This window comes from Lissotriton helveticus, chromosome 7 (assembly GCF_964261635.1).
Source record: "Lissotriton helveticus chromosome 7, aLisHel1.1, whole genome shotgun sequence".
NCBI lineage: Eukaryota > Metazoa > Chordata > Amphibia > Caudata > Salamandridae > Lissotriton > Lissotriton helveticus.
Genome location: NC_136068.1, coordinates 1,137,787,373 through 1,137,859,461, shown reverse-complemented (window position 1 = coordinate 1,137,859,461; position 72,089 = coordinate 1,137,787,373).

Below are 72,089 nucleotides of genomic sequence, written 5' to 3'. Positions count from 1 at the left end.
AGGCTAATGGGGCGCCCCACGCCGAGTTTCAGCATTGTAGAATAACCACACCAGTACAGCAACTTGCTAGACATCACCTCGGTGCCATCCGGATCTCGGCGCCCCACTGCAGATGAAGTGCCTCTCAACTATGAAACCACCACGGTGACATCCGGATCTTGGCGCGTTGTGCTGCCTTCGGCCTATTCGCACATCGGTCCGCTACTGACGCCATCTCACAGGCTAATGGGGCGACCCACGCCGAGTTTCAGCATTGTAGGATGACCACACCAGTACAGCAACTTGCTAGACATCACCTCGGTGCCATCCGGATCTCGGCGCCCCACTGCAGATGAAGTGCCTCTCAACTATGAAACCACCACGGTGACATCCGGATCTTGGCGCGTTGTGCTGCCTTCGGCCTATTCGCACATCGGTCCGCTACTGACGCCATCTCACAGGCTAATGGGGCGACCCACGCCGAGTTTCAGCATTGTAGGATGACCACACCAGTACAGCAACTTGCTAGACATCACCTCAGTGCCATCCGAATCTTGGCATCTCAACGCCTAGTGGTATCTTCCATACAAAAAATATTGTTACGCTGCCTTTGGCCCCATTCGCACATCAGTCCGCAACTTAGACATCACCTCGGTGCCATCCGGATCTTGGCATCTCAGCGCCTTGTGGTGTCAGTCAGAAAATATTGTTGCGCTGCCTTTGGCCCCATTCGCACATCGGTCCGCTACTGACGCCATCTCACAGGCCAACGGGGCGCCCCACGCCGACTTTCAACATTGTAGGATGGCCACAGAAGTGCGACAACTTACTAGACACCACCTCGGTGCCATCCGGATCTTGGCGCGTTGTGCTGCCTTCGGCCTATTCGCACATCGGTCCGCTACTGACGCAAACTCACAGGCCAACGGGGCGCCCCACGCCGACTTTCAGCATTGTAGGATGGCCACACCAGTGCTGCAACTTGCTGGACACCACCTCGGTGCCATCCGGATCTTGGCGCGTTGTATTGCCTTCGGCCTATTCGCACATCGGTCCGCTACTGACGCCGCCTCACGTGCCAACGTATTTTCTCCGCATTTTATACCCTATGCCGCATAACAGGTCATGTGACTTGTTTATAAAACTTTTCATTGGTTCATTTTACTTTTGGTTTCCTAATGATGGAAGGCTTGATCATATGACCTAAAAACAACACTTTTCATTGGATGAAAACTTTTTTTTTCCCCCAAACGATGAAAGCCCCACCTTGTTTCTGGATGTTTCAGACTAAACTGGCGTCAGCATGAGAGCACCACCATCTCGTAGCTCCGTCGTGGTCATTCCGCGAGCAATCATGGCAGCCGCTCCCCACCAGAAGCCTGCAGGAGTCGGGGCCCCCAAAACTTTTGATGAATTCTCAAGGCGGAGGGGACGCTTTCGAGAATGGGGTCCAAGACCTAGCAGACAAGCGTCCGATTTCCAAGGTGTCCCAGGGCCATTTCAGTGGACCACGCCCAAAAAGGAAAGAGCCTGCCGCCATTTTGAGAGTCCTGTGGCAGCCGCCTATCGCTGCACCGCAAGAGTGGGCGCAACTCAGCTGAATGGCGGATTTTGACACAGTGGACCAAAAGCGGACGGAATGGCAACTGAAACGGTAAAGGGGCGCCCCACTAAAACAGATGAGACTCCACCTGGAGAGGCCCGTTCACGCCGCCTCCCCCGGGGCGCCCCACGCCGTTATTCGGAGCAGCATTGTAGGATACCAAAACCAGTGCGGCAACTTACTGGACATCACCTTGGTGCCATCGTTCTGCTGCCTTGGAACTATTCGCACAACAGTTTGCTACTGATGACCCACCCCCCGCGACGCCCCACGCCGTTATTTGCTGGGTGGCAACTTACTAGACATCACTTTCGTGTCATCTAGATTTCGGCGCGTTCTGCTGCCTTGGAACTATTCGCACAACAGTTTGCTACTGATGACCCACCCCCCGCGACGCCCCACGCCGGAAATCTGGACGTTGTGCTGCGTTGGGACTATTCGCACAGCCGACCGCTACTTCGTTGTTTTTCCCTAAAAATGTTTATATGTTATTACTATTTTTGTTTTCTTGTATATATTTATAAATTATTAAAGTTTTATAATCTTACTACTTTGTCGGAGTGCTATATATTTTTAATGTGACACATAATTGTAAAAACTTTGATGTACAAAGAGTCATCCCTGGAATCTTCCGCTTCACGCTCGGTCCCCTCCCCAATCACAATACAGGATGGTTTTCAGATAATAGCAACGCTTCTGCTGTGACGGATCTCATCGAGTGTGGGCCTTGATCTACTATAACTCCTTTGAAGAGGGGTGATTCTTTACAGCTGTGGCCATAAACTACATCTGCAGGGCTAGCTGATAGCCTAGGACCGGCCTGGACAATCGGACACAGAGGAAAAGGAGTGTCAGAGGGTGCGGTAGTGAATAGGGCGAAAGGGAGGTGTCGGGCGGGCACAGGGTGTGATTCTCAGGGAAGAGCAGCGCAGATGGGGGAGGTTTATTACCCATGCATAAGACAGAGAGCGGGGGTGACCACTGCCTGGGTGAGATGCTTGCGAGGGTGGGGAGCCATGCTAAGGATCGACAGCGTGCACAGAGTGGGTCTGGTCAAGGCATCTAAAATGGCTGCCGTGCACGACAAAAGTGTGGCATTTGAAAAAAGACAAGATGGCGCACACAATGTTTTTCAACAATTCCTGATTTCCTTCGAATCGAACGTTAACAGACGTTGGGGCATATTACCAAAGTTAAGCGATATTTATCCCTAACGATGCATTGCAAAGATTTTTTTACCGTCAGAAATTATCGCAGATAAACCTTGCTATTATCAAGGTTTATCGCAAATACGATAAAAAACGACCGCAATGCATTAATATCGCTGAAAACTCAGCGATATTCATGCATTACCGAGCTAATGCTCTTAGCCATGTTATCCACCTCCCATTGGATAACATGGCTAAGAACTGCTCAGGGCAGCTGTTACTTTTTGGAGATATTCGCGCTTATCTCGAATATTTCCAAAAGTTGATAATAGGAGATAGCGATGTTAGCGACTGTTTCCAGTCGCTAACATCTTGGCATGCCCACTTTGCATGTCATTAGTGATAAATATCACTCACATGCAAAGTGGGACCCAAGATGGTCGCTATCTCCTACTAGCCGTCGCTAACTGGTGTTAGCAACAGCTAGGTAATAGAGATATAATTTTATCTCCGCGAAGCGGAGCGCTGTTACAGATATATATCTTGTTTTTGAACGTTAATTTCTCAAAATGCACTGAAGCACATATATTGAGACATAGCAAAGGCACATCGGGCTACCAGTCCCTAGGAGATAGCGATGTTAGCGACTGTTTCCAGTCGCTAACATCTTGGCATGCCCACTTTGCATGTCATTAGTGATAAATATCACTCACATGCAAAGTGGGACCCAAGATGGTCGCTATCTCCTACTAGCCGTCGCTAACTGGTGTTAGCAACAGCTAGGTAATACAGATATAATTTTATCTCCGCGAAGCGGAGCGCTGTTACAGATATATATCTTGTTTTTGAACGTTAATTTCTCAAAATGCACTGAAGCACATATATTGAGACATAGCAAAGGCACATCGGGCTACCAGTCCCTAATATTTTACCAAGTTTCGTGCAAATCCATTCAGCCGTTCGATTATTATTATTATTTTTTTTTTTTTGCCCCGCGGGGCCCTTTTAAAACCTCCACATCAAACCTAGGGGGTCAGCGAGGATCTACTATGCCCCCTTATGGTCATTTGCCCCTTCGCTTTGGCCTCCTCTTGTCTCTCGATCCTACCGAGAGACAAGATGGCGGCCGCTACGTACTGTTTGGAATGTTTACAGACACCGGAGAGCCAATCAGCTTCGCTTCTCAAAGCTCCGTAACGCGAAAAGTACGCGAAGCGGTGCGCTGTTACAGATATATATCTTTTTTTGAACGTTAATTTCTCAAAATCCACTGAAGCACATATATTGAGACCTAGCAAAGGCACATCGGGCTACCAGTCCCTACAATTTTGCCAAGTTTCGTGCAAATCCATTCAGCCGTTCGATTATTATTATTTTTTTTTTTTTTGCCCCGCGGGGCCCTTTTAAAACCTCCACATCAAACCTAGGGGGTCAGCGACGATCTACTATTCCCCCTTATGGTCATTTGCCCCTTCGCTTTGGCCTCCTCTTGTCTCTCGATCCTACCGAGAGACAAGATGGCGGCCGCTACGGACTGTTTGGAATGTTGACAGACGCCAGAGAACCAATCAGCTTCGCTTCACAAAGCTCCGTTGCGCGAAAAGTACGCGTCCTGGGCTGCTGCCCGGTCCGCTGTTACAGATATATATCTTTTTTTAAACGTTAATTTCTCAAAATCCACTGGAGCACATATATTGAGACCTACAAAAGGCACATCGGGCTACCAGTCCCTACAATTTTGCCAAGTTTCGTGCAAATCCATTCAGCCGTTCGGGCTAAAAGTGAGGCCAACCGCCCTATGGAAATTAACATGGGAAAAACGCGTTTTGGGACCCCCCTTTTTTCTCGGCCCCCCCTTGACGAACCCCCCCAAAATTTTCAGGGGCTGCTCAGAAACAAAATGTGCCATTTTCCTGAAAATTTCAGCCAATTCCGTCCACAAACGCCAAAGTTATTAGACATAGAATTTTCAAAAAACCCATAGAGAAAAAATCCTAACTATATATACCTACTGGCGACCGCCAGTAGGTAATATATATATATATATATATATATTTGCACAGACTTGAGAGAGTTCAATCAAAGCTCTGACCCTGTCAACAAAGAGTTAGAAACTCAGGTACAAATGAAATTGAATGCGGGTTGGTGTTATCAGAAAACAGGAAGTAAGATTACCAGTATTCAGAAGCAAGAGAATAACAATTTTTTTTTTTTTTAAGAGTTTTATATAGCGCGAACTAGACCAGAAACCGAATCAGGTATCAGAGCGCTTTACATAGCACAAGTTACGTTTTCTTACATGAGGACACACACTTTTCATTTTTAGGCACGGGGAGATTAAGTGATTTGCCCAGAATCACAGGAGGTTTGGCGTCGTTACCGAGACTCGAACCCAGATCCCCGGGTGCGTGGTCGAGCGCCTTAGCCGCTAGGCCAACTCCTCTCCCCTAGTTGAAAAAATAGAGAGGGGTAAAAAGATATGGAATAACTGAGAGAGGACAAAAACTTTGGCCTGAAAACATTTTCTAGAGATCTATTCAAATATATCCTGAAACAGTTGTTCCCTGTATATATAAAGTGTCTAAGGGCCACGTTTATATACTGTCGGAAGGTCAGTTTCTCCACCAGGGCAACAAAGTTATTAGTCTGTCGCCCTGACGAAGATGCCACCGGTCAGATGTGGAAATTACCAGTAAGCTAGCGGTCATTTCTAAAGCATTGCCAAGAACCACCAACACGGATGTCCTCTCCTAGAGTCAATGGAAGGTATGATCTATGCTTTAAAATTAAGACAAATCCAAACCATCATCCCTTGGTGCTATTTCATTGATGATACAGAAGTAAATAAAGTTAACAAACTAGCCATAAAACAGCTAGAATGACTAGAAGGAGGATATAGATTTTAGGTAATAAACCTATATGGATTGAGAGCAGCCCAAGGCAAAATCAGCAAATTTTCTTATCACCTGAAACTAATTATTAATATGGCAAATGCAGCTAGAAGAGGCAGAACCGTGGTGAGACTGATTGGTGCAGGAGATGACAGTACAATGCAATATAATGACAGTGTATTACATATGACTATTAAATGATTAATATGTTTTGTATGGTGTAAAATCATTTAATGGCATAACCTAAAATAAATGGGGGTTATTTATGAGAGCCTTGCTTCACTTTTGCACCATGTGGTACATGCGTGATTCAGGGCTCTGAATCAGATTTATGAAGCCATGCAAAGCCACCCTGCGTGGCATTGAATGGCCCCATAAATCTTGAGTAAGGCGGCACAGCTCAAATAGCTGCGTCGCCTTACTGAGCACTTGGGAGGTGTTCCATGTGTGTTACGGTGCGTATTTCCAAGCAACACTCATGGATTTTTATTCTACCCAGATTTACAAAATAATGTAAACCTGGGGCAGCGCCAAATCCTTACGCCTCCCGAGGTGAGGCCTAACGAGGAGTAATATCTATATTTTTCCTAATGTCTTCCCCTTTCTAAGTGTGCTGCATTCTGCAGCACAGATAGAAAGAGGAAACCACCTCTTAAAATTGTTTCTGTTCAGGAAAATGCCCTTTCCTGCACAACAACAATGCTGCATGCAATGGAGGCACCCTTGTGCCACTGCCTCTAAATATGGAGCCATAAGTATGGAGGAGCATGACATCCACCAGCTTATGACGCATGTCCAGCTCCCAATGCATCCGAAATGACTTCCTTAATGTGCAGGTTTTTATTGCAGGAGACTTTGCCCCAATATGCACTTATCAGTTAAATTCTGATCAGAGGATCCTTTACCCTTACTTTTAGCTTTACCTATACTTTCACTTTCCTCCATGTATGTTACCACTCTAAGAGCCTGATTCCAAAGGTAAACTTACACTTCTGTGTACGTTTACAATTGTTTGCTAGTAACAAAGGAATTTACGAATAGTATCTGTAAGACTGTGGAGTGCCCGTACATAATAAGATAGATTGTTTTATGTGTGGAGACTCCATGCTAATAAAGATACTACTCATAAATCCCTTTATGAATAGCAAACAGTCATAAACTTACACAAAAGGGTACGTTTATCTTTGTGAGTCAGACCCCAAGTGGTTTTCAGGCTTGTTGGTGCAGAGTTGCCTGTTGGTAACTAGGGAGATTCATCCATGAAAGAAGTTAGATGGTGGTATCACCCCAGGCTGTGCATGCACAAGCCCTTCCAACACAATGTCCACCAGCAGCAGCTTTGCCAAGAGGGGTTTCCCAATCATTTAGCTGGCAACATCTTCACCACTGGGAAAATCACTATTCCCTATAAAAGGCAGATGATATAAGACGTGAGCAGTGTAAGAAACTGAGGGGTAGATTTACAAGTCCCTTGCCCCTCCTTGTGCCAACATTGCATCACTTTATTTTGGCACAACAGTGGCACAAACAATGCACCCAATTTACAACGTGACGCATCTAGAGAGATGCGTCCCATTGTAAAGCCCGGCATCACATTATACCTGCGCCAGGTATAATGTATGCAGGGTGGGCATTCCCACGCAAAAAGCCACGTAGAACTGACGCAGTGAAATTTAAAACATTTCACTGCGTCACTCTACGCCTTGACTGCGTCATAATTCCCACGCGTAAGGAATGATGCAGGGCTTTTTTTATGGGAATCACCTATCTGTTGTGGCACATTGCTGGCACTGCGTCACTTTCATGAGCAACTCCACCAATGTGTCACTTTTGTGCGTCAGTATTTCTGATGCATCTGTTAATCTTTGCGCCATGGAGCACTGTATTGTAAATACAGTGTATCCATGGTGGTGCAAGGACATTTGGCACTGGCGCAAGGAAACTGACACATCTATGCAGATACATTAGTCCCTTGTAAAGCTGCCCCTTGATTTGTTGAAGCAGGTCAATCAATCAATCAATCAATGCATTTGTATAGCGCGCTACTCACCCGGAAGGGTCTCACGGCGCTGGGGGAGAGGCGTACGTCACTGCTCGAACAGCCAGGTCTTGAGCTGCTTCCTGAAGGAGAGATGGTCTTGGGTCAGCTGGAGGTGGATGGGGAGGGAGTTCCACGTCTTGGCTGCCAGGTAGGAGAAAGATCTTCCTCCGGCGGTGGCTCTGCGGATGCGTGGTACGGCAGCGAGGGCGTGGCTGGTCGACCGTAGCTAGCGGGTGGGCGTGTAGAAGGTCAGGCGGTCGTAGAGGTACTTGGGGCCCAGGTAGTGGAGAGCCTTGTGTGCGTGTGTTAGGAGCCTGAACGTTATTCTCTTGCTGAAGGGGAGCTAGTGCAGGTGTCTCAGGTGGCCGGAGATGTGGCTGTGTCGGGGGATGTCCAGGATGAGTCGTGCGGAGGCGTTCTGGATGCGTTGGAGTCTTTTTTGAAGTTTGGCTGTGGTTTCGGCGTAGAGGGTGTTCCCGTAGTCCAGTCGGCTGGTGACGAGTGCCTCGGTGAGAGTCTTCCTGGTTTCGGTGGGGATCCAACGGAAGATCTTGCGGAGCATGCGCAGGGTGTTGAGGCACGATGAGGAGACGGCGTTGACTTGTCTGGTCATCGAGAGGGAGGAGTCCAGGATGAAGCCCAGGTTGCGTGCGTGGTCCGTTGGCTTGGGAGTGGTGCCCAGGGCAGGGGGCCACCAGGAGTCGTCCCAGGCGGAGGGCGATGATCCCAGGATGAGGACTTCCGTCTTGTCTGAGTTCAGTTTCAGGCGGCTGTTCTTCATCCACTCGGCGACGTCTTTCATCCCTTTGTGTAGGCTGGCTCTGGCGGTGGCGGGGTTGTTGGTGAGGGAGAGGATCAGCTGGGTATCGTCGGCATAGGAGATGATGTTGAGGTTGTGCTGGCGTACGATGGCTGCGAGGGGGCTCATGTAGACGTTGAAGAGGGTTGGGCTGAGTGATGATCCTTGTGGTACGCCGCAGATGACTTCGGTGGCCTCGGATCTGAACGGGGGGAGGCGGACTCTCTGGGTTCTTCCGGCGAGGAACGAGATGATCCACTCCAGTACCTTCTCTTGGATTCTGATGTTGCTGAGGCGCTGCACTAGGGTGCGGTGGCAGACAGTGTCGAACGCTGCAGAGAGGTCCAAGAGGATGAGGGCCGCTGTTTCCCCGTTGTCGAGCAGGGATCTGATGTCATCGGTGGCTGCAATCAGGCGGTCTCGGTGCTGTGGTTGGCTCGAAAACCGGACTGCGAGGGGTCGAGGGATCCATTCGTCTCGAGGTAGGGTGTTGTGTATGTCGGCGATCTTGCGGTGGAAGAACGAGGCGAGTGAGTACCCACTTCAAGTAATAATCACAATACTTGTTAGGGTAAACTAAAATACATTACAATCAGTCACGTAATATTAGACCTTGCAGCCCCTGAAGTGCTGGGTGCCGCCGAGCTCCAGGTGGCCCACTCTTTGGACACCCTGACACCAGCCAAATGGATCAAGGCGCACTCCCACGAATCCAGCCCTGGGTTCAACGAAGAGCTCTCCTCACAAAAAAAGAGTGTAAAAAAGCCGAACGAAGATGGAGGAGAGGTTATGATCTGGCACTCAAGGCCCTCTATGTCCAATTACAAAAAAGTTACCACCGCAATATTTGCAGGACTCGAGCGACGTATTACACCACTGAGATTAAGAATAGTCATAATGCCACCAAAACCATTTTTAGAATACTAAAAGAGCTCAGCGCCAAGGAATCGATAGACAACTCCAATACGTCTCCTACATTTTGTAATTACATGGCGTCTTTTTTTATGGACAAAATCAAGAAAATCTATTGTACCTTCCCATCGACTCCCCACCTCATTCCTTCAGTCGATCCGAACAGCCCCATTCTTTCTAACATCCCGGCACTCAGCCAAGAAGATTTTCTCAAACTCTGTAATAAAATTAAGTCAGGTTCACCTGCAGACCCCCTGAAACCTGAATTATTTAGAGAGTCAGACTGGACTGTACTTGGCCCCGTTAGAGACATTGTGAACCTGTCCTTCTCCACTGCCATTATACCCACAAGATGGAAGCAAGCCAGGGTGACACCCATCATAAAAAAGCCCACGCTAGACCCTACCTTACCCGAAAACTTCAGACCTATATCACTCCTCCCCTGGCCTGCCAAAGTAGAGAAGCCCATGTTAATTCCACCTTGACCAAATATCTTACGACTAATTCCATTCTGGACAGGTCCCAACATGGCTTCCTCGCCGGTCACAGTACCGAGACAGCTCTCTTAAGTGTGACAGAACATCTCCGTACCATATTAGATTCTGGTGGGACGGCAGCACTGATTCTTTTAGATCTCAGTGCTGCCTTTGATACGGTGTCACACGAGATTCTGCTGTTTAGGCTGGAGGAGATAGGGGTCACAGGGCAGGCTCTCAGCTGGTTCAAAGCTTTTTTGTCAGGCAGATCTTTCAGAGTCTTGAGGAAAATTGAATTTTGCCTTGTCATATGTGCCTACGTGTTCCCCATCCTATGATATATGTACATGATCGAAATGCATATATCGCCCTATGATCGATTAAAGATGCAATTATAGTTGTGTCCAATGTTAGTATGCCAGTTTCCAGTTCCTGTGAAAGCAACGAGTATTAAGCCTATGTTGCCCACGTTTTACATTATGCATGTTAATTCATTGAATTGTCCCCGTTTTTAGGCCTCAAAGGGCCCGGACACCAGATTCAAGCTCCAGTCTCCAGAACCCACTCCGAGGAGCGATGCAGCCCCCGCCTGCATCCCTGACCCTTCACTTACTTCCTGCCGCGCAGCGCGGTGCCCGGCCTGGCTCTGCCTGCCTGTCTGCCAAGAATATGTTATGCCTCTAGTTATCAGTTCAGCTCTCCTTCTTCACATTTCTAAGCTACTGAATCACATAAACAGCTTCAGCTATAGTCTAGTCTTTCTGTCTCCATGCAAGAGAATTACTGTATTAATATCCATAGAAGATTCATAGCACACGCAATACACGAAGAATATATGCATGCACCAGCCTTAGTGTCAAGTAGCCTTTGCCCTGATAACTTTAAGATTCTATCAACATGTACTCCAAACACCAGATACCAGATATGCTATAGGTACATGTCGTCCTGACATCGCAGACTTTCGTCTCCTCATCTAGTGCAGAAGTCATAGCCCCCAGTTCCCCCCGGTAACACGTCATGGCCCGTTTGCGTGCACTACTAGGTTAAAGGTTCCAGCTGCTCAGGTAGCCCCCTCTATGTATCCACCCACTTTATGACACTTCTGTGACGTTTTCATCACATGTCTACGTGTACGCCCTGTGCACGCCTTCTTTTCACGCCCATGTGTTCTTATCTTACGCTTGTCACTAGTTACGCCTACTGTATGTAATGTAATTGTGATGTTTTACTATATATACTTTGTACTGTTGATGAAACGTTGCAGCTGCCTTCTATGCCATTTTATTTCAGGCTGTCCCGATCCTGTCCCTTCCCTTATGCCTGAATAAAGCCCGTTCGACTCAGATACATCGGATCTTGCCTCTTATTTATTGAGCTATCTGTTTTATTAATGTATTCAAAAATAGTACCGGTAATTAATTATTTATTTACCACATAATGGCGCCCGAATAGGGACTTGCCCTTTCCCCACGCGCCGGCGATGTAACGCAGGCCCCCTGATCCTTCTACAGCCGTGACGGAACTCTACCGTGCACGTGCAGATATTTCTGCTTCAAGTCTCCCTCAGGCCCACGGAGGAGACGGAGACTGCGGTCCGGCATCCAGACGAGGCGGTGTGGAATGCGGTTCGTCCCGACCAGAGCTCAAGTCGAGAGAGCAAGGTCCAAGGTATCCGGAGGCCCACCTGTAACCGAAGACAGAGGTCCGAAGCGCATGCGTAGTAACCAGACGTCGTAGCAGTCCAGTCCAGTCCGAGGCCTTCAGTTTCTGCTTCCCGGTGAGTACCGTTGCGGGGGAAGTATCTAGACAGGATCATTAGTTTGTTCCTGGTCCGATGGGTTTGGGTACACAGATCCAGTCCGACGTGTCCATCTAGGTGGATACGGTATGACGTGTCTCTTTATGAGACCGGTATGTTCTGTACTGTTTTAGCAGTGCATCCAGTAATTCTAGTAAGTCCGTTCTCGAGAAATTCAAGTGTTATGTTTTCAGTGTATCAGGTAGAATTCTGTTCGAACTGTTATTAATGTATTTCTATGTCGTGGTATGAGTGATTTGTTTGCCATTTCATTACTGTGATTATTGTGTATTGTGTTCGCAAGTATAATTCAGCCATGCCTCTGTTCTCGAAATTACGTCAGATCAGAACCAGAAAGGGGTTACTCGAAGAATCAGTTTCTGTCCCTCCTAGGGACAGTCCTGGACATTTTATGTATCACAAGCATGGTTTAAATGCCATATTATAGCTAGACTTATGGGTGGATTACACCAAACATCTTGAAGAGAAATATAGATGGCCTGTATCAGGTACATGGGATGCCGAGTGCATCATGCGAGTAGAAGAAGCATTATGGAAAAAGAAAGCCAGACAGTCCCAGAAAGATGCCATCGAGTTATGGCGCAAAAAATCTCATAAAAGAACCGAAAAAGAATTCAGAAAAGCAGAGTTAAGTAGGGAATCCTCAGAAAAAGCCCAAGAAAGGGAATTAATTGAAGAAGGTGAACGAGTTAGAGCAGAACAGTCAGACAGACGGAGAAATGCCCTTATTAAAGGTATGTATCCTCTTCTTGCCGAGGGCTTGCCGAAGGCAACCCCGGAAGCACCCTGTAATTTACCGCCACCACTGGTCCCGATTAAGCTACGTCATAAACCGACCGCAGCTGAAATTTTTCTTTCGTCCTACTTGGACGACACAGTCCCAGAATATGCAAATCGTATTCCGCCTGCTCACGCTCAACATCCCGTAAATAATGTAATTCCTGTTCCTCTAGCCACTGGTCCCGGGGACTCTGTTAATGTGCCCGTACCCCCGGACCAGCCCACATTAAATGTACCCGTTTTGCCAGTCACTCTACCAGCACGTACAGTATTAACTGTCGATTCCAGTTCAGGAGGAGCGGGGGGAGGTGCTCCTATCACCCCGCCTCAAGTAAGACGACTGACGCCGCGAGACGCAGCGTTACAGCGTACGCCAAAAGTGGCTACATACGCAGACCTCAAGAGACTTCTTACCGACTGTATATATGATCCAGTCCCAGGCGAAGATCACATGGTATTATATTCAGTACGTTTAAGACGGGTTGCCAACTTTTTGGTCACCCTGCCCGACATGAAGGATCATCTAGACAGAATATATCGTTTTGTCCGTACAGGAGAGAATCCAGGAAGTATTCACGAAGCTATGGCACACAGAAAAGCCGAGATTCAACATATGATTTTACAGTTCTTGATTAACTGTTTTATAAGAGAACAAGATTATCCTGATAAAGACAAAGACGAGATGAAAGGCCTGACTAAGTGGAGTGACAACATAGCCGAGGGAAAACACAAGACACTAGGTAGTATAGAAAGTATGTACAAGAAAATTCGTAAGGAAATTATAAGTATACACCAGAAGGAGGAAGCAAAAAGAGCAACCGAGAAAGAGAATGACTCTTCCAGTGAAGAGGTAGACAGCGAGAATCCCTCCAGAATAGCGTATGTAGGTAGAACTAGACTTTCCGACCGACATTCATGTCTAGATTACAAGAAAGTTTTTCCTCCTCCAGTACCAGAACAGTGTTCTCTTGAACAAGTATTCCAGGCCACCGATCAAATTCTGAAATCACGAATAGGTTATAGCGAGCCTAGTACCTTGCATGAACAAGAACTAGCCCGATCAGCAGTACGATGGACTAGTGATTCTACCACGTTTCCAGATGAAATAGTGGCCCAAATGTTTCTGAAACTGCCCCCAGCCGAGCAGCGTCTGGTGGGTACGTATATGATCCAACACCTCATTACATTGTATGAGGGTCAGCATTCTGATCCAGGTCCTTTACATGATGTGCTGAACGAGTTACTCCAATACAGATGGAAAGGTCTAGGTACCGATTTAATTAGTGTCATACTAGAACAGCGCCACAAATACAGAACGTTCTTGAATCCACATTTTGTTCCTGTCCCACCTCCAGTAAGAAAATCATTCTACATAGACAGACAGAATCCGTTACGAGAAGTACATCCAGTTAAGGGAGAGGGGGGTGGTCTAGAACGAGTGTTTGTTTACACCCCTATCACGAAAATAGAACTTCTGGAAATGAAAAAGTTAATACCCTGTCACGATAAAGATCCAGCAGGGTTCCACCGTGAATTAAAGGACATGCTCCGTATGGGAGAATACACGTATCCCGATATCATTAAAATGTTAAAGGTCCTGTTGCCTGCGGGCATATATGAAAAACTCAAAGCAAAAGAATGGGAGGTGGGAGAGAAAAAGATAGATTGGACCGCATTAGAGACTGAAGATAACACACGAGTTCCAGGTACCGGTCTTGGGGATAAAGCTAAAGCATTGCCCGAGTTACTGATACAAGTCTTGCCAAGATTACTAGCCACGAAAAAGGAAGACTGGGATGCCATCTCAGACTGTAAACAGAAACAAGACGAAGATACTAGTGATTTTTATTCTAGATTTGAGAAATGTTTCATTATTAATAGTGGTCTGAAAACAAGTAGTGAATCTTATCCACATCTTTTTGTTACCAAACTAGTCGAGAATTCAAGTCCACAAGTTAAAAATCGAGTACTGAAAGTCGAGAGTACCTGGCAAGCTAATACTCCGTCACAAATGCTCCAGATGCTCCAGTATCACCAGAACAGAATTAGGGAGGAGCAGGAACATGAAAGGAGACGTATGAAAGACACGAAAATGAAAGTACTAGTTGCACAGTCTGTTCCGCAAGACAGTCAGAAGAGGGGTCCGAATCAAGCCAGTCACCCTGCAGCTCCTGTTAAAGGGACATGCAATTACTGTAAACAGCCAGGTCATTATATAAACGATTGTGCAGTTCTGAAACACAACATAGCTACTGGTAAGACAAAAGAGAGACTACGTCCTCCTAGACAAGAACAAGTTTCACAGACTTCCCAGCCACCGCAGAACGCACAACAGACAGTTACAGTACCGCAGCCTATAGCTGCGACGCAACACGTTACACAGCAGATGTACCAGTACGCACAGTCAGAGTATCCAGATTATCAGCCGTATTCATGAAACAGCCTAGAGAGGGAGGTTGGCTTGCCTCTCATCGAGATTCCTGTAGATCAAGAGGGTCCCTATGTACATAGTCAAGTATTAGGGAAAGACAGAAAGTTTCTGATTGATACAGGGGCAAGTAGGACTACCATCAGTCATGTCGAGGTTCCAGGGGCTCCACTCTCAGGCTCTAGAAATGTTTCCCTTGGATTTTCAGGAAAGCCTATTGTTAATGAAATATCGAAACCAGTTACTCTAGAAGTTGGTCCATTGTCCCGAACTACAGACTTGTTACTAACGAAATCCTGTCCAGAGAACTTACTTGGTATAAAGACTCTGAAAGAATTAGGAGCAGTTATATGCTGCTCCCCAGAAGAGGTGCGACTGTTTCTGCGAGATTTTAAAGGTCATTATGTATTACGTGATTTTGATCCACGATTATTGAATGTACCACAGCATTTATGGGCGCAAGGTCCAACTGATGTAGGTTGTATGCACATCACACCCCATCGTGTTACCCTGAAGAAAGGTGTTGTATTACCACGAATCCGACAGTACAAATTGCCCCCTGAGACTGTAGCAGCCTTATCCAAAATTATTGACGAGCTTATTGCTCAAGGAGTAGTTGTAGAAACTGACTCCAATGTATGTAATTCTCCTATCATTCCGATTCTGAAACGTACTGATCCAAATGCACCTCCAGTTTATCGATTAGTGATTGACCTTCGAGAACTTAATAAATGTATCATACCCCAGTACCCAGTAGTCCCAGATATTTCTTCCCTATTAACTGCCATTGATTCCGAAGCTACGTTCTTCACTGTTATTGATCTCAAGAACGCATTCTTTAGTGTCCCCATTCATCCAGACAGCCAATTCCTTTTCGGATTCTGTTTAAATGGAAGGAGCTATAAATTCACACGAGGTCCTCAAGGTTTCACAGAAAGTCCTAGTATTTACAGTCAAGCACTTAAAAGACAACTAGACAATATTCACATGCCAACTGACACTGCCCTGCTCCAGTATGTCGATGATCTATTGATCACAGCCCGTTCTGAACGTGACTGCGAGCGTGCGTCACTTACAGTCTTGTATTTCCTGGCCGAGATGGGGCACAAGGTGTCCCCGTCTAAATTGCAATTCTGTGTCCAGCAAGTGGTCTACCTAGGACACTTACTGTCCAAGAGGGGTAGGCAGTTGACACCTGACCGTATCCAGTTAATAGCACATCTTCCACAGCCCAAGACTCAGAAGGAGGTACGAGCTTTTATCGGCCTCACTTCTTACTGTAGACAATGTATTCCTCAGTACGCATATCTAGCCAAGCCACTGATACAGTTAACGACACAGGAGGCAGCCGTATCGACTGTCCTCCCTTGGACCCAGGAACACACACTTGTTTTCAAAGAGTTAAAGAAAGCCTTATGCCAAGCACCTGTTCTAGCAACACCGAACTACAGTAAGCCTTTTACACTTTTTGTCACTGAACGTGATGGTACTGCATTATCTGTTCTCACACAAGATCAAGCAGGACAATACAAGCCCTGTGCTTATTTCTCTAGCACATTAGATCCAGTGGCCCAGGCTCTGCCTGCGTGCCTCAAGTCAGTTGCAGCCACAGCTCTAGCTATCAGACAAAGTGATTCCATAGTGTTAGGACATTCCCTGACAGTACAAGTTCCACACTCCGTGGAAGTTCTTTTAAACCGAACACAGACTCAGCACTTGACAATTGCACGTTTAACAGGTTATGAACTGACACTGTTTCAGCCACATATAGAAATCAGACGCTGCAACATTTTAAATCCAGCTACACTGTTACCGTCAGTTACCCCAAATCCTGCCACACATGACTGTGTGGAAGTTGTTAACACCATGACAAAACCAAGACAAGACTTGACAGACATTGCATTACCTAATCCCGACCTGACACTTTATGTGGATGGTTCATGTATGAGAACAAGTACAGGAGAACTAGTAGCCGCGTATGCAGTGACTACTGACACTGAAGTTATAGAAACACATCGTATTGACACCCTGTCTGCTCAAGCAGCAGAGCTTGTCGCTCTGACCCAAGCCTGCATACGAGCGAAGAACCTGAAAGTAAACATATACACGGATTCACGTTATGCATTCGGAGTCGTACACGACTTTGGAGTGCTCTGGCAAGAAAGAGGTTTTATGACTTCTCATGGAACCAAGATTCAGCATGGCCCCCTCATTCAAGCTCTGTTAGATGCAATACATTTACCGACAGCTATCGCTATCATGAAGTGCAAGGCACATACGAAAGTCACTGACATCATTTCCCAGGGTAACGACCTGGCAGATCGAACAGCCAAGCTTACAGCTCAGAATTCAGACATTCCAGTTAACATGACACAGACAGACATTCCCGATCAGACTACTTGTATGACAGTTAAGGACCCTACACAAGATGTACTAGATATACAGTTACATGCTACTCCCGATGAAATCAAGAAATGGTCTGAACAAGGAGGGGTCCAGACAGATCAAGGATGGTTGACGAAGGGAAAAGCCACATGGTTTCTCCCCGACTCTATGGTTCAAGTCATTATTAACACCGCACATAGTCCAGCACATTTAGGAGAAAAAGCCATGTTAGACAGTATTCAGAACCTCTGGTTTAACAAGCATTTACGAGCAGCAGCCAAACAGAAAGTACGTACCTGCATGATTTGTTGTCAGTTCAATCCAGGTAAAGGTGTCCCGGTGGAACAAGGTGGATTCCATCCTCCTGACCACCCTTTTGAAGTCCTCCAGATGGATTATATTCAGATGGAGCGATGTCGAGGTTTCAAGTATGTCCTCGTAGTTGTATGCGCTTTGTCCAGGTGGACAGAAGCATATCCAGTCCCAGATTACACAGCTGCGACCACTGCCAGGCAGTTGGTTCATGAGTTTTTCCCCCGCTATGGATTACCTAGGGTCGTGTATTCAGATAACGGCCAGCCATTCTCATCCGAACTCATGAAACAAGTATCCCTTCTGTTAGGGTACCAATGGAAGTTCCATTGTGTACGACATCCTGAAGCAGCCGGTCTCGTAGAGAGACATAATCAAACTCTGAAAATCCGCATTGCCAAAGTATGCGCAGAGAAAGGCGTAGATTGGATAGTAGCACTGCCAGTCGCCCTTTTCTATATGAGAATGGTCGCTCACTCCCGTTCAGGTCTGTCCCCTTTCGAGGTAATTTTCGGTCGTCCCCCAAACATGTGGGGTACACCTAGACCACGTACAATTACAGATGTTGACAGTAATATGCTGACAGATTACCTGGCTTCCTTGATGTCTACACTACACTCTTGTCGTTCACAGGTTGCCGCTGCTTTTCCAGACAACACCGAAGTGAAACCGCATGAGGTCATACCAGGCGACCTCGTCCTCGTGAGAAATTTTGATCGTTCAAGTCCGCTGGAGCCCCGCTGGACGGAGCCCCGACTTGTACTACTGACAACAAGGACCGCCGTGAAGATCGAAGGCAGGAAGGGGTGGTTGCACTCCAGTCATGTAAAGAGATTCCATGGACTCAAACCAAAGACTGTTTTCAAGGACTGCCCCGTTCTCAAGGACTGCCCAGACACTGAATCTAAACTTCCCCTGTTAGAGAAAACTCCGCAGCAGGAGTATAAAGATAAGCTTCGGTCTAGTAAGTCAGCCAGTTTAATTGTCTAAGTCCCTCTCGGGTGAAACGGTTAGACAGGTTCCTGACATGTATGAGATAGACCCACACAGTGAGAGAGTTAGTCAAAACTCTAAGAGAATACGTTATCAAAAGAATCTTCGAAGTAGATGTATTGTTACTTTATGTTTCATGCTATTTCTGAGTCTTATGGTTACCTGCATAAGTTATGCCTTACATTTATGTTTTCCTATTAATTCACATGTACATATGTTTTCTAATGTTACAGTAGAGCACACTTTTAGTGACCTGCCTCCTCACGAGTTATCGTATCGTCTTGCCATGCGCAATAATACGTTTATCCGAATGTTACACTATTCACACCAGACCAGCAATGCCACTAATTGTTGGGTGTGTGGTCGACTCCCCCCTTTCCAGACACCGAAGGGAGTTCTGCCACTCTTTCCCTATCCATTTTCACATAATGGTTTGTGTGGAGCATGGTCCACGTTAACGTCATCCTCAAATGATATGTTTCTCCTGAATCAGACATGTTTCCCAGACAAGGAAGGTCCTTCCCATAGAACAGGGTTAGATCTAGAAAACGAAGTATATGATCCAGGTAATTATTCCTCGAATTTCATGGTTTTGAATGTTCAGTCCGAAACTACTCCAGATTTGCCTGCTATTTCAGTTCTACCCGTTAAAGGTGAATTATGTGTCAGAAAGAATGGTTCCGCACATGTAGGTCATAGTGATTGTACTACTGTAGTCGAGTATAGTGACAGTGGGAAATCTATTTTCAAAGCCTCACGTCATTCTTATTTTGTATGTGGCCAGACCGCATATGTTCGTCTGCCCCTCGATTGGGATGGAACATGTTACATTGCCTTCCTACTGCCACCAGTTTTTCTAGCCCCATCCGATTATCACAGAAACACACATCTAGTACACGTTAGACATAGAAGGGAGACTGAGTCCCCAATTGTCGATCAAACTGAAACTACCTTAGAACAGTATCAAGACTTCAATAAAGGTTTCTTTTTCTTCATAGGTCCTGTTCAGAATAGTAAGTTAATACGTAGGCTAACCAGAACCCTTGAAGCAGTAGTGAATGAGACTACTTCCGCTCTAGGTAACTTAACTGAAGAGCAATCTGCTATGAGATTTGTCGTGCTCCAAAATCGTCTCGTCCTTGACGTCATACTGGCCGATAGGGGAGGAGCTTGTAGAGTCATCGGATCTAGTTGCTGCATTTTCATTCCTAATAACGCACCGTCTGTTTATTCAGCTATAACCAGACTTCATAAAATTGCCCATCAGTTACACCAGAATCCAGGCACCTGGACATGGTCCGGTTGGCTCTGGAGTATAGTATCTACATGGGGATGGAAAGTATTGTCATTCCTGGGTATAGCAGTAATGATCATATTCAGTTGCTGCCTCTGTTTACAATGTGGCCCTGCGATTTGCGGCTTGTGCGCTACCTCTTGTATTCCTAGTCCTAAGTCCCGTTCCAAGACAATTCGAGACGAGCAAATGATGCTCTATGAACAGATAGATGGTATCATGAATATTGATGTTTCCTGATGGAAACGTAGGGCACAAGGAGGGAATGAGGAAAATTGAATTTTGCCTTGTCATATGTGCCTACGTGTTCCCCATCCTATGGTATATGTACATGATCGAAATGCATATATCCCCCTATGATCGATTAAAGATGCAATTATAGTTGTGTCCAATGTTAGTATGCCAGTTTCCAGTTCCTGTGAAAGCAACGAGTATTAGGCCTATGTTGCCCACGTTTTACATTATGCACGTTAATTCATTGAATTGTCCCCGTTTTTAGGCCTCAAAGGGCCCGGACACCAGATTCAAGCTCCAGTCTCCAGAACCCACTCCGAGGAGCGATGCAGCCCCCGCCTGCATCCCTGACCCTTCACTTACATCCTGCCGCGCAGCGCGGTGCCCGGCCTGGCTCTGCCTGCCTGTCTGCCAAGAATATGTTATGCCTCTAGTTATCAGTTCAGCTCTCCGTCTTCACATTCCTAAGATACTGAATCACATAAACAGCTTCAGCTATAGTCTAGTCTTTCTGTCTCCATGCAAGAGAATTACTGTATTAATATCCATAGAAGATTCATAGCACACGCAATACACGAAGAATATATGCATGCACCAGCCTTAGTGTCAAGTAGCCTTTGCCCTGATAACTTTTAGATTCTATCAACATGTACTCCAAACACCAGATACCAGATATGCTATAGGTACATGTCGTCCTGACATCGCAGACTTTCGTCTCCTCATCTAGTGCAGAAGTCATAGCCCCCAGTTCCCCCCGGTAACACGTCATGGCCCGTTTGCGCGCACTACTAGGTTAAAGGTTCCAGCTGCTCAGGTAGCCCCCTCTATGTATCCACCCACTTTATGACACTTCTGTGACGTTTTCATCACATGTCTACGTGTACGCCCTGTGCACGCCTTCTTTTCACGCCCATGTGTTCTTATCTTACGCTTGTCACTAGTTACGCCTACTGTATGTAATGTAATTGTGATGTTTTACTATATATACTTTGTACTGTTGATGAAACGTTGCAGCTGCCTTCTATGCCATTTTATTTCAGGCTGTCCCGATCCTGTCCCTTCCCTTATGCCTGAATAAAGCCCGTTCGACTCAGATACATCGGATCTTGCCTCTTATTTATTGAGCTATCTGTTTTATTAATGTATTCAAAAATAGTACCGGTAATTAATTATTTATTTACCACAGTCTCCACACCTCCTTGTCTTTCTAAAGAATGCCCCATTGAGCAGGGTGTGCCCCAGGGGTCGGCTCTCAGCCCTACCCTGTTCAATGTGTACGTCCAACCTCTGGCAGAAGTAGCCAGGAGTCATGGACTGTCACTGGTGTCTTACGCTGACGACACCCAGCTAGTGGTGGCACTGAAAAATGAAAGCGGTCTTAGTGCACAGAATTTCAAACAGACTCTCATAAACATCACCAGCTGGATGACGGCGAACTACCTCCAGCTCAACGCCGGCAAAACGGAGGTTTTGCTGGTGGGCAAAGAGACATCTGCCTGGGGGAGCAGCTGGTGGCCAGAGACCCTCGGCCAACCACCCGAGCATAAAGACTGTGTAAAAATCCTGGGAGTCAGGGTGGACTCTGCCTTGAACTTTACCCACCATACCAAGAAAGTGGCGGCCACCTGTTTTGGAATTTTACGCAATCTCAGGCCGATTTTAAAAATTTTCGACCACCAAACCCGCCAACTAGTGGTTCAGTCAGAAATCCTTTCGAGGCTAGACTACGCTAGCTCCCTCCTGTTAGGGGCAAACGTAGCAGAGAAATCTAGACTCCAGCGAGTCCAGAACGCCGCCGCCAGAGCTCTGACCGGCCTCCCTCGTCATAAGTCGGTGACCACTGTCCTCACGAAACTCCACTGGCTTCCCGTGGAAAAAAGGATTCACTTTAAAACCCTATGCCTTGCATTTAAAATCCTTAAAACTGCCTCCCCCCAATGCTCTGTCCACTTCTCTCATCCTACGTTCCCAGACGCACGCTGCGCTCTGAGGGACAGAATCTAGCCGTAGTGCCCCACATTAAATTAGTCAAGATGGGCGGCCGCTCATTCAGATACCTCGCGGCAAAGCTCTGGAATGAACTTCCAATTCAAATAAGAGGAATAGAAGATCTGCTACCCTTCAGGAAAGCTATAAAGACTCATCTTTTCTGTTAGTGTGCAATATCTCTATTATGTCAATTCAAACATCTCCTTCCGCCCAGCTTCATGCAGCTAGCGCCGGGACGCCCCTTGGCTGGGGCAGCCGTGCGCTTTATAAGTCCATATAACATTAACATTAACATTAACATTAACACACCGGCACTGTGCATGGGCAGCGAGACACTGGCCTGAGAGCTCCTGAACTGGGTTAAGAGTATTGGGACCTCCTCAATGTACTTTAACAGGGGGCCCCCAAGTTCTGTTATTCCACTGACTAAAATAAACCTGTGCTTAACACTTGGTAGCTTGGCACTAAAGCAGTCAGACTTTTCTTAGAGGTAATGTGTAAAGTATTTCTGTAGTACTCAAACAGTAATAAAGATAAAACACAAAACAAGAAAACCCACTAATCAATTTAGAAAAAATAGAGAATATTTGAATAAAGAAAATGACACCAAAATGATAAGAAATCCAATCAGAATAACCAGAGTTGTGAATTTTCAATGTTTAAGGTTCAAAATAGAGCTACAAGGTGCATAGCGACAACTGCAGGTATCTGGTCACGCCAGACCAAGGGAAAGTCACAAGTTCCGGCTGACCACGATTGGAGCATGGGTCACATTGAGGACCAGGTTTGTCCCACTGGAAATTGTGCCTTCTGACTATAATCTGAATCACTCGGCATCAGATCTGGTGAGGCCTTCAGTCTTAGCAGCATGGCTTTCCAGGCCTCTATCTCACTCGCCACAGGGTCCAATGAAGCTTTCAGTGAGGTTCTACGTGGCACAGCCCTGGGTGGCCCTGGATAACTCTGCATTGACTCTGGTGCCACCTTAAGTAAGACGCTGCATGAAAGGCTTTGCAGGGCTCTGCATTGCTCAGTGTTGTGTTGCCTGGAATCCGATGACACCTTTGATGAGGAGCTGCACCTTGCCACCTGCCAACTGACCTTGGTAGTCACTCCTAGGGTTCTGGATTCAAGGCAGACAGGTTTCAGTTTTCCTTCAGGTTTTAGACAACAGGGCAGTCCTTCTGATCTCTACAGGTCCAGGAGTGTTTTGATTTCATGTTCTGGGGATACCAATTTTTTACCCCGTTCTAACTTATGGGTGGAGAGCATGCGTTTGTGTAACTCTAAAACTAGTCCTGGTCAGTTCTTCCCTTTCCCCTGGGTTTTACTAGTGACACAAAGACAGTGGCAGGCCTGGTGTCAGGTTCTCCTTTGTCAGCTAAGGTAACCCCCATTTGAAGTGTAATCAGAGAAGGGACAAGGTCCTCCACAGCCATCTGGTCAGAATAATACCTGTGTTCCAACACACAGGCCATTTGTCAATTGTCTGGGAGCAATACACATCATAGCATAGGAGAGCCATTAACAGTCAGGTAACGGGCCCAGCGAGCGGCGCGTAAGGTGATATTGATCCAGCGCTCTCACCAAAATTATGCATAAATGTTTCTACCTACTACCACTAAATTTACCATACAACACTAGGCCCATATCAACAACAGAGCGACTGAATCATGAGGCGATAAGATCTAAATATGTTGTTTTAAACTACCCACAATAAACAAGAGCAGCTTGTCATTTTAGAAAGTTTATTTAAACACATCTAGAAAAACTCAGGTTTTGGAATTTTATTATCAAGCATTAGAAAAAGTCATAAAGAAAGGTTTATTCAGAATTAATAAAAAGAGCATAAATCAAGAATTATTATTCATTAGCAGAAATAAGTAAAATTAAGCATTTCCAAATCCTAACTATATCTCTGTCTCTACCCTCATCACCTAGAAATAAAGTAATTAATAAACACTCCTTTCCTCACGTGTGTAGTCCATCAGCATAACACGTCCTTCAGAATTCTCGAGCGTAAGCCAAATGTCTGCTGTTTGGTCTGATTCTTATACCCTAAAATAAGCTGAGCTAACTATTTTTCACATTCCAGCAGACGAATTCTAGTTCTCCATTGGCTGAGCCACCTCGTGCCACAGTAAACTGTGACACCTCCTTTCCACATGTCCGGGCAAAATTCACTAGTTCATTGTTCATGTAGAAGTCTTGGCAGCATTTCCTCAGGCTGCTACATTTTGTATCGAAAGGAGTTCAAGCAATGCATTTTCTATCACGTTTCTTCCTTCCAACCTTGAGCCTGTCCGCTCTAAACTCCCGTGGCACGTTAGCAAAATTTCTCCACAGAATCATCTTTTTAGCAGTTCTTTCCAAAACCTTTCAAAATAAAAGCGCAGAGGCTTTTTCCATCCTTTCAGAATTATTTTCTCTTGTGCCATTTTCATCAACAGGCCTCTTTTCAGAAAGCGTCAATTTTCTGCGCCACCTCTCTTGCGTCACTTTTAAAAGTGCACTATTTTTCTGCAGCCATCTCTAAGCTTCATTAGTATAACTATTATATAAACAAACACAAAGAATAATTAATGCAAGAAATATAGTTTGTTCTGTTGTCACCCATCATTGCTAATGATTAACCTATTAGTCTAAATTACCTAGCTATAATGCACAAATAAAGCAGCATTTTATATCTACCATTCTTCATTTTATCCAGCAGAGTTCTTTATGCACCTATATAGAATAGAGTGACACCACATAGACAGGGAAGCAAAATAAGCACATGCCATTTATTCTAAACAGCTGCAGTTAATTTTTGACATGACAAATAGACACAATTAATTTATTAATTTTCACAAACAAGGAAATGCAACATAATGTACATTTATGAGCACACATGTTAGTAGCCCTTTATGTAATTTCTCATGTATGTAACTTAAAACTAGGTTGAATTAATATACACATAGCACAAATTGTTAGCATGATTATTTTATTATGGAAGTGTGACTTCACGAGCTGAAATGTAATTCATTTCTGAATCTCGCTCCATCAACTCCCTCATCTGGTGATTAACCAATCACCACACACCACCAAACATTTTAGCAAAATTTTTATCTAAGATAAACATGATTCAATTTCACCTGTGTTAGTATTTCTAAAGACTTGTCTCATCAGTTTGCCTACAACTCTTAAATTCAGTTTAACAAAACCCTTCCAGTTCTATTTCTCTCTCTTGTGTCTTTCTAATTTTATAAATTCTCTTCTTTTCCTCAAGTATTTCTTTCTCTTGTGTAACATGTAACTGATCTTCAACAAAAGTGTCGCAAAAACTATAACTAATAAAGGTGTCAGTATTACTATTTTTGTCTTGACTAGCTAAAGCTTTGCTTGTCATATTGACCTTGTACCTCTCCTTATCGATCCCGAAAGGAAAGATGACAGCTAAAACTAACCAGAGCAGAATTAATATAAGCACACACACCAGAGTCATCTTACAACATTTCTTAAAAATGGAACATGTTGAAGTACTACGCGACATTACATAAGGCATCTTTTTTTTTTTTTTTTCAAAACTTATTTATAAAAGAGAAAACAAAAATTTTCAAAATTTTTCAAAACCTCACAAACCTCACACCCCCCTTTTAAATTATTATTATTTTTTTTTTAAAACCCTCTAACAATTTTTCTTCGACCTTGCGTCACAAGTTATTCTCCAACTAAATACAATTTCTTCGACCTTGTGTCACCTAACACAATTTTTTCAGCCTTATGCCAAAAACAGAAACCTAAACTTAACCCTAAATTCTAACAAGTTAGTACTTCAATCATTGTCACTAATTTCCTCCACTTCTTCTTCCTGACTACTGCTATTTATTTCAATCACAGGTGGTATTATTATATAAGCCCATTCAGGAGACTTATATTTCTGATTCGGTTTCAAAACTCTCTTTGTCTTTCTAGAAATTACTTCTATTTTCTTTCCTTTTTCAGCTTTCTTTTCAGGATCCCCTTGACTACTTATCTCATTCACCTGCTCCTTTGATCTTTTCACTAACCTGACTCTCAACCCTCCGTTTTCAGATGACCAGGTTTCTCCTTTCCTCAGGATTTTTCTTTTTGGTTCAGACTCATTAGATTCTGTTTTCCATGATCTTTTCTTCACTCCTCCTTTTTGACATTCTGCATCACTTTCTCCAGAGTCACTGTCAGAAATTTCAATCGTTGTCCCAGAATCTTCTCTAATCGGCAACCTTACTCTGTTAGGTACAGCACTCCTTCTCCCATCACTGGTACTCGGTAATTCGTCTTTGTCCAATTCTTCAATCACCTTTAACTTCCCAGATTCGGAAATCTTGTTCCTGCTTTCAGAGCTCGTTATTTGCCTTTCGATACTTTTCTGGTCTTTCTTCTGAACTTGTTCAGACTCTTCTGGTGTCTCTTTTTCTTTTCTTGATTCTTTATCAGGTTCTCGCCCTTCACCTGCTTCTTTTTCTGTCACTTCTGTTGATTCATTATCTAATAGATTATTTTCATCTCCAGAATCTATTTCGATAATCTTCAATTCTTTTCCAATCAAATCTCCATTCACAGATGGTTTATCCAGAAATCGACCACTCTGTCGATCTTCAATATCTGGATTTCTTTCTACTTCTTCTTCAGAGTCTGAATCATCTGTCGTATCACTCTCTTCATCAGAGTTTTCAGGTGTAGGTACTGAAATAGTGTGACTTGGATGTATCCACCTCTTCAATCCTCTACACTTTACTGCATTTGTTGTAACAAGGATCACCTGTCTCGGTTTCTGCCACCTCGGGATCAAACAGTTCCTTCTTCGGTGAACTTTTGTTCTGACCCAATCTCCAGGTCTCAGATCATGTGTCTGCACTTTTTCTTTTGATTGTGCTTCAGTTCCCACCTGATTAGACACAGAAGTCACTACGTCAGATAGACGTTTGCAATACTCCAAAATAGCACTGTCATTAATGCTTAACAGTTTCCCTACAGGTACATAAGCTTGCCTCATCACTCTCCCCATAAGGATTTTGTGAGGACTCAGACCTGTCTTTTTATCTGGGGTACTTCTCAAAGTCATCAGAACAAGTGGAAGAGCATCTGTCCACTTTACACCTGTATCAAGACACATGTTTCCAATTCTATTTTTTATTGTTCCATTAATCTGCTCTACTACTCCAGATGCCTCTGATCTGTATGCACAATGTATTTTCTGCTCAATGTGTAATGCTTCACAGATCAATTTAATCAGTTTGTTATCAAAATGTCCCCCTCCATCACTCTCAAGAGTTATGTTATGTTATGTTATGTTAAATGAATTTGTAGAGCGCAGCTAACACCATTAGGTTTCTTGGCGCTTGTGCTGGGGGAGCGGTGGAAAGAATGGGAAACGGAATCTAGAGGTAAGAAGTAGTGAAAAGGAAAGTTTTAAGAAGTGATCTGAAACCAGAGTATGAGGGTGCGAGCCTAAGAGAAAGGGGGAGGGCATTCCAGAAAGATGGAGCTAGGAAAGAAAACCTAAGGCCCCCATGTTTCTTCCTCTTGAATCTGGGAACGGATAGCAGGGCCATCTGCGATGAACGGAGATTGCGGGGAGGGGCATACGGATGAAGGAGAGAAAGAATAAAAGAGGGACCTTGACCAGAAAGGGATTTTGAAATGATACAGCCAAGCTTAAATTTGCAGCGGGCAGAGACCGGGAGCCAGTGGAGACTCTTTAGAAGAGGGCGAACATGTTGATCTCTCGGTTGATGATAAATCAAGCGGGCGGCTTGATTTTGGATCAACTGGAGTCTTTTCAGTTGGTAATCAGGTATGCCTACATACAATGCGTTTGCATAATCAAGTCTGCTGATCACTAACGCAAGCAGCGCTAGGGTGAGCGCTTCGGTGGTTAGTAGTCGGGAGATTTTTCGAATTTTCCTGAGCTGGAAATGGCTGGCGGACACCACTGCTCTGATCTGGGGGGTCATAGAAAGATCATTACTTATGACAACACCCAGACTTTAAGCAGAGTTGACTGGGGAGGGAGGGCTTCCGAGGCTTGCAGGCTGCCAAGGATTAGATGCTCCCCCAACAAGAATCAGTTCAGTCTTGTCGGGGTTAAGCTTCAGGTGGTTTGAGCTCATCCAGTTGCTGATGAAACAGAGTGTATTTTGGAAGATGGAGATAGAGTCATCAGAAGAGTCGATGGTAAAAATCAACTGGATGTCGTCCGCGTAATTGAACGCGGTAACACTCATCCCACAAAGGGCACGGAGTAAAGGGGCCAAATACAAATTAAAAAGGAGAGGGGACAATGAGGAGCCCTGGGGGACACCACAGGTCAGCCCTACCTGGGTGGCAGAGAACTGGGACAGCCTGACAGCTTGATGACGTTCCGTCAGAAAAGACTGAACCCAGACAAGTTCTGCTTGATAAATTGGAAAAGGCAAAAAAGAAACATGTAAGAACGGATTTACATGCTCGAATGTTGTCAGATTATCTAAGAGCAGGAATTATACCACAAGGTCTTCAAATTAGGAATGTACCAGGGATCTTTCGTGAAGATCCGAAATTTAAGGGGAGCTTTTGTAACATTTCAGTGACGTGTTCGAGACATTGGATGGTCTTAGGGGTAGAAACGGCCATAGAACATTCTAAGGCGGAACTTCTTGAAATAGAAGAATTGGAGAAAGAACTTCTGGGGGGAGACGGAGTAACAGAAGCACAAACCTTATTAGATAAACTAAATAAGACCATAGAAGATTTTAATACCTTTGAACTCAAAAAGAAGGCTGATAAGGTATCAAAGGATATAAAAATTTTCACTAAAGAAAAGGCCTTCCCTTACCTAAAAGAAGACTATTTTGCCAATTTTCAAAATCCCAACAGACAACAAACTTGGGGTCGTTTCAAAAGAAATCAACCTGTGACCTTTTCAGAGTCGTCAGGTGATTCAAGTGACTCCAATAATTCCCCTGGTCCCAGTAATTTGAATACCCATCAAGGCCAACCTTTTTGAGGGAGGGGAGGAAGACCCAAGAGACGAATATGGAATCAGTATGCCGGAGAGCGACAAACCCGCAACAAACATTATCAGTGGGGGCCCCAACCTTATTAGAACAGAGCATCACCATCGAAGACAATAGAGAAATTATTCCTATTTTTAATTTGTCTGATCATATACTATCTTGTGCCGAAATATCTCTGTTGAGTAAAGGGTTGTCCTATGTGGTAACAGAAAATACAAATTTCTTTAATCTCAAGTCTGAACTCTTTCAGTTCTTTAGAAAGATCCGTCTGCGAATATTCTTCAAAGACAGGGAATACTCAGGAAGAGAATCAGTAACAGGACTAAGACCTCCTTCCACATTTTATCCTAACAATAGTTTGATGCCATCGGAACTGATTACCTTTGAAAAGATAATTTTGAAAAATGTGGATATTTTGCGCACTACTAAACAATTTATTCCTTATAACATCTCACTCCTTGAGCGCCAAGCACTAAATGTCTTAAAACACGATTCGTCCATAATACTGAAACCAGCGGACAAGGGTGGGGGAATTGTTGTACAGAATATGACTGATTACGAAACAGCAATAAATCAGCAGATCTCCGAACCCCAACATTATAAGAAACTCACACATAACCCCATAAATGAGATACGAGATGAGATACTCAATATTACCACACAAGGTCTTGATCTGGGCTTCTTGAGCAAACATGAACACTCCTTCCTGAATTCTCCAAATCCTAGGACACCGGTTTTGTACACACTGCCCAAAATACATAAGAGCATCACAGATCCCCCTGGCCGACCAATCCTATCGGGTTGTGGTTCAATTTTGGAGCCTATAGGCAAATATGTTGATTTTTTCATTCGAGACTATGTCCCTGAACTACCAAGCTATGTGCGGGACACCATGCACATGATCAATTTGGTTGATACTATTCCTTTTGATGCCAATACAGACTGGTTAGTGACTTTAGATATTTCGTCACTATATACGAACATCCCCCAAGAAGAAAGCATTAACATCATCGCTGATCTTCTGGACACCAGAATAAGACCTGTGAACGTGCCCACCTCATTTATAATTGCATTACTACGCATTGCACTTCAGAGAAACTACTTTGTACACAAGGGGGTATATTTTCAACAATGTGGTGGGACCAGTATGGGAGCAATTTTTGCTCCCAATCTGGCGAATATCTATATGGATCATGTGGAAAGATCGTTTGCCATCAATGATCAAAATCCTTACCGTACCAACATTAAATGTTGGTATCGGTATATTGATGATATTTTTTTGGTGTGGAATGGAACCAGGGAAGATTTTGATGCTTTTCTTGTTTATTTGAACACCATACAACACCATCTTAAGTTCACATCCACAATTTCCCAGGACACTATTGCTTTCCTTGACCTCAACATCTTTAGTGAGGGAGAAAAATTGATTACCTCGCTACATAGGAAAGAGACAGAAAGGAACACTCTGCTTTCTTACCAGAGCCATCATCCTAGGGCCCTTAGAGATGGCCTTCCCTTCGGGCAATTTTTGCGCATTCGTCGCAACTGTGCCCGGAGGGAAGACTATATGAGAGAAGCAAATACCCTGAAAGTAAAACTATTGAATAGAGGATATCCCAACAAATTGATCAAAAGATCGCTGAAACGTGCGTGGTATTGTCCACGGGAGGAGCTTTTGGAAACACGCCCCAAAAAAAACACACAAAAGATTGTCTGTGTGACTACCTTTGGTACTCATACAAACAAGATACGTAGCTTGATAATGAAACACTGGCATATTATACAAAACATTGATTCCTCAATTGAAGTACCACTTTTTGCATTTAAGAGAGCAAAGAACTTAAAAGATCATTTGGTGCATTCCTCTAATGAAAATTTAAGAGAAGCAAGGGGTACATTGGAGTCTGTCTGGAACCTACCACCGGTGATTGGTCACCATCCGTGTGGAAACTGTGTAGCCTGCCCCTTTACTTTTAAGACAACTCTGTTTCAACATGGCAATGTTACACACACATTGCAGACATTCTCAAATTGTAACACACGGAGTGTTGTTTACTGCATTTGGTGCCCTTGTGGTCTGCCCTACATTGGGCAGACACAACAGCCTATAAAAGCCAGAATAGGCCAACATAGAAGTCGGATTAGAAAACTTATTCTGACTGCACCTCTTGTAACACATTACAAAGAATTCAATCATAACGCTGACCAAATCAGATGGCAAGTGATAGATAACATATCAGTACCAGAGAGGGGTGGCGATATTTCAAACATCTTACAACGCAGAGAATGCCATTGGATAGATAGAATTGACTCAATCAACCATGGCTTGAACTCAGCAGATGAATGGAGAGGGTATGTTTCAAACATCACACACTAGTCTGCTTTATACTGATATGCTGCTTGAAAAGATTGTGTTACACTACTATACCTTTTGTAAGGGATGATGATGCTCCGCTTGATTAATGTTCATTTCAATGTACATGTGGGATGTAATTACTCTTTCACATGGATGTAATATTTATAAATGTATGTATATAACTGTGATATGATACAAAAATGACACATCCAAGTGTGTAGTCCCTTGCAGTGACTAATTTGCCTTTTAGTCGCATATTGCCTTGATAGTTCATAACAATGTGCTATCATCCACTCAAGCGCTTTCCAACCATCAACTTTGACTAGTAAATGCTGATTGTTATTCTGTGCATAAACTAGTCCGATTTTGCTACACTAACGAATTCTTTTACAAAATGTAAAAATCGTTGGAAATAATGACACTCAAATACATAATTCAGAACTTGCTCTGAATATTACGTTATGAAATAAGAAAGAGACAAGAACCTTCAAAAAACCCCCGAGTCGGTCCTCCACAAACTAGGAGGTAGCGTTTGATTTATTCACCTGACCGCGCTCGAGTTTTCGGAACTCGCGCCGCCAGGTCTTACATGAAACGTCAAAACGAGAGCGGGAGGAGCCGTGTAACACGGAAGCGGGAAGCTGTTAGACGCGACTGGGCTCTACAGAAATAAGGTACGTCCCGGTACTCCTCGCATAATTCCTTTGGCATTGCGAGATACAAACATTTTGCGTAGTATATGCAATAAGTCCCACCCTCTACCCCCGTTTTTGTATTAATATAGGTATCACCCTTGATAAAATTGAAAACGAACTTACCCCAACCTGATGCATAATTTGACACACGGAATTGGATATCATTGAGATATCTCATATATGGCACACCCATTGCAGGTAATTACTTCTATACTATGGGGTTAGATGGACCATTACTCTTAAACGCGATGTACTTATGGCATATATTATTTCAATAGGTGTTACCTACAACATCAAACGTTTTAAACTCTATTACTGCGCGCTACATACTGCGCATTCCCGACCACTACAAGTGGTAAGTACCAAAATGATGTATGGTGCTTGTTTGCCTAAATTACTCATATGGCATTAATCTTTCACTAACTACTCCTTTACTCTCTTGTTTTTCGAAAAATCCAACAGTGCCCGGCTGGGTCACTTGTAAGTGTTTGAATCTTTTTCCTTTCACCACGCATGGGTGATCATAGGAATAGAAACCAGGTATTTAGGTCCCCACTTTTTCTAAATTAATTAAATTAATATATACCATGGTCATACAATGACTCATAGCCCCATTTGTATTTTAATTTTTAGATGTCCTATAATTTCCTGTCCTGACGAGACCCCAATCCCATAGGGTCGAAACGCCGTCGACGCCCACGTGAAAAAGAACCCTTAAAAGAGAGTGCCTATGATTGTGTAGATTCACTCATTATATTTATAGTAATTTTTCTGGGTCTTCTTCCAAAATATATATATTCAGTTTGAAACCACTGTGCCTTTTGAGCTTTCATGTTCTATGTACTGTGAGTTTGGTTGTTGTTTTTTACACACTTGGGACACACTGCACCCTTATGTACTGTTTGTGTTTTTCCTATGAATCAATATGTATGAAAAATATTTTTTCCCTTCAATAAGAGTCTATAAAAGTTGAAAGTATACAATATAATTGTGAGTGCATTTCTTTCCGCCATTTTCAATCCTCATTTGTTATAATCATTGCCATTGAGCATAACAATTAAAAGTTATCAATTTAGATTACGCCACTGGAACCAATGTTCTTGATATAATTAATCGCCCTGGTTCCTCGTGAGTAGGGTCTCCCTTGTCCTTTGTGAAAGACTGAACCCAGTCCAGGGCGGTTCCATGGATACCAGCCTCTCTGACACGGTCGACCAGGAGGCCATGGTCGACCGTGTCAAACGCGGCCGATAAATCCAAAAGGACCAGGGCTTGGCGAGTGTTAGCATCAGCCCCTCTGCGCAGTTCGTCCATCACAGAGAGAATGACTGCCTCCGTGGAATGCGCAGGTCTAAACCCTGCCTGCTTGGAGTCTAGGACGCATGAATCCTCAATAAAGGTGCTGAGAGTGTGAGTTAGGTGCGACTCCAAAACTTTACTGAGGAAAGGGAGAAGGGATATAGGGCGATAGTTGCTCATGATGGAGGGGTTTGCCGAAGGTTTTTTCAGAATGGCGACCACCTCGGCCTGTTTAAAAGAATAGGGAACTTCCCCTGTGGCCAAAGAGTTGTTTAGAAGGGCCAGGGGGGGTTCGGGGCAGGAGGTGAAAGCTGCTCGAAAGGCCGAGGGAGGGCAGCAATCGCGGGGGGAACCGGAGGAAATTTTATACAAGAGTGAAAGAAAATTGGCTGTTGAGATGGGGGGGATCAGAGTTAAGGTCCGAGAATTGAGGTAATTAATGGAGTCAGTGGGTGGGGAAGGGACAAGCGGGACTTGGGCAGCAATACTAGTTTTGATTTTAACAATTTTTTCTACAACAAATTCGTTCAAGGAATCACACAGGTGTTGAGAGGGAAGGGGCCCTATTGTGAGTCTCGCAGGATTAGACAATTCCTCTACAATTGAGAATATATCCTTTGATTTATTTGCGGAATCCATGATTTTGTTCGAGAAATAAAAGGATTTGGCCGAAGCTATAGCTGTTTTGTATTTTTTAAGCAAGGAGAAAAATACAGCCTTGATCTCAGGGGAATACCTCCGGCGCCAGCGCCGTTCTGCCTGACGGAGGCCTAATTTTAGAGCTCTCAGATCCTCGGTGAACCACCTTTGAGCGTCATGACAACGTCTTGCTCTAACTAATTTTAAAGGGGCCACCACGTCGGCGGCAGAAGTGAGCCAGCGAGTAAGGCTCGATGTCTGGGAATCGATAGAGACAGATGGATCAGAGGTGGGGGGAACTGATGAACTGAGAAGGGAGCTGAATCCATTTAGCTCTGACCTGTTCCAGTTGCGAGCCAGGAAGTTAGTTTCTCTAGGCTTAGTGACAAGCAGGGGCATCGCTAGGGTAAAAGTAATTAAAAAATGGTCTGACCTTAGGCAGGGCAGGACAAGAGGAACAGAAATGTCCAGGCAAGATGTCCAGACCTGGTCTAGAGTGTGACCCTTAATGTGCGTGGGTGAGTGGATGTGCTGGGTACAGTTCAAGCCTAGCATGAGGTCTGAAAAGGCCAGTGAGCCAAGGGATTCATGGGCGTCCAAGGGCCAGTAATTAAAATCTCCCAGGACCAAGACGTTGGAGTTATTGATGGTAAGCTGAGAGATAAGATCGCCAAACTGGGCAGGAAAGTTGGGCATGAGTTGAGGGGGACGATAGACCAGGGCGCATATGAAAGAGGACCCTGGCTGTTCCAGTCTGAGTACCAAGCATTCTGTCATGGGGATGCTGGTGGTGGGCACTATGGAAAACCGAATCGGGAGCTTAATAATAGCGGCAACCCCCCCTCCGGCCTTACCAGAGGCGCGGTTGGCTTGTAGTATGTAGTATCCAGGGGGAATGGCCGCCAAGATGTCAGGGGAAGAATCGTCTGTGAGCCAGGTCTCGGTCAGAAACAAGATGTCCGGATGTTCCGACCCTAGCAGATAGAAAATATCCGACTGGTGACTGACCAGGGATCGGGTATTGAGGTAAGACACTGAAAAGGAAGAGTTTGGAGCTCTTACCAATGAATGAGTACAGGATCTGGGCCCCGAGACTGGGGACCTGGAAGTAGAACGAGAAGTAGTAATCTCAGGAAAAGATTTACGGGCCGTAAACAGGCCAAGTGAGGCAAGCTTAGGGGCTGACTCGGGTGGGGGAGTGCAGGATTGTGGCATAGCAAGAGGGAGGGGCGGGAATAAATAGGGAAAGGGGCAGAGTAACGCGCCCCGTGCCCCAGTCGACCGCGGACGGGCGCAGATGGGCTTAACTCAGGCGCAACTCCGGCGCGCCTACGACGCGCCCGCTGCGCTCGTCCGCTGCGCTGACACATAGGGGCCGTTGAAATAGGATGATGGCAAGGGGGGTGTGGCGAGGCTCTAGCTCGCTAACCGACCCGTTCCAAGATGGCGCCCGCGGCCGCTGGGGAGCCCGTTAGGCGGTCAGCCCACAGCAGGCGGCTTGGCCTCAGCGAGAGTGGCAGCCAAATCAGGAGGTGAGTGTCCCAGCTAGTAGTCAGCGGGATGAGGGTGGGGGTATTTAAAAATTAAGGTCGCTGCTCGTAGTCAGCAGGACCAAGATCAGATAAAATACTGTCGCTGCTCGTACTCAGCAGAGGAAGGTTAAAAAATGGGAGTAGTAACAGCGCTCCAGCAATCGTGCGCCAGCCCTCTGCCACAGGGCTACTTGCGATCACTAGGGGAGAGAAGGGTGGTCCTAAAATAGGATGATGGCGAGGGGGGTGTGGCGAGGCTCTAGCTCGCTAACCGACCCGTTCCAAGATGGCGCCCGCAGCCGCTGGGGAGCCCGTTAGGCGGTCAGCCCACAGCAGGCGGCTTGGCCTCAGCGAGAGTGGCAGCCAAATCAGGAGGTGAGTGTCCCAGCTAGTAGTCAGCGGGATGAGGGTGGGGGTATTTAAAAATTAAGGTCGCTGCTCGTAGTCAGCAGGACCAAGATCAGATAAAATGCTGTCGCTGCTCGTACTCAGCAGAGGAAGGTTAAAAAATGGGAGTAGTAACAGCACTCCAGCAATCGCGCGGCAGCCCTCTGCCACAGGGCTACTTGCGATCACTAGGGGAGAGAAGGGTGGTCCTAAAATAAGAGTGACTGGAAAACCGTACCTTGGTATTATCTCTCTAAGAAGCAACTTTGCCACTGTAATCGAATCACAATGACGTTTTGGAAATGCTTCCACCCATCTTGAAAACAAACACACAATCATCAAAACATATTTCAAACAGTTGTGTATTGGCATCTCAATGAAATCCATTTGTAATCTGGTAAAGGGACCACCCTCCCGACCAATGACTCCCGTTCCCACAACTGATTTCCTGTTTGGGTTCATTTGTTGGCAAGTCAAACACCTCTGACAAAGAGACTCTGCAATTGTCCTAAACTTGGTGTTAAACCATGTCTCTTTGAAAAGCCTGATCATAGAGTCTCTTCCAATATGACCAGGACCATGATACATTCTGGCCATGTCAGCAATCATGCAATTTGGTAACACTACTCTGCCATCTTTGTAGGTCCAAACACCATCCTCATCTCGTGGCCTACATTCTGCTCTCAACCATGAGTTTTTCTCTTCATCATCAGCTTCATCTTGTAAGTCCCTAAGTTCTTCCCATGTCTCAACAACAGATGTTAGCATTACTGAAATTGAACCAAAATCTTTGTTTTTTCCCCTATTAAGTCCAAATTCTCTCTTTGCGCAGAATTTAGCCATTTCATCTGCATAATTATTGCCTTTGGTGATAAAATCTTCACCTTTTTGATGTGCTGCACATTTTACTACAGCAATTTCCTTCGGCAATTGAATGCCATCAATCAATCTCTTTATGAATACTGCATTTTTGATTGGCGAACCTGCTGATGTCATGTAGCCTCTCTAGGACCAAAGTTGTCCATAATCATGCACAACTCCGAACCCATACTGACTATCTGTTATTATTGTCACTCTCGAATCTTTCGCTATTTCACAAGCACGAATCAAAGCAATTAATTCAGCCACCTGTGCTGAACGAATTCCTTCTAGACATGATGCTTCTTCAACATCTGCAACTGTGCAGACCGAGTATGCTGCTTTTAAAACACCTCCCTCTGATCTTAGACAGGAGCCATCCACAAAGAGGACAAGATCTGACTCAAGCAATGGTACATCTTTAATGTCCTGCCTTGGCTTGGTACAGTATTTCATGACATCCAAGCATTCATGCTCCACGTCATTTTCATCAATATTCTCAGTGTCAGGTAACAGTGTGGAAGGATTTAAATTTACACACCTTGCAATTGACACATTATCAGATCCCAAAATGATTTTCTCATATTTGGTCAGTCTGCTGCTTGTCATGTGCTGTGTTTTACTTCTTGTAAGAAGAATTTCAACTGAATGAGGAACATAAACTTTTACAGGAAATCCCATTATTATTCCCTCACTTTGTTCCAGGCTAACACTTGTTGCTGCAACTGCTTTTAAACAACCTGGTAATGCCTTCGCAACCGGATCAAGAACTGCTGAGAAGTAAGCAATAGGCTTTCTCATGTTACCATGTGTCTGAATTAACACAGACAAAGCACAGCCTTCTCTTTTACTGCAGTATAGTTCAAAACCTTTCTCATAATCTGGCATGCCCAGGGCTGGAGCTTCACATAAGCTTCTTTTTAGTTTTTCAAAAGCTTCCTACTCAATATCAGTAAGAACAATTGGATCTTTCACATCTGATTTTGTTAATCTCTGTAGTGGCTTTGCAATTACTGAAAATCCACTAATCCATTGTCGACAGTAACCAACCATTCCCAGGAACATTCTCACCTGTCTTTGTGTTTTTGGAGGTTGCATTCCCTGAATCATTTTTATTCTCTCGATTGTAACCTGTCTCAGTCCTTTTGCAATTCTATGACCAAGGTATTTTACTTCTTGTTTACAAAACTGCAACTTTGCAGGAGACACTTTGTGTCCTTCATCTGCCAAATGATTCAAAATTGTAATCGTGTCTGTCACACAATTATCTCTTGTCTTTGCTGCGATCAACAGATCGTCAATATACTGCACTAATGTAGATCTTCCTGGCAAACTCAAATCTTCCAAAGATCTCTTTAACAGTTCATTAAAGATAGAAGGACTTTCTGTATACCCCTGAGGAATTCTGCACCATGCGAGGGTCCTACTCTGGAACCGGAAAGCGAAGATTTCCTGGCTTTCTGGATGCAATGGGACAGTAAAGAACGCATTGCAAAGATCAATGACTGTATACCATTCTGCATCATGCGGAATCTGGTAAAGAATGACAGCAGGGTTTGGAACAACTGGGCAACAAGGAACAACAATCTGATTAATTTTTCTCAAATCCTGAACTATTCTGTACGTTCCATTTGGCTTTTTGATCCCCATAATCGGAGAGTTACAAGGACTGCTCTCAATTTCTTTCAAAACACCTTGTTTGATGAATTGTTCAATTACAGGAATAACACCCTCAATTGTTTCTGCCTTCATTTTATATTGAGGAATGTTTGGGAAATCTACTCCCTGCTTCACTGTAATTTTGACTGGATCGACATGTTTCATTAGACCCATCTCATTTCCAGTCAAATCCCAAATCTCAGAATTAACTGTCTCTTTTAATTCCTCTGGTAAATTTTCTTTATCAAAGGTAGGAAACAATTTTTCTTTTTCTGCTTCAATCATCAGCATAGTTTGTACAACCCATCTTCCTCCATTGTTTGTAACTCAATTCCACCAGGTGAACAATATATCCTGCAATTCATTTTGCACAATATATCTCTGCCTAGTAAATTCACTGGACTGCTATTACAAACTACGAATCTGTGTTTGTCTTTAAAATTGCCTATTTCCACATTCACAGGATCAGTAAGATCAGTCGTCATCTGTTGATTACTGACTCCGACTACTTGGATGGTATCCCCAGAGAGAGGTAGGTTTTCAATTTCCACTGATCTAACAGTAGAACGAGTCGCACCAGTGTCCACCAGAAAAGTGATCTCTACATCATTCACTTTTCCATTTACAAATGGACCAGACTGGTCAACCTCAAGAGTGGCTCCAATTACACACTCTTCCCCCTCTCTCGGGCACCGTCAGAAGCAATCTTCAGAATCACTTCCTTTGTTTCCTGTTAACAAAAATTGTCCTGACGCACTTTGCAAATTTGGTCTTTGATTTCTTATTACCTGATCACATCCGCTGAAACCAATTTCTGGGTTGAATTTTTGACTTCCCCCGCAATTTGGAAAAGGGGGCAACGGAATTTGACTCTGCTGTTGGGTCAACTGCTGTTGTAGCTGTCGCTGAAGACTCAGTTCATTCATTTGACGCTGCAGCTGCAACTGTTGCTGCAGATCAACATCACTCTGCATCTGTGGGTTAAATGATGCATTTTTAAACTTTCTCGGTGGGTTTTTACACTCGTTTCTCCAGTGTCCAATCTCCCCGCAGTTAAAGCAAGGCATCGTTTGTTTTAACTTTTCAATTTCTGGATTAAACTTTGGCTTATTTTGATTATTAAAATTGCTTTTAAACTTTCCTTGACCCTGATTCTGGTTTTGCACGAAATTTCCATGTGGCACAAAATTTCCATTTTTATTTTCCAGGTTTGCTATTTGTTGTTCAGCTACTTTTACTTGTGCCCACATTGCCTTTTCCTTCAGCTTCTTCTGTTTTGCCTCTAACTCATCACTGCAGTATTTTGCTTTTCTCAAAATCTCATCAACTGAATTTGATTGCCATCCGACAATATTATTCCGGATCATTTCTCCGATTTCTGGTCTAAGACCATATACGAATCTGTAAATAAAATGGCTCATATCTTTCTCATCTAATTTTTCATAACCACTGTATTGTTTAAAAACCAATAATAATCTTTCATAGAACGAATGAACTGATTCTTTCGACTCCTGGTTTGTTCTGTCAATTTTAACCCAATCCACTTCTTTTGGGGCGATTTTTTGTTTTAACCAGTAAATTACTTTTTCATAGAATTCCATGACCTCGGGTGCTGGAGCACCTGTCTCCTTAACTCTTTCTGGTTCAGCTTTTGGCCAACTTATAGCAATTTTGCATTCTGTCCATAGATCTGATGGGACAACTATGTCAAAAAAGCCATCCAGATCAATCCACAGAACTTTTGAAACTTTAATGAACCTGTCTACCTGTCGGTACCATTCCACAGGTTTTTCCCTCAGCCGAGGAAAATCATTAGTAAAAAGCAAAATGTCCTGTCTTGACCAGGGAACATGTACATACCCTCCGCCTGCGATTTCTCTCATTGGAAATTGTTTAGACAGGTTATCCAACCTATCCAACCTTTCGTCTTCCTTCTTTTTAGTCCATTTCACTCTCCATTTACTCAAGTCACCTAATTTTTTGATGTAAACAATCAATTCTTTTATGTGCAAAATTCTTCCTCCTGTATTGAAATTCTCAATATCTTTTTCTGTAAAATTTAATCTGTAATGCTTTCCCAAGTTTTTCTGTTTATTCAAATCAATTTCTAACTCATCTGCCAGTTCTTCCAGCTGATCATATTTATTCTTTATTTTCCAATGCATGCTTTTGCTGATGAACAGGAGTTCATCATCTCTGTAAAATTTTAAACTGTCAGGACCAATTGTGCCAATTATTAATTCCTCTAAATCTGCTTTTAATTTTGCAACATCAAGTTTTGAAGTCGTTTCTCTCTTCTCAGGTGACTCAGAATCTGACTCTGCACCCACTGGTGTCTGGTTAAAAGAACTTTGATTAAAAGTCAAATCAGGCATTCTTGATTTTTCGCGATTAATTTCAGATAAATCTGAATAAAATTTTTCAGCCACCTTTTGAATTTCTGTATTTAATGGAATCGTTAAACCTGGCTGTTTAATTTCCTTTTTATCCAAAACAGGCTGAACAGGACCAATCGTCACTGGAACTGTCACTGCTTCCATAGTCTTTGTTATCTGCTGAATTAATTTTTCTTTCGATCGCAGGTACTCTGAAGTATTTTCAACTTCCTCAATCCTGTCAGTTCTCATCACATTTCTAGGGGCTTCCCTTTCTATTGGAAAATTTCTGCTTTCATCATAGGCACTAGAATTAGTTCTTGTCTCAAACTGTTTTGGAGTTCCAAAAGATTCACAATTATTTGGGTACAATTTTGGAGAGTCATTTACTGGGGGTGCACTAGGAGTGGTTCCAGCAGAAACCGTTAGAGTGGACCAAGAACGAGGCTGTCTCAAAGGGGCATTTTTATTATTCGTTGTATACATTTCTTCTAAAACTGGATCCTCCGTTTCATTATCCATGACTATATTATTTTTCTTTTCAGTTCTTTTTTCACCTGGAGACCCCAGAACCATTTCCCTAATTAAATAGAGACCATCACACATATCTCCCTGTCTCCACATACGCATTCTATCTTCATGCGTTTCTCGTCTGAAACTCGGTGTTTTTGGAGGTCTCTTAATCCCATTCGCTTCTCTCTGAAGTTGAAACATCTCATCCTTCCATTCAACTAAAGCTTCAAATTGCGTCGGTCTAGGCCGTGGAACTAGAGCTGACATTTTCTCTCTCAAATTTCTCAAAACCTTAACATTAAATGAACCATCATCCGGCCAAGCCAATACGCCATTGTCCTTTGTGTAATTTTTCCAAACATCAAACCACAGGACAGTATGGTAACCATATTCACCTTCCATATACGCTGCAGGTGTCTTGTACTTATGAAGTAATTTACCACCTCGCATTTCAATTTTCTTGTCAGGTGAAAATAAATTCTTAAATTTTTGAAGTATCGAAGTCTTTTTCTCAACATGTTTAAAGTAATAAGTCATTTTTAAATCAAATCCGCTTAATGAGAAATGATCGTAAATGTTTTCCTGGTTGTTCCGTAACACCAACCAATCCGTGCGCGAAACACACCAACGAGCCAATCAGGTTCGAGCTACGTCACCACCTTGCTCGACTAGTAAAAACAGAGCTTTCCACCAAAGCCAATCAGCGTTCAGCTCGACAAAATCACGTGAGCCAATCAGAGCACAGCCTGTGACGTACCGTACCCAATCCCTGCGCGGACCCTGTGACGTACACAACCGCTGCGGTTTCTCGCGTCTCACTCTCAGCGCTCACCCCTCCTTCACAAAAACTTTTCACAGCGCCATTTTAAAGACGCCTTTCTTAATGAAATTCGATTAATCAACAACAAAAAGAACAAACCATTTGTCTGTTTCTCTAAATAAGATGACAGTATTTCATACACACGAGAGATTCTTTGCGTTGAATAGACAACGCTATTCTCACAGAATATACATTTGCCGATAAAGTAAACCTTTACTCTACCCTTCACGCACGTAATAACGAACTCGCTTCCTTCTGAATGCACATAAAGTAGCAATTCAAAGTTTGACTCGAACAGAATTACAAGATCATTTACGCACTTTCAAACGGAAAGTATCCCTAACCACACACACATGAAATCTTGGCGGGACTCTAACCCTCCACTGATAACATGAATCGTCAGTAAAATAAGCGACGTTATCCTACCCTTCATTCAAGTGGAATTAATTCTATTACTTTCTCCACAGAGAGGTTTACAATGGACACAATGTCCTTATACTCTAAGTTTCGATTTCTTAGAAAATCCTCACTAATCATACATTCTATCTTACACACCTATATCCCTAACACGTGCTGCGCGACGACAACACTTGTGATACACGACGATATCACAACAAACAGATCAAATGCACTGTGTGACTTGTGACTTTACACGCTGGTCACACTGCTCTGTACCGGTACAACCAGGATTTTCCACGTCGGAAAAACCCTTTCGACTACACATAATACAATTTAACAAACTCAACATATGTTAATCATTGATCCTATGCAACTACCATGTAACATCTCGGTTACCATAGTAACCATCCAAATCTGCTACCAGAAAAATTGATCCAGCGCTCTCACCAAAATTATGCATAAATGTTTCTACCTACTACCACTAAATTTACCATAAAACACTAGGCCCATATCAACAACAGAGCGACTGAATCATGAGGCGATAAGATCTAAACATGTTGTTTTAAACTACCCACAATAAACAAGACCAGCTTGTCATTTTAGAAAGTTTATTTAAACACATCTAGAAAAACTCAGGTTTTGGAATTTTATTATCAAGCATTAGAAAAAGTCATAAAGAAAGGTTTATTCAGAATTAATAAAAAGAGTATAAATCAAGAATTATTATTCATTAGCAGAAATAAGTAAAATTAAGCATTTCCAAATCCTAACTATATCTCTGTCTCTACCCTCATCACCTAGAAATAAAGTAATTAATAAACACTCCTTTCCTCACGTGTGTAGTCCATCAGCATAACACGTCCTTCAGAATTCTCGAGCGTAAGCCAAATGTCTGCTGTTTGGTCTGATTCTTATACCCTAAAATAAGCTGAGCTAACTATTTTTCACATTCCAGCAGACGAATTCTAGTTCTCCATTGGCTGAGCCACCTCGTGCCACAGTAAACTGGTTCATTGTTCATGTAGAAGTCTTGGCAGCATTTCCTCAGGCTGCTACATTTTGTATCGAAAGGAGTTCAAGCAATGCATTTTCTATCACGTTTCTTCCTTCCAACCTTGAGCCTGTCCGCTCTAAACTCCCGTGGCACGGTAGCAAAATTTCTCCACAGAGTCATCTTTTTAGCAGTTCTTTCCAAAACCTTTCAAAATAAAAGCTCAGAGGCTTTTTCCATCCTTTCAGAATTATTTTCTCTTGTGCCATTTTCATCAACAGGCCTCTTTTCAGAAAGCGTCAATTTTCTGCGCCACCTCTCTTGCGTCACTTTTAAAAGTGCACTATTTTTCTGCAGCCATCTCTAAGCTTCATTAGTATAACTATTATATAAACAAACACAAAGAATAATTAATGCAAGAAATATAGTTTGTTCTGTTGTCACCCATCATTGCTAATGATTAACCTATTAGTCTAAATTACCTAGCTATAATGCACAAATAAAGCAGCATTTTATATCTACCATTCTTCATTTTATCCAGCAGAGTTCTTTATGCACCTATATAGAATAGAGTGACACCACATAGACAGGGAAGCAAAATAAGCACATGCCATTTATTCTAAACAGCTGCAGTTAATTTTTGACATGACAAATAGACACAATTAATTTATTAATTTTCACAAACAAGGAAATGCAACATAATGTACATTTATGAGCACACATGTTAGTAGCCCTTTATGTAATTTCTCATGTATGTAACCTAAAACTAGGTTGAATTAATATACACATAGCACAAATTGTTAGCATGATTATTTTATTATGGAAGTGTGACTTCACGAGCTGAAATGTAATTCATTTCTGAATCTCGCTCCATCAATATCACCCAATAGTTGCCTTACCTGGACAGTTAGGATCAATAAGACGGGAAGAGGAAAGTAGGAGAGTGCCTGAAATTTATACAATCAACTGCTAAGCCTACCTCGCTGGACAGAATGCTTCAAAGGGCTGTGACAGCAATTAATAAAGAAATCAATCAAACAGGGAGAAGGTTATCTCTCACGACTGTCACGGTCGAAACATACAATAGCGATGGGGTGGCTTCGGACCATGTGTCATCTCCCTCTCCTGGACAAGAACAAGGGCAATTACCAAAAGACAAGATCAACGACTGGGACTAGGTCCAGATCCCTTCATATCACCACAGAGAGATGGCTCGATGAGCAGCTCAACCCATCCCAAGAAGGAGAAATGCCAGAGGAAAACCTCAAAGGTTAAGACTTATAAAAAAGTGACCGGAAGCTTTCTTCCCTCCAAATCCCCGGATGCTGACACGGCTCCCACAGCAAATGATCCAAGGGCGACTGCCACAATAGATCAGTTACACCAGGATCAAGGAGGTGAGACAACAGGACTGAAAGTAAATGAGAACAGAAGGGGAGAAGCGAAAACTCAGACTAAATGTTTTATTGCTTTTACGGGCGGAACTATTACCGCTTCATGCAAAGCTAGATATTCTAAACAAATCTATTGAAGAGGTTAAGATAAGGCTGAGTAGAAGTGAACAAGCTCTAACTAATTGTGACAATGAGGAAATTAATGTTGGAGTGGCTACGTGTCCCTACGTGTCTATGCAATCTCACCCTCGATCTGACACTGTAACCCCAATTTCAAGTTTCTGTAATAAGGGGGGGTGGAGATGGTAACGCTCATCCAAATTCACAAACTCATAGGGGGTCCACAGTAACAAACAATAATCCTAGCAGGGAAGATCCTACCTTCATTTCCCCGATGGTCCAAGGAAATAAAATGAGCCAAATGAGGAAAGAAGCCCCAATTGAAGAACAACGAGTAATTGGTCTACACCCTGCATTATGTCCTTATGTGATTATTCTGGCAGGAGTACCAAGTCTAAGGAGGGGTCAAAAGGAATCCTATAAACAATTGTATAATAAGATAGTAAACTGGCTGAGTCATTACAGATGTTTTCCGCTTAGGTTCGCTAGTAACATTCTGATGGTAAGGCGGGAGGGCTGGATTGGTCAAGGGAGGCCTGATATTCATGGAGATTGGATTATGATTAATTTTAGTACTCACAATCTGGCCAAAAGATTGCTTTATGGAGGCCTGAGTTGTCAAATGGACTTTTCTAACACTGTTTTATTGTCGTTGGGTTATTTCTACAGGCCGGGAGCTCAACTGAGACAGGAGACCTTTCGGGCCCCAAGTATGTTGAGAGAGAATACACAGTTAGAAGTTGGAGTGAAGGAAGGGTGCAAGATGCACAAGAACGCTTTCCCTGGTATAATAACACATCATCATTTTGAAGTATTAGAAGAGGTGGATTGACTGCCCAGTGAAGAGAATAAGCCATCAGAATCAACAGAGGATAGGCCCTTCTGTGTTAAAGACAAGCTAAGAAGGGAAACATGGTAGAGAATACCTAATATTAGGTAAAAAAATATCCTGTCCATATTAAGTTGGAACATTGCAGGGATAAGTACCTTAATTGCAGATAACCAATGGAAAGACTATTGCACAGGTTTTGGGATAGTGTGTCTACAAGAAACCTGGGATGCAGTTGGGAACCTATTTATGGATGGGTTTACAGCTTTTAAGGTGAAGCCAGAGCCGTCCGTATTTGGTAGAACTAAGGAGGGTCTGGCAACGTTTATAAGCCTGAAAATAGAGTGCACTGCTGAATTGATAACATTTGAGTCTATTAATATTTTGGGACTATTACTGTTGTTCACCCATTATACTAAAATCCTGATAATCAATGTTTACAAATCAGCATCTTCTAAGGTGCCCCTGGTGACAGAGCTTGGGAGTTTTTATGAAAAGACAGTTCTAGAGTGGTCCTTTTTGCCAGTAGTTCTGTTGGTGGGAGATTTCAATCTACATCCCTGTGACAACTGTGGTGAGGATAGAGACCTGGTCCAGTTAAAAGGATTAGAGCGGATTCATTTCAAGCATACTAGTCAAGATGACAATTTTAATCTTTTAATCTCAGAAAGACACCTTTGTAATCTTTTATCTAGCGAAGAGTATGTTTTAGCTACGGCAGTCCCAACCTTTAAGGGAAGAATACAAATTGTAACTATTGATTATATTTTAGTTTCAGCTCATCTGCTTGTGTATTTAGAAGAATTCCGAATCTTTTGGAGTACTTTTAATGATCATAACCCGATAACTGCTAAGTTTAGTTGGAATGATCTTGAGGCAAAGACGCGGAACAAAATACAAAGATCCGCTAATTACTAAAACTCAAGGGAGGTGTATTAGCTGGGGGACAGTACTCCCGGGGGACTTTTTGAGGAATCTGGTCCAGAAGTGCTGTTGCGAAATTGAGGCCTGTCTCAATGTAGATGCATATGATCTGGCCATTTTAGACTCCTTTTCCTTTATATGTGAAGAGATGAAGCGAGCCTTTCACCAGAGATAATGCTAAGGTTAGTAACTCAGGCTGAAAATGGTTTGATAAGAAATGCTCAAAGGCCCATAAAGATTTGATGACAGTAATAAAATATATACAGAGGCAGTCATGCACAGTTATACGGCCAGGCAGGCGTATGCATTAGCCCGTAAGGAGAGATTAGATACCCTGAAGAGAGAAGCTTGGGATAAGCTTAAAGAGGCCTGAAACACAAGGAATAGTGCAGACTTCTGGAGAGTAGTAAATTAGCCGCTGTTTAATCAGGGCACAGTAGTGGATTTAAGTGTTATTATACCTGCTCAGAAATGAGATGAGCATTTTGGTCGTATATTCACAGGGGACTGCGAATATACAATAACTGACTGCCCCAGCACAGAAAAAAAATTCCACTTTGAACTGGAAGAAATGAGGAGAGGCATAATGGAATTATCAGCAGGGAAGGCTCCGGGCCCAGATGAGGGTCCTGGTGACCTTTTTAAATCATGTATAGATCTTTGGGCACCGTTGGTCATGCAACATTTGAAAGCAGCAGCTTGTGATCATATTCCTGTCTCATGGAAGCAATTGTTTATAATCCCTGTCTTTAAAAAGGGGAACAGTGCTGACCCTGTATGCTATTGCCCGATCTCTTTGATAGATACGGAAGTAAAGGTGTTGGGTAGGGCTTTGTTGAAGCATTTATCAGATTGTGCCAATGACAATAATATTCTGTCAGACATACAGTATGGATTCAAGCTGGGACTTGGTGCGATCGAACAGAACCTGAATCTATATCTGATAGTCAATAAGTATACGGTCGCCAAAAAAGAAAGTATACACTTAGCCTTCATGGACCTCAGCACAGCACTTGACACAGTGGTAAGATCTAAGCTATGGGCTGTGCTGAGGGACATGGGGATGGATGAAGCTATAGTTGCACTTTTGCACAACTTACATATGGGACTCGAGGCGAGGGTAAGATTTGGCCCATTAGGAGAATGCGCTATGCACTTTAAACTGGGAAGTGTGGTCCGATAAGGCTGTAATTTAGCTCCTTTTCTTTTTATTTCATACATTAATCAATTAAATCGGTTTTTAAGGGGCAATTGTAAAGATGTCCCAAGGATAGGTCGTAGAAAGATACCCGCCCTACTCTACGTGGATGATACTGCCCTTATTTCCCAGACAACTAATGGCCTGCAAATTTTACTGAACCAATTTTATAAATGTATGGAAAATTTAGGACTAAAAATACATTTTACAAAATCATACACTATTTCTTTAGGACCTATAGGCACCAAGTCTAGAAAATATGTGATAAAGGATAACACTATAGGCAAGGTGGATAGGTTTAGTTACCTAGGTATACTGTTGGATGATAGACCGACCTGGGCTCCCTTACTGAAATCTCACACCCAATCCTTTATTAGGGTGGTTTATAGCATCAAATTCTTTCTCGAGGCGTTAAGTCATAGTCATATACATTCCATATTAAGCCTTTATAATGCCAAGTGTGTCGCAGCTGTAACCTATGGGGCAGAAATATAGGGTTATAAATCGTCCACACTAAGACAAGTGCAGAAAACAAATACCTAAGTGAACTGTTACGCATCCAACAGAATGTTCCATCAGAAATAATACATGAAGAGATAGGGGCACGTTATATAGCTGACAATACACGCTTGCGCCTGTTATTACTATGGTGCTCTATATGGATGAAAAAATAATTGGATTTTAACAGTATAATATTAAGAGATGGATTTGAATTTTAGCATGCGTATACCTTAGTTGAGCTATATAAAAACTACCCTGTCTATGAAATGAAATAAAATACCAGCATTTGTAAAGCTCACAGATACCTCCGGAGAGGTGTCCGGTGCTGGGGGCCTTTGGGCAGATTAAACGAGCTATTGCCCAGACTCACATGGTGCTGGGCTAACCTGCCGCTGGCACCGGGGATCGAGAAATGGATCCCATGGTCTAGAGTCGGGCACCTTGCCCGCTGCACCACACCTCTAACCTAGGCTTAAAGCATTTTCATAACTTCCCTGACAAAATAACTAAATCAGCGATTGCGGAAGTCAAGAAAGTGTTTTTGGAGTATGTTAAAGAACTCAGACTGCAAGACACACAGAATAAACGCTCTTGTATACATCACGCTATGGTACAAAGCAGTATTAGAATGGAACTTTACCTCACACTAGACATGCCAGTAAACCATTGAAGATTTCTGACATACTTTCTACTGAATATATTTCCGCAGCTAGTAGCAGATTGGCATAGCCCATAAGACCCTCCTGTGTGTCCCTGTGATGAGACTTCTGCACTAGACACTTTACACATTGTATTAATTTGCCCCAAATGAGCTAATCTGCACCAAAAGTTTATACAACCTTTATTTGCACATTTGCGAGACCTGCTCTTTTATATTACATTTTTTTAGAAAATGTTACTGTTTGTTGGTATGTGGTAGCTGTATATTATGCTTATGCTTGAGTTTGAACGGTATAACATCTATTTAATGATATTACTTGTTGCTCTTATCACTGTTGCATTTATGTTTTTATTGTTCTTTCAGGATTGCCAAAGACAATCGAATAAAGAAATTATTGATTGATTGATTGACTATGGAAGCTGGAGGAAAGGCACATTTGGCTCAGGCAGGAAAATGTCAGCAATGTACTAAGTGACATCCTTAAAATAAGGATTTAAATGCTGACCATTAGTTTGGATTTTGAATTAATATTACATGGAGTCCTTAAATCATGTTTATGTCTAGTCTCAAACTGAAGATATGCATTACACAGTGTTATAATGTAACCACCATGCTTTTCTATAGGAGAGCCAGCCTCACCACAGTGAAAAATTACTTCGGAGGTTTTAACTGCCAGAACTTGTAAAAGTTTAAATATACTTGTCTTTCTTCTTAAATATCATCCACCATGCCTTTTGAGCATTTAGGAGCAGGTTGACAAGAAACTGATGCATCTGTACAGATGCATAAGTTTCCTTGTGCCTCCATATGGAACCCTTGCGCCACCATGGATGCGCCGTATTTGCAATACGGCGCACCATGGCGCAAGGATTGACAGATGCGTTAGAAATTCTTACGCATCTGTTGACCCAAAAGTGAGCATTGCTGGAGTTGCTCATGAAAGTGACTCAACTCCAGCAATGCGCCACAACAAGTAGGGGAGTCACATTTAAAAAGCCTTGCGTCATTCCTTATGCCTGGTATGAGCAGGTGTAGGGATTTTGACGAGGTGAAGGTGTAGAGTGACGCAGTGAAATGTTGTAAATTTCACAGCGTCAGATCTACATGACTGTTTGAAATGAAAATGAAATGAAATGAAAAATTCCACTTATATAGCGCATAACCACCCGGAGGCCTCGCAGTGCAGTGCTGTTTGCATGGGAACGCCCACCCTGCATGCATTATACCTGATCAAGGTATAATATGACGCAGGGCTTTACAACGTGACACATCTCCCTAGATACGTCACGTTGTAAATGGGCCACATTGTGGCGCATTGTTTACGCCACCGTTGAGTCACAAAAAGTGATACAACGGCGCCGCAAAAGTGTCACAAGAGGCTTTGTAAATCTGCCCCTTAAAACATACCTTAGGGAGTGACTTATAAATATTAATAAGGAAAGTTTATGTTGCCATGTGCGGGATGTCAGTATTAAACTGCACTACAGGCTGCAGTGGTAGGCCTCAGACATATTTTTCAGTGGTACTTTAGATGGTAGCACAATGTGGGCACCAGCCCACTTATAGCATTTAATTTATAGGCCCTGAATTTATATAGGACCTTATACTAGGGGACACATACGCAAATTAAATGTGTCAATTAGGTATGTGCCAACTTTATGATATTTAGAAGGGAGAGCATTAGCACTTTACCATTGATGTTTTAAAAAGAACGTTTTTATTAAGTGTTTGGATGAGTATAACATACCGCACTTGTAGCACAGTACAATAATTCAAGTAATCAATGCACAATGAACCAATAGGTCAGAGTATCACATACAATAATGTAAACATAAATAGGAGACATTGGTTCTTTCTTTAATGAATAGTGTATCTGCAACAAGTGATATAGACACATTATGCCTCTGTCCCTGTGTCTACTGTTGTTATTTCGACGGCCATGGCTTTGGCTCCTTATCCTCCTCTCCCTTCTCCTTCTTTGACGTCTGTGGCAACTGCAACTGTTAGTACCCCTGTCACACCTATTGTTTCAGTGTCCCGCTCGCCAGCTCTTTCTCCTGCGACACAACAATTAGCAACAATAGTGACTGTTACTTCTGTTGCTTCTCCCACTATGGTTTTTCATCCTCCGGGACACTGGTAAGTGGATTTCAGGATAGGGACTAGATGAAATTTAAAGAGAGCATGGGACCGTTAGTGTGATCCAATGTGGGAGATGATGAGAAACAGGTAATAGCAAATCAGGCTGCCCAGTGGGCATATAACCCTATTTATAGTGTAAAGGATGTCTGGGCGACTATGGGAGATTTTGAGCCCTACATACAACAGCATGCCCTTAAACACATGTGCGCAACTTTAATTGGTCTGTGGCAGCAGTGTTTTGAAATGGAAGCACCTCAAATTTTATATGATCAGGTGTATATTAGTGAATTAGGGACAGGGAAGGTTTTTTTCTAATGTTGCAACAATAATAGCTTATATGGGAAGATTACATGAGAAAAGTACCAGGTCACTGTCCCGGTTTCTGATGCGAGAGGTTCATCCTATATATCATCCCGAAATACCGACGTTAATTGATGGCCGTGGCAATCTTACTAGGGTGAGGGAGGCGACCTGTTTTCAGGAACAATGGGTTTATACTCCGTGGAAAAGAATCAAAGTTTTGTCTCTTAAGGCTCATTTGCCTGACCCTAGAAAAAATCCTACTGCATATTATAAAGAATTGACTGAAGTTGCCTCTTCTACTGTTATGACTCATGCTGATATTGAAATGTTTTCTGGTCTGCTGGTTTCGGTTGATATTTGGAGCAGGTGCACACTCAAGATCATGTTGCAGTGTTGGGAGATACATGGAATGTGATTAAAGGATGGGATCAGGACAGGAAGCCAGGCGATAAACCCCGAGCTGAGATACTTGTGTTGCCTGGTAGCATTATTACATATATGCATTCTCTTATCCCGCCAAGAAAAGTAGATTGGGACTGTTGGACTTGGCCTTTTCCCCCCAAATTTTTTCGCTTTTGACCCCCTTATCTGGATTGTCTCCCCCATGGGATTAAACCTGTATAGGCCATGAGTGGTGTGAGACACCTTGTGAAAATGTAATTACCTGACATAATGTGAGCACTTGTAAAATCCCCCATTTTAAAACTGCACCCCCATTTTGGAAATGTACCTGACTGAAATGTATTGTTTTTAAAATGGATGCCATGGCCATGGGTTTTGCCACTGGACTGACATAGGTCAGCGGTCTAGATAATATTACCCAGCTACCCCTAGCTTTTGGAGGGAAAGCCTGGCACCCAGGGTGCTCACCCCCTCCCCTAGAACCAGTTTAGGCTAGATGTGCCAACATTCTAGAAGGTCCTGGCACTGCCTGGGAGGAGGGTATAAATAGGGTGAAGTGTCACCAGAGAGTCAGTCAGCGCTGGGACAAAGAAGAGAGGGGACCTGCTGTGAGGTGCTACCGCCACATGGGCCTGTGAGCTGGGCCCTGCACCCCTATAAACCTCCCCCTCTGCAGTCCCCATGGGCCCCTGACAAGGGAGGGCCCCTACCCAGGTCACTGACGCTATTTGACCGGGTACCACGCCAGCGCTGTGTGAAGAAGCGCCCAGGAGGTGAGGAGTGTGCCCCTGAGGAATTGCTGTGGGACTGTCTGCCCCTCTGAAGCACCCTGGGGAAGATTGTGCCCCCAAAGGAACTGTTGCTGGCTGAGGTGGTGTGAGGCCCTTTGGAAGCGCTGGGCTGTGAGGTGCCTATGGTGAAGGGCTGTGGACAGCTCACTGGCGTAAACTGTAGTATCGCCCCCTAAGCGCTGGGTGTCTAAAGACTGTTGCCGCCTGGGGAGGATTGTGCCCCCAAGGGATTGGTGTGGCCCCCGAAGTGCTGTTGGCCCTGAGGACTGTGTGGGCTGAGGGTGAGCTGTCCTCCGAGAAAAGCGCCCCCCTTCCAGTGATAGCGCTGTGCCTGTTGTGTGGCCTGAGGAAGTTGTTGACTGAATAGCGCTAAGGGAGCTTACCCCTCGTTGTGGAGCGCTCTGCGTGAGGAGACGGTGGAATCCTGTGAATAGCGCCGGTTGAGGAGGCGCGCTCTCGCCGCTACATAGCGCTAAGGGAGCCTACCCCTTTATTGCCGCCAAAAGTCACTGCCGTGGCCTGGCGCTGTGAGGAGAAATAGCGTTGGAGGAGCCAACCCTCGTTTTGGCGCTTTCCGCCATATACTTAATTAATTAAGAAGGGAGCCTACCCCTTACTGGTGCCGTCGTCACCGCCGCAGCCCGGTGTCGCCAGGGAGACCCCCGCCGTGTTTGGCATCGTCGCGGCGGCCCCCGGTACCAGGAGAGGGCCGCCGAAGTGAAGGAAGGGCCGCGCTCGGCCCTGAGGCCGCCGACTCCCGCATCCCGTGACGGGGGGGCCAGGCTGCATCATCGGCCCGCCCCCGCCGCGCACGGATTGGCCTGCGCGGCCGTGACCTCTGAAGGCCGCGCAGGGATTGGCGGACGGCCGGGAAGGCCAGGAGAAGCGGAATCCCAGCCCCGGGTCCCCGTGAGGTAGGAGGGGGACCCGGGTGAAGCGCTGGAGCGGGGCCCCCGTGGACGAGGGGGGAGCCCCGAGGATTGAGTGACCGGAGCGGGAGCCTACCCCGCCGGTCTGTGCCCCCCGCGAGGGGCCGGTGAAGTAGGCGGGGCCGGGGCACACTGTCGGTGCCAGCCCCGCCTCTCGACCTGAGGCGGCCGGAGCAGAGTGCCGGTGGGGCTCCCAGGAGGACGAGGGAGCCCCGAGTGAACAGCGGAAGCCGTGTAAGGAGGGGGGAAAGCCAGGCAGGCTTCTCCCCCACAAGTGCCTAGACACCGCGTGTCTCCCCGGAGGCCTTCTTGAGGCAGTGCTGAAACCCCGGGTGAGGCGAGTGTGGCTGCCCCGAGATGCAGTGAACCCCCCCTCGAGCCCCCGAGAGGAGAGGGGGGGCCCGAGTGATGCCACAGGGAGGGAGGGGCCTCGAGGCACATTGTCGGTGCCTGCCCCCCCCCCTGGAAAGGAGGCCTGGTCCCTACGGTGGAGAGCCCCGGGACCCTAAGAAAGGGGCGGAGCCTAGAGGAGGCCAGAAGTCAGCAGGAGTTGTGTAACGGGGCCCCCATAGTGAAGAGGGAGCCCCGATTGCGGCACTAAGGCCTGAGTGAGGCCTTGTGGGCCCAAGTGACCGGCGCAGATCACCGGGGAATCCTGCGACTCGAGGCACATTGTCGGTGCCTGGTTCCCCCCTGCAGAGGAGACCCCAAAGGACGCCCCGCAGGACCTACTGAGCCCGGTGAGTGGGGCTTGTCTTAAGTTGGTGGAAGGGGGGGCAACGGGGTACATTGCCGGTGCCCGCCCCTGGGACCGTGTCGCCTTGACAGGCGCCCCGTTTTGCGGAAGGCACCTGTGACTTGGGCTCCAGATTTGTTGAACTGCCCTAACTTTCCTGACACAAACTGCCCTTATTGCATATTCTGGGGTAGAGAGAGTCTTATTCCCCCTCATTGCAAATTTAGGTACCTACCTTATGGGTTGTCCTGGGGTCCCCAGTTAGAGAGGAAGTCTGGGCAAGGAAATGTCTAAGGGAGTCTAGAAGTAATAAGGGTGGGCTGTTGTGTACACCCTGATGTTGATTCTCCAGGGTTTATGGTAGAGGAAGCCTTGCTGTTTTTGTACAGGTGCTCCTGGTCCAGAAGTAGGGCCCCTACCTGATATCTATGCTGGGCGATGTATGTTCCGCCTAGGTTGTTCAATGGGTTGGCCTGATGTTATTCCAGGCCCTTGTTTATGTACCAGATTGATGAGCCAGCCATGTTGATTCATGATAGGTGCTCCTGTCTAATATTAAATGTGCTGTGATGCTCTGTTTTTCCCTTACAGGGGTGGGGATTGGCGTTATAATGCATGAGGTGTATTTATGCATAATGTTGTAACTTACATTTTTCAGCCAACCCCCTAAGGATGAGAGCCTGAGTTGGCCCCGCCAGATTGGCCCCAGGTCTAATGTTTTATTAACCATCCTTTTTCCTTACAGCTATGGACTATGGACTCAAACCCTTTTTGTTCCTATGTAAATAATTCCCCCTCTGAAATACTTGGCTCTGGTGCCAGTTGGCGCCGTGTTATGATGACACTGTTAATGCATTTTTGACTTGCAGGTTGGAAACCCTACTAAATGACGTATCTTTTTCCAACTCAAATTGGTGTCCTGCCTCTTTTGTGGTGTGCCTGGTGTGTTGACTGAGGGTACTGCGTGAGTGCTTCACATGTCCTCCAAGTTTGGCCTGCCCGCTTGATGCCATGCTACCCCCTTTGAGACTTGGGCAACCCCCATTTCCAACATTTGGTGGCAGAGCGGTGGGATAGGACTTGTGTTTGCGCAGTACCACAGCGGCCACAGGTTACACCACAAGTAGAGCCTTGTGGTGGGGATTATTGTTTGAATATTGTTTTTGATTGCTTCCTCCTGAAGAGTATTCTGAATTGTCCCCTTGTTCCACTGGGAGGGTGTGTCCCGGGTGTATCTCGCCACGATGGGGTTGATTTACCAGGAAGTGGAACTGATGGAGTACACCGAACAGGAGGTGATAGACTTCCTCCTGGAGAGAGGGATACCCCCAGTAGGGAACATTAGGAGGAATTTGTTTCTCTATGAGGCCCTCAAGAGGGGAGAGCCCTTAGAGATTAATGGGGACTTGTCTGACTACCCCCCCGAAGTTTTGAAGGGTCAGTGGGTTAGAGACCAGAAAGAGGGCTCCCCATCCAGAACCCTGGGAGGTAATTGCTCCGATGAGGAGGAGGAAGAGTCTAGCAGGGCAGAGACGCCAGTAGCTGTGGAGGACACCGAAGATAGGGAGTCTCGCACTGGGTCCAGTCCCGGGGGCACTGCCCCATCCCTTTCCCTGTCCCCAGAAGAGTGGGTAGATAGGAGAGAAGAGAGGGAGTATCAGCTGTCGCTGGCAAAGCTCAGGCATGCCGAGGGCTTAGCGCAGCTGAGGGTAGAAGAGCAGCGACTAGAGACTGAAAAAGTCCTAGCGCTGGAGAGGATGGCGGAGGCGGAGAGGGCCTTCGCCAGGAAGAGATCAGCTCAGGTGGGTAGGTTGTCCCCTGAGAGTGGTTTTAGGAGTCTGGATTCACCGAAGAGGGTGGGATCCAGTGGTGGCAGCGAGTGTAGGTCCAGTGCAAGGAGTCCCACTCCCGAAGCCCAAGAGACTGTGCCTGATTCCCCGGAAGAGGAGGACGGGTTAGTGTTTAGGGGCAGGGGAAAGCTGTTCCATCAGTCCTGGGGAGAGTTCGAGGAGGAGTGTTGGACTGTACTGGAGGATTGGGTGGTGAGGAGAGCAGTGGAGGATTGGGAAGGGCTGTGCCATGCCGTTATCCGGGAGCACATGCTAAGGAGTTGTGTCCCAAGACTGCGTCACCATCTGTTGCGGTGCGGGTTCTCAGACCCCAGGGAACTTGCACGGGAGGCAGACCTCTGGGTAAGTGCCAGAGCGTCTGGGAAGGCTGAGGGAAGTGATCCTGAACTGAGTGAGACGGGGAGGTGTCCCGAGAGGCCCCAGCTGTGGTCACCGGGCCTGGAGTGTTCTTTAAGAGAACCTCCGGTTGGGGGACTAGGCTGTCCCGATGCGTCATCCAGAGGAAAGGATCCCCTCATGTCAGGAGGACCCGGAGCATCATTAATTGGAGCTCCAGTGGTTCGGGGGTCTGACCAGTCACAGGGTTTAGATCCTGGACTGGGGTTCCAGGTTAAGGGGTTGCCTGACCTGGAGGGTGGGGTACCTGTAATTCAGGTCCCTACCAATTTGACTCCCAGGGGTACTACTCCCAGTGGGAGGGTGCGGAACTCTGGGAGGGGGTGCAGAGGGAGGAAGGTCTCTTCTCTGTCACCAGCTCAGCCACAGGGCGCAGATCCTGGGTTGGGTGGCCAGGGACAGGGTTTGCCTGCCCTGGTGGGAGGGACCTCTGTAACCAGAGTCCCCCCGGAAGTGACTCCCAGGGGTACTACTCCAGTTAGGAGGGTGCGGAACTCTGGGAGGGGGTGCAGGGAGAGGGAGGACTCGCCCCTGTCACCGGTTCAGCCTGTGGGTTTTGGCTCCAGGTTGGGGAGAGAGTTGTGTGAGGGTGTCCCCCAGCGTAGGAGATGGAGGAACCCTAGGAGGAGAAGTAGGGGGAGGAGAGCCTCGCCCCTAAGGGCTGGTCAGTCTGAGGGTGTAGACCCCAGATGGGTGGACCAGTGGCAATTTGGAGAGAGGAGAGTGGTCCAAGGGAATTACAAGCCTGAGGCTAGAGCCTCCCACTCTAGGAAGGAGAAACATCCCACTAGGGAACACCAGTGGGGTGGTTTTGTTGGTGAAGGGAGGGTTGCGAAAGAGAACCATTGGGTTCCAGAGTGGAGGAGAGACTGCAGGTGCTCCTGTAGTTGCAGGCCTGCTTCCACCTTTTTCCGCCCCAAGCAGGGAAGCCCATCAAGGCATTGATATGTCTACCCTGGCTTTTGGCTGGGGGGGAGTCGTGTTGGACTTGGCCTTTTCCCCCCAAATTTTTTCGCTTTTGACCCCCTTATCTGGATTGTCTCCCCCATGGGATTAAACCTGTATAGGCCATGAGTGGTGTGAGACACCTTGTGAAAATGTAATTACCTGACATAATGTGAGCACTTGTAAAATCCCCCATTTTAAAACTGCACCCCCATTTTGGAAATGTACCTGACTGAAATGTATTGTTTTTAAAATGGATGCCATGGCCATGGGTTTTGCCACTGGACTGACATAGGTCAGCGGTCTAGATAATATTACCCAGCTACCCCTAGCTTTTGGAGGGAAAGCCTGGCACCCAGGGTGCTCACCCCCTCCCCTAGAACCAGTTAAGGCTAGATGTGCCAACATTCTAGAAGGTCCTGGCACTGCCTGGGAGGAGGGTATAAATAGGGTGAAGTGTCACCAGAGAGTCAGTCAGCGCTGGGACAAAGAAGAGAGGGGACCTGCTGTGAGGTGCTACCGCCACATGGGCCTGTGAGCTGGGCCCTGCACCCCTATAAACCTCCCCCTCTGCTGTCCCCATGGGCCCCTGACAAGGGAGGGCCCCTACCCAGGTCACTGACGCTATTTGACCGGGTACCACGCCAGCGCTGTGTGAAGAAGCGCCCAGGAGGTGAGGAGTGTGCCCCTGAGGAATTGCTGTGGGACTGTCTGCCCCTCTGAAGCACCCTGGGGAAGATTGTGCCCCCAAAGGAACTGTTGCTGGCTGAGGTGGTGTGAGGCCCTTTGGAAGCGCTGGGCTGTGAGGTGCCTATGGTGAAGGGCTGTGGACAGCTCACTGGCGTAAACTGTAGTATCGCCCCCTAAGCGCTGGGTGTCTAAAGACTGTTGCTGCCTGGGGAGGATTGTGCCCCCAAGGGATTGGTGTGGCCCCCGAAGTGCTGTTGGCCCTGAGGACTGTGTGGGCTGAGGGTGAGCTGTCCTCCGAGAAAAGCGCCCCCCTTCCAGTGATAGCGCTGTGCCTGTTGTGTGGCCTGAGGAAGTTGCTGACTGAATAGCGCTAAGGGAGCTTACCCCTCGTTGTGGAGCGCTCTGCGTGAGGAGACGGTGGAATCCTGTGAATAGCGCCGGTTGAGGAGGCGCGCTCTCGCCGCTACATAGCGCTAAGGGAGCCTACCCCTTTATTGCCGCCAAAAGTCACTGCCGTGGCCTGGCGCTGTGAGGAGAAATAGCGTTGGAGGAGCCAACCCTCGTTTTGGCGCTTTCCGCCATATACTTAATTAATTAAGAAGGGAGCCTACCCCTTACTGGTGCCGTCGTCACCGCCGCAGCCCGGTGTCGCCAGGGAGACCCCCGCCGTGTTTGGCATCGTCGCGGCGGCCCCCGGTACCAGGAGAGGGCCGCCGAAGTGAAGGAAGGGCCGCGCTCGGCCCTGAGGCCGCCGACTCCCGCATCCCGTGACGGGGGGGCCAGGCTGCATCATCGGCCCGCCCCCGCCGCGCACGGATTGGCCTGCGCGGCCGTGACCTCTGAAGGCCGCGCAGGGATTGGCGGACGGCCGGGAAGGCCAGGAGAAGCGGAATCCCAGCCCCGGGTCCCCGTGAGGTAGGAGGGGGACCCGGGTGAAGCGCTGGAGCGGGGCCCCCGTGGACGAGGGGGGAGCCCCGAGGATTGAGTGACCGGAGCGGGAGCCTACCCCGCCGGTCTGTGCCCCCCGCGAGGGGCCGGTGAAGTAGGCGGGGCCGGGGCACACTGTCGGTGCCAGCCCCGCCTCTCGACCTGAGGCGGCTGGAGCAGAGTGCCGGTGGGGCTCCCAGGAGGACGAGGGAGCCCCGAGTGAACGGCGGAAGCCGTGTAAGGAGGGGGGAAAGCCAGGCAGGCTTCTCCCCCACAAGTGCCTAGACACCGCGTGTCTCCCCGGAGGCCTTCTTGAGGCAGTGCTGAAACCCCGGGTGAGGCGAGTGTGGCTGCCCCGAGATGCAGTGAACCCCCCCTCGAGCCCCCGAGAGGAGAGGGGGGGGCCCGAGTGATGCCACAGGGAGGGAGGGGCCTCGAGGCACATTGTCGGTGCCTGCCCCCCCCCTGGAAAGGAGGCCTGGTCCCTACGGTGGAGAGCCCCGGGACCCTAAGAAAGGGGCGGAGCCTAGAGGAGGCCAGAAGTCAGCAGGAGTTGTGTAACGGGGCCCCCATAGTGAAGAGGGAGCCCCGATTGCGGCGCTAAGGCCTGAGTGAGGCCTTGTGGGCCCAAGTGACCGGCGCAGATCACCGGGGAATCCTGCGACTCGAGGCACATTGTCGGTGCCTGGTTCCCCCCTGCAGAGGAGACCCCAAAGGACGCCCCGCAGGACCTACTGAGCCCGGTGAGTGGGGCTTGTCTTAAGTTGGTGGAAGGGGGGGCAACGGGGTACATTGCCGGTGCCCGCCCCTGGGACCGTGTCGCCTTGACAGGCGCCCCGTTTTGCGGAAGGCACCTGTGACTTGGGCTCCAGATTTGTTGAACTGCCCTAACTTTCCTGACACAAACTGCCCTTATTGCATATTCTGGGGTAGAGAGAGTCTTATTCCCCCTCATTGCAAATTTAGGTACATACCTTATGGGTTGTCCTGGGGTCCCCAGTTAGAGAGGAAGTCTGGGCAAGGAAATGTCTAAGGGAGTCTAGAAGTAATAAGGGTGGGCTGTTGTGTACACCCTGATGTTGATTCTCCATGGTTTATGGTAGAGGAAGCCTTGCTGTTTTCGTACAGGTGCTCCTGGTCCAGAAGTAGGGCCCCTACCTGATATCTATGCTGGGCGATGTATGTTCCGCCTAGGTTGTTCAATGGGTTGGCCTGATGTTATTCCAGGCCCTTGTTTATGTACCAGATTGATGAGCCAGCCATGTTGATTCATGATAGGTGCTCCTGTCTAATATTAAATGTGCTGTGATGCTCTGTTTTTCCCTTACAGGGGTGGGGATTGGCGTTATAATGCATGAGGTGTATTTATGCATAATGTTGTAACTTACATTTTTCAGCCAACCCCCTAAGGATGAGAGCCTGAGTTGGCCCCGCCAGATTGGCCCCAGGTCTAATGTTTTATTAACCATCCTTTTTCCTTACAGCTATGGACTATGGACTCAAACCCTTTTTGTTCCTATGTAAATAATTCCCCCTCTGAAATACTTGGCTCTGGTGCCAGTTGGCGCCGTGTTATGATGACACTGTTAATGCATTTTTGACTTGCAGGTTGGAAACCCTACTAAATGACGTATCTTTTTCCAACTCAAATTGGTGTCCTGCCTCTTTTGTGGTGTGCCTGGTGTGTTGACTGAGGGTACTGCGTGAGTGCTTCACATGTCCTCCAAGTTTGGCCTGCCCGCTTGATGCCATGCTACCCCCTTTGAGACTTGGGCAACCCCCATTTCCAACAGGGACAAATTGTCGACTTGTCAACAAAAGAAAGATAAGAGTGTGTCTGATTCTTTCACCCAGTTTTAAGACACATTTTTGGATTCCAGTGGGCAGGATTTGACGATTGAGGGACGTGTTTGGTTGTCTGTTAATAGATTTGTTTCCAATTTGCTTTCTAAGATTGCGACTCGAATGCAGGCTCCCGAAAGCACCTGGTCCACCGCTTCCCCTTCTATTATTTTGAATATGGTACAGTATTATGAGCATAGGGATAATGAGGAAAAGGAGAGAACAGAGAAATAGCATATGGATTTGAAGACAAAGGTGTTTATGTAGCAGGCTTTTAGAGGGCAAGGCAGAGGACGTGGTGGTCCTACCGACAGCTTCCACGCACAAGTACACAGCCGAATACTAAGCCTTTGTAGCCGAGTCAGTGCTTGTACTGTAAGGAGGAGAGACATTGGCGTAGCAAGGGTCCTGTGCTTTTGCAGAAGGTAGCAGTACATAGAGATTGAGGTTCTCGTGGACAGGGTCGTGGAGCTGGTGGGCCTTATAGAGCACAGAACGCTGCAGCCTCACAGGGTCGTTCTGATATTAATTACTTTGATGACCCCGGTGATGGGCAGTACTACCATGATGACTATGAGATGGATGAAGCGACAGGAATGTCTTACAGCTAGGACAGCCAGGGATAGAGTGGGGGACCATGTCCGATACCTGTAGACCAGAGTGGTCCTTATGTAATAGCGGAACAACAAAGTTCGGCTAAGGAATTAATGGTGGACAATGGTCCGACAAAACATTTTATTTCTCAAAACCTGGTCCCTGGGGCGGCTCTGTCTGGGCACAATAATGTTTCGGTAGGTTTTTCTGGTATGCCGTTGTAAGCCCCATTTCAAGACCCTTACATTGACTATTGGTCCTTTCACTGTAGATTGACCATTTTTGCTGACATGTAATTGTAGTGAAAATTTAATGGGTTTGGATTTGTTAAAAGAATTGCATGCCTTGATTTATTGTTCTCCGGCAGGTGTTTATATGACAATGGGTCCAGATGTAGTACACACTAAACAGTGTTTGTCAAAATATGCGCCTGTTCCTGTTGAATTTAAAGATGTGCCACCCACTCTGTGGGCAATAGACGATACAGATGTGGGACTCCTGCAGATGCCACCAGTTTCGATACACACTCCCCTTGACATGAAAGTAAAGGCGTGCCGGGATGGAGTAATTGATCGGCGGCCGAGGAGGCGTACAGGAACAGTTCTTTGGCAGTGAGCCACGACCTCCATGGTCTTCCTTCCATAGATGAACTTTTGTCTGGCTCAACTTTCACTAGTTGGGGGAGGTGGGGGTTTATGTTGCTGAATGACAGGGGATTGTTTTCTTATTTGCGTTTGTGGTTATTTCCTTTTGATGGGTCCTCATACCAGGACATGTCCTTCTGTTTCCCACTCACTGGCCCTTGCCCGCTCAGGCTTCTCTCCAGCGCTTCCCATGACCTGACGCGGCTGCTCATCACACACCCACCCCCTTTCGGAATGGTTATGGACCTGAAGATTGTAAGTCTTAATGCCTGGGGCCTGAACCACCCTGTGAAGCACACGGCTATCCTTTCTTTACTAGAGCACTCCGAGGGGGATATCTGTCTGCTGCAGGAGACCCACTTGGTATCTAAGGAAACAAATCTCGTGTGCACGCGGTGTTTCCCGCGTTAATACTGGTTCTCTAGCAAGGTAAAAAGAACGGAGTGACCATTCTCCTGGGGGCAAAGTTTGAGGGTAAGGTCTCTCCACTTTTTAAGAGTCTAAAGGCAGGGTCCTTACACTCCGGATACAATGGGGGGCCACGCCTCTTACTTTGAATAATATTTCTGCCCCTAACACACACCAAGAGCCCTTTTTACATAAACATGTAGCTGAGGTCCCGGCCTCCCCTGATTCTGCGGTAGTGGTGGGTGGAGACCTGAACCTGGTTATGAACAACTAACTCGATTGTCCGGCCAGCGATACACTCAGGTGGGTACCTCTCCTCAGAGGTCAAACAATGGCTGTCTGACAATGGGCTTCACGATTTGTTGCGCCTTAAACATTCAGCAGTTCGAGACTTCAACCATTACTCTGCAGCTCACAAATCCTATGCACATTTAGATCTGCTCCTTGTCTCCAATAAGCTTCTACCCAGGGTTAGTAAAGCGTCTATAGGCACACGCTCCCTTTCTAATCACGCTCCTATCTCCATTCACATCCAATCGGCCCCTGCCAGATGGCGGTTGAGGGTTGGACTCTTAGACACATCTAGCATTGTTGAGAGCGTACACTCGAAGCTCACAGACTACCTCCACCACAATGACACTGGGGATACCTCATTAGCAACTGTCTGGGAAACTCTCAAAGTGGGGATACATGGGGCACTCATAGTGATCTCCTCAGCTGATAACAAAAAGCGTAAGGAAGCCCATCAGTCTAGAACTCGAAGTAGCAGAGTTAGAGGCAATGCATAAACGCACGGGGCCCCAAGGGTCTGGAGGACCTGGGAGAAAAATCAAATGCTCCTCAAATGCATTGACTTTGATAGGGCGGAATATGCTCTGCTGCGCCTCCATCACAAGTTCTATCTGAGTAGTGATCAGTTTGGGAGGATGCTCGCGCAGAGACTACGCGTGAAAGACGTGGCTGTAACCATCTCCTCATTGAAGCGGTCCACAGGAGAGATGGTCCCTTGGATTCTCAAATCGTGGAGGAGTTTAGCCAATTCTACAAATCTCTCTATAGCGAGGACGTGGGTGGGTCCCATGACGCAGGCGATTACCTAGAGTCCAGTAAATTTACCAGCCTTCCTAAAGCGCAGGTGGAGCTGCTCGAACACCCCATTCGGTTAGAGGAGGTTATCTCAGCCATCTCGCGACTAAAGCTAAACAAATCTCCTGGTCCTGACGGCTACCCAGCCCTATTCTATAAAACATTCTGTAAGGAGCTGGCACCTCTCTTGACCCAGCCTTTTAACTCTTTCCTTGACTACGGGCGGTCACAGATTCCACGTCATCCTTAAGCCTAACAAGGACTCCTAACTCGCTGCTTCATATCGATGCAAAGCTCTTCGTGGCCATACTGGCGGCTCGACTGAACCCTTTCATGGTGGGCCTCAAAGATCCGGACCAGTCGGGGTTAATCCCTACTTGCCAGGGTGGCAACAATACAAAACGCCTTCAACATCTCGTAGATAGCGTCCATCGCTCGAGTTGGAGCCGTGTACTTCTCCGTCCATGCCGAAAAAGAGTTCAACAGGCTGGACTGGAAATATTTATTTAATACTTTGTGGGGCTTCAGGTTTGGACCCCACTTCGTCAAATGGGTGCAAAGCATTTACCAAGCCCCTTGGGTGTTTGTCAGTATGAATGGAATATCGTCAACCCCCTTTGCGATTGCTGGGGGCATGAGGCAAGGGTCTTCACTCTCGTCCCTTCTATTTGCCCTGTACAGGGAGCCCCTCTCTCAGAGAATCCGAGACCACCCAGGTATCCAGGGTCTTCTATTTGGGGGTGAAACTCATAAAGTAAGCCTCTACGCGGACGATGTCATCCTCTCCCTGGCTGAGTCTCTCCAGTCCCTACCCTCGTTGACAAAGGAATTGGAGTCCGTTGGACAAATCTCTGGCTTTAAAGTTAGTCTTAACAAATCTCATGTGCTCAACCTGTCCTTGCACCCGGCACAGACGGATGCCCTCCGACAGAGGCTTCCTCTATACTGGTCTTGTAACCCTGTGCCCTATTTTGGCATCTACCTAACCTCCTCTCTCCCACGCACTTTATAGCTGAACTATTCGACAATGGTGGAGCAGACCAAGAAGGTGCTAGATGGCTGGACCAAGCTTAATTTGTCCCGGTTTGGGCGCATTGCTGTGGTTAAGATGACTATCTTGCCAAAGATCTTGTATTTGTTCCAGACTCTGCCTCTCGTACCTCCTCCCAAAGCTATCCAGGCTTTGCAGCTGGCCCTGAACAAATTCATCTGGGCAACAAGAAAGCGCGCCTCTTCGTAGCACAACTGTTGCGACCTAAGAGCGAGGGCGGGTGAATCTACCTTTGGTCCATAGATATCTCCAGGCTGCCCACCTCCGATTTGTACTGGAATGAAATGGACCCCTCTCCGAGAAGCACTGGACCTTCATTGACCAGGTGGTAGCTGGGGCGAATAAATGGTGGAAGATCTGGCTCCCCCTAAATCGCGAGCGTTGGGTCTTTACTCCTCCCCAGTCACAGCAGCGACAATGAAGGTGTGGGACGCGGTGGCGCACATGAGAGGCCTAACAACCTTTCCCTCCCCGATGACACCGATGGATGATAACCCTGACTTCCCCCGGGATGTAGGTTTGAGGTCGATCAGCGTTGGCTCCGAAGCGGGCTGTAAGTGCTTGGGCCACCTTTTTTGATCTTGACGGTACCATTCCTTTCGATACGGTGCATCAGGACCTCGGCCTTCCACGCACTGGGGAGTTTTATTACCTCAAACTAAAGCACTGGGCCTCCTCCGGGATATGCTTACCACATGTTTATCGCAAATGTATCCCTTTTGAGAAATGGATAGCGAACAAGAAAGACAATAAGCACCTTATTGCGGAACTCTATGTTCTCCTTGCGCCTCTCCAGAAAAGAAATCGCTCGAGGGCCAACTCCACTGGAAGGCGGAACTGGGACGGGCTCTGATGGACAAAGAGTGGGACAATCTCCATCATAGAGCACATCATCCGGCATACAATACTGCTAGAGCCGGGTCTGCATATATGGTAGCAGCTTATTGATACCTCACGCCTGCACCTACCATCAATGGGATAAGAACCATACAGAGGAATGCTGGTGTGGTTGCGGCCTGATGGGCTCCCTTGCACATCTTCTCTGGCACTGTCCAAGTCTGGAGAGATTCTGGGAGCAGGTACTCAATGATATTGATGCAGCATTGGAGACCGAGATTCCTCCCTTCCTGGCCTACACTCTACTAGGACTCTCAAACCCAATAACCTTCCTGTTTCAGTCATTACGAAGTAGGCAGATGGCATTAGCGCTTCTCGCAGCACGTCAAGGGGAATGTCTGGCCTTTACCTTAGTAATTACAAGAAAAGGTTAATATGGTGCCAGAATGCAATAGTGGTGGCAGCCTGAAAGTGCCATATCACAAATATGTTATTTGGTCAATGAGGTGTGATATATCACACCATCACTGTTGTTGCACCTTAGAAACCCTACTGGGTGCTATGCACATAAACCCAGTGGTTAGGCGCTAGGGTAGATGGTTTGTATATTTGAAGAAAGTATTCATCTCTCTCTAGGGGTCTCCAACAGCTCAGCTAGACTGTACCTTTGAGAAGAACTGGCCATGAATCGACGTGTGAGGTTCAAATAACTGGTGCAATGAGTACCCAGCAGCGGAGTACGAGCTGAAGGCTGGCTGTCACTGTAATGACTAGAGGATTTAGATTCCAAGTATATCTGGTGAACAGTTCCACTCTCAGAATTATCTTTGAAGTAAACACCTCGCTGGTGCTCTTGCCTGGAAGAGAGACCAGAAGTAGTTTAGTTTTTGTAACAGCTTCATTGACTCCACTATGCCAAGCCAGGCATTGCTCTGTTGCTGGTAATACTATTATCCACATGACAGAAGCACTGGCATTTGTCTGAGAGGGCTGGTTTTGTAATCCCACAGGTACTGGAAGCCCGTGCCTGCTGTTCTCCCACCGGCAATGCAGCTAGGGTTGGAGAAATCTATGTGCTGCTGTCGTCAGGATGACCCCCCGCCCCATGACTCACCTCTGAGATGAAAAATAAAAGGATAATTCAACTGTTTAAGTATCATTTTATTTTTCATGTGTGCATCTGCTGGCTCCAGCAGTGGGGCAACGTATAATGGAGGAGCCACCACTGGGTAAATAATAAACACATCATATACTCTTTACACCTGAGTATTTTTATGTACTGTATAAAAACAATTCAATTCAATTCAAATAATCCCCATTCGGATAAGAGTATCCATAAAAGCACAATCCATCACCATCAGCAGGAAAAATACAATAAAGTTTAAAAAACACATAAATACGCATTATAATGATGAATTTCCACAGTAAAATAATAAAATCACAATAAAAAAGTAGTTAGAAGGGCATACAAAATCTAGCAGCATTAACGACATAGTGCGAATATAAAAATTAGGCCAGGATACAAAATCAGCAGCATATTACAGATAAAGTGCGGTAACGTGCGATGGATCTGGCGGCATTTAGCAACAAGGTGCAGATGTGATTAATTATAACCCCATTCTTGGTCATGCCAATACTAGCAGCATCATAATCAAGTAAAGTGCTTTGTTTGCGGGCAGTATTAATGACAACTATGGAAAGAGAGGCAATAATAAGTGTATTTTACTAAGCAGTATTACGAGAGTTTTATCACGTTAAGATTCACTCATAGAGGTGAACTTACTGCAGCTTGTAAAAATGCGCTTACACGAAAAATCAAATCGTCACTTTCAAGCTGTAAGATTTCTAAATATGCTAACTTAAAGTCAGGACTAACCGATGCCTTAAAGTACGGAATCAAATACTGTTTTGTGTATTTTGCATAAAATTTACAAAAGAGTAAGAAATGTAACACCGTTTGTTGGCTACCGATGCTGCAAGGGCAGCTCAACTGCTCAAGGTTGCTGTTAAATCCTATCGGGAAACAGAGTAGATATTTTATACTGCCATCCCTAAGGTGAAAAAGTAGGCTCCTATTCCATCTCCCTATATTCTTCATGAGATATTTATGTGGTATATGATGTTGAATGCCCGATACCTCCAAAAAGGACATATACCTGACAACCGATGGTTTAAGGCGTTCAGGGCCAGATGTAGGTCACGAAATACCGGAATCCGGCCGTTACCGACCGGTATTTAGGAATTGGCATGTAGGGGCCAACATTTTACAGAATTGGTAAATTTACAGATTCTGTAAAATACCGAATCGGTATTTTACGATTCGGTAAATCCCAGATGTAGGTGACACTCCTAAGAGTGCCACAGGCCATTAAGAGTAGGTATTTTACCACCCAATCCTATTGGGTGGTAAAATACCTAATTCAGGTGTGCATGCACATCTGTGCATGCACATCCTGTGCCATGTGACAAACAGACATGCCCTTAGGGCATGTCTGTGTGCCACACGTCACACATGCCTGTATTTGGGGTGCTAGAGAGTGTCAAAGTGACACCCCCTGCACCCTGGCAGGATTCAGTATTTATCGATTCGGTAATTACCGAATCGGTATTTCCCATTGATTCCTATGGGCTTCACAGCCCATAGCAATCAATAGGAAATACCGATTCGGTATTTACCGAATCGGTAAATACCGAATGTTAACGATTCGGTATTTCTATTTTAAAAAATACCTACATCTTCCACCTTCATATTTACCGATTCATAAATACTGAATCGGTAAAATTCGGTATTTATGAGTCGGTAAAGGTCCCTCACCTACATCTGGCCCACAGTGTTGTATCTTTCTTTATAGTACAAATTATACAGTGCCCCCTTGAGCGATTTTTTGCTTATGCCCTCAAGTGCTAGGGGTGTAAAAAGATATGTTCCAACTCTACACTGGCTAAACTTTTTCTAACCGCAGTGCGCCAAGGTATAGAACCACCCTTGTCGCACTTAAGACAATCTAAATTATCTCTCTCGTCAAGTTTGCAGCAGGGTTCTGACATATTTTTTGCCAAAATATAGCTGGACGGGACCTGATAAAATCTTCTACATAGCATAAATTCAATTCCTTATGACATATATGAGTTGAAGATGAAATTTGGGCCCCAAGAATTTTTCTGCAGAATTTATTTTCTTCAATTTGGATCCCGCTGCAATTTGTATATCCCCAAACTTCCGCGCCACAAGTTGCCTTTGGGACACATTGCAATTTGTAAATCTTGGTTAGGGGTAATACCACCTCTGCTTGTTTTGGCTGCCGGAGGCTGATGATGGAATTGACCGCTTTAGAGAATTTACTTCTACTATGGGCCACATGGACTTAGGTTATAAAAGCATTCACTGCCCGAGGTTATAAAATGAATGCATTTTATTTGGGCCACATGTCATTTTATAAGATTTCTTAAAATTAGTGCAATGCTCCAGGTTGGCCATAAATGACACAAACCCCGTAACTAAAGTGCGAAGTGCGTTAGGCGTGCAGCCCTTAAGGACCTCATCGTCTGCGTATAAAAGCGTGGGGAGTAATATACCTTTGATTTTGGGGACGGTGTTGGTCAATTTAGACAGGGAATTGTGTAATTCGTTTATGTAAAGAATAAAAAGTAGAGGGGCTAGAACACAGCCCTGTCTAACCCCTCTACCAATGACAATATCCCCATAGACCTCCCCCTCATTACTAATCCTCCCCCATGCCTTCAAATCCCTATGCAAACGTGCCAAAAAATTAAGCAAAGCCTCGTCTAACCCATAATTTAAAAGGACCTCCCACAAATGCGATCTATTAACAAAATCAAAAGCTGATGTGAGGTCCATAAAACCCAAATAAACTGGTGACTTTTGAGCAATCGTGTATTTGCCCAGGATGAGGTTTAAATTCAAACACTGTTCAACAGTTCCAACATTACTTCTAAAACCGAGCTGACAGCAATTAAAAATGTGTCTGTCTTCGGCCCAAGTCCTAATCTTATTAAAAACAACCCTGCCCAAGATCTTCAAGGTATTGTCTATCAAGGAAATTGGGAGATAACAGCTGGGGTTGGATCTGTCTCCTTTTTTAAAAATGGGCACAAAAATGCTAGTCGACCAAGTGCTCAGGATAGCTGTATTAGTCAGATTATTAAAAAGATTACATAAAAGAGGAGCCCAAAAGTCCGGTTAATGTTTTATAAGATCGATTAAAAGCCCATCCGAACCTGGGGATTTGTTCCCTATACTTTGATGTATGGCGTCTTCAACTTCAGTTACTCTTATAGCGACCTTTGAGACTAACCGGCTAATATTAATGATGGAGGTCATTGGAGGTACTGTATAGATTCTGGCAAAGTGCGCCTCCCATAATTCACTTGTTATATTACAGCTAATGGGAGTAATATCCATGCCCATAGACCTCATGGCTTTAACTGCTTTCCAGAATCCAGTTACATCCTTAAATGATGCAGCACTAGCAAGATTAGCCCAGCATTCTTTCAATATATCATCTGAGAGTAGCTTGGTCGCTTTCTTATAGCAAGCTCTTAATGATCTAACTAGAGTTATGTCCCTGGGTGTAGCCGCTAATGCTACATGCAGTTCTCTATTAGCCCGTGAGCATGAGCCGTCAAACCATTTGGAATTCTTGCTAGTGTTAATGGCTGGTCTTGAGATTATATGCTTGATACCAACACATAGGCAACTAATCGCCTCAATGAGCTCTGTGCCAGAAATGCTACTTGATAAGCATGTCTCTATAAGTGAGGGATACAGTTTTATCATGCTTACAAATAAGGCTTTATTATCTATACCCTTCCAGATCACTCTGAGTTTATCAGTGGATGCCACTTAAGGTTTAGCCCCTATTTCTCTATGGGTGCTAGCCTTGGGGACAAATCTAATAATTGTCCAAATTGGGTTGTGATCGCCTTGGCTGGTACATAAAACCTCCGCCCTTACTAGAAGATTTGCCAATGAGGACGATATAAAAACATAATCTATTGTAGATGAATAACCACGTCCTCTCTAAGTAGGCAATGGGCGATTGTTGTTTGAGTGTACTCCAACCCTTTCCATTACGATGGTTAAGTTACACAGGGATAGATGATTGTGAAGTTCCACCCCTCTTTTATGTGGGCTCCCTGACCGGGGTGATGGTAATGATATCAGAACCGCTAAAAAGTTGTGCATTGAAATCCCCGCCCAGGCAAATTCCATCCAATTTATCATACGCGTATTGGTCTTCTAATTTATCAATGAACTCAAAATCATAAAAACAATTGAAAATGACGTTAGCTATGTTTATAGTCCCACAAATCACTCAGCCTACATCAGGGCTCTACAAAATGAAGTTTGGAAGCTCCCAGGCCCCTTCAGAGTAGCACACAGCCTTGAGGTCACTTATTGGACGGGCACAAGGTGACCGTTGTAATGTAAAAGTTGAGGAAAGGCAGTGTTCAGGTGACATCATAATCATCCGGCAGCAGATAGAAAGGCCTGTCATTGAGCAGTGCTCATTCAGAATCATGGGCCAGGCTGGACCAGAGTCACAGGGTCATACAAGTAATGCACTAAGGTACAGCTGTCATGAACATTTATCCTTTGCCGGTCAAAATTTGAGTGGTGTTTAAAATATGCCCCTAAAATCTTTTCACTAACTTATTGAGCTAACACTTCTTTTCAAATGACCCACATTTCAAAGAATGTTATGCCCAAACTTTATGCCCCTTATTCACAGCAGCCACTATTCACTGTGCCGTAATCATTACTGTTTAGCCTTTAGTAGTTCACATTCTTTAGCACTGATCAGAAGTATGCAGGATCCCCTGGGGTGGAAGATGTCACAGGGCTGGATTTGTATGTTTAGACCATGACATGGGATGAGCAAGGGCAACAGGTCACTACTGAAGTGCTTATGAGGATATTGGTGTAGGTCAGCAAGTGACTATACACATGTTGTATAGTAACTTACGACCTATGCTACTGTTAGCTGAAGGCACTTTTTAGGACAGTAATACAGACATATAAAAAGACATAATACCATTGTTTGTTCTTTCTTTTCATGTATCAATATTGGCTAAAGCTCATCAGAAGCACCGCATATGGAAGGCCATCGCCAGGAAGGTACAGACTCTGGGTGTCTACACACAGCACAGCACCCATAGCTGCAAGAGGTGGGAGGACCAAATATGCTGGACATGTAATATCACAGACGTCCAGCTTGGGAAGTCCTCCCAACGTTTGAAGAG